Source organism: Zingiber officinale, chromosome 4A (assembly GCF_018446385.1).
Source record: "Zingiber officinale cultivar Zhangliang chromosome 4A, Zo_v1.1, whole genome shotgun sequence".
Taxonomy (NCBI): Eukaryota; Viridiplantae; Streptophyta; class Magnoliopsida; order Zingiberales; family Zingiberaceae; genus Zingiber; species Zingiber officinale.
The window spans coordinates 138,443,285-138,515,373 of record NC_055992.1 but is presented as its reverse complement, the minus strand read 5'-3'; the positions used below and the strand labels follow the sequence as shown (position 1 = coordinate 138,515,373).

Genomic DNA, 72,089 nt, shown 5'->3' with positions numbered 1-72,089 from the left:
ACCAGGTTAAATCCCGGTCTTCTCTGTCTTTCTGTATTTAGTTTTTATTGTTTTACTATTTTATCACTATTGCACTAATTGAGTTGAAAGTACGAGGAGGGTAGTTTTATTTTTGTTTTCAGCAATTCACCCCCCCTCTTGCCGGCCTCCGCTGCACCTACAATTGGTGTCAGAGCCTGATCGCCTCAGAAGGACTAACCGCCAACTGAAGCACTACGATCAAGACGATGGACGAAGCGAACATCCATCCCCCGAAGTTTGACGGAGACTTGGCCACATGGAAGCGCAAAATGGAGGTATTTTTTAAAACTGAATTTGACATTCTGTTAATAATGAAATATGGCTATGCAGTTCCGAAAGATAAGGAGGAAAATACCTGGACGAAAAAGGAACAAGCAGATTTCGTCGCCAACGGAAAGGCTGAGTTCCATCTACTCAGCGTTCTACCGCCGCAGGAGGTAAATCGGATCGGAAGCTACGACTCCGCGAAAGATCTCTGGGAAAAATTCCTGGAGCTTCACGAAGGTACTTCCGAAGCGAAGCTAGCGAAGCGCGATATCCTCCGAAACCAGTTAACGAACCTCCGGATGAACCAAGGCGAGAAGGTAGCGCAACTCCAAGCGAGAATCAAGGAGCTGATAACACAACTAATGAATCTTGGAGAAGAGGTAACCAACCGGGATTTTATCCGATATGCGCTCAATGCCTTCCCGAGAACTCCAGAGTGGGCCTCCTTAGTAGATGCGTACTACATCTCTAAGGACCTCGAGGTAAGTACGTTAGAACAATTATTTTCGACTTTTGAACTTCATGAATCTCGAGTTTCAGAGCCAAATAGAGTAGAGAAGACCAGTCAGAACATAGCTCTAAGGGCAAAAGTAAACGGTTTTGACTCCGAAGCCTCAGTCGACGAATCCGAAGCAGCACTACTGGTAAGACGCTTCAATAAGTTTTTCAGTTCTAATAAATTTAAATCGCAGAGGCATCATCGAAAGAAGAGGACGGTTCGTTGCTACAACTGCAACGAAGAAGGGCATATCAAGGAGGACTGCCCAAAATTGAAGAGAAAGGAGAAAGAAAAGGAAAAAACCAAAATACAAGAAACCAGAACCCTCCAAGCATAAGAATATGAAGGCTACTTGGTCAGATTCGTCAACCTCTGAGTCGGACATCGAAGAATTCTCAGGGTTAGCGCTATTGGCGAACCATCAACCGGAAGAAGACTCAAGCTCAGAGATGAGCATCGATGAAGGGAGAGGAACAACAGAAGAAGAAAGCAGCAGTGAAGGGGGAGCGTCACCGGATCAGGTAAGTAAGGTACGCAATCTAACCCCGTCTCAGTCATTTCGATTTATTAAATCGCTTTCTAAAGACTTATTCGAAGTAGAAAAAGAAAATAAAGAATTAAAAATGAAATTAGCAAAAGCATGCCCACTTGAAATGTATGATAGTGTAAAATCAGAAAATGATATATTAAAATTAGAAATTGAAAAACTGAAATCTGCTGCATGCGTAAATCAATTTCCAAATTCAAAATTAATAATTTATGGTAAATTAAATTGGTATATAAGGAAGCATCAAGGTCAACTTAGGAAAATACCAAGAAACTATGTACCCCCTAGATTTTTGAATAATCCTGTAGGAAGGAACCTCTATTGGGTTCCAAAATCTGTACTTAATTAATTGTTCAAAAATTAAAAGCTTACAGTGAGAAAATTAAACATTGAAATTCTTTATGGAAGCTTTGTCTAAGGAAGTGGTTGTTGCTCCAATAACCAAGAAGGCATAGTGCCTCGCCACGACCTGGAAGCTAAAATATTGAAAGAAAATGTTTAATTAATTTTCTGAAAAAGCATTAAACAAGAATTAAATAATGCTTTGAAAGTTTATCAAATATTTTGTTAAAATAAAAAAAATTCCTTAGAATTTTTTTAAAAAATTCTAATTTAATTTTTTTTGGGTTAGAATTTTTTTTGGAAAATTCTAAAGGTTCTTTCACTTGACTTAGAAATTTTTTTTAGGGAACATTTGAACACTTAGGATTTTTTTTAACTTAGAAAATTTTCAAAAACTTCAATCTTACTTGAAATTTTTTAAGTCCTCGTTTTTACTGTGATCAAAGGGGGAGAGAAAAGTACAAGTTTAGGGGGAGTTACGTTAGAGAAAACTTAAATTAAATTTAAGTTTATATAAAAAGTGTTGAAATTTTACTAATTGCAAAAATTATTCTTAACTTGTTAGTTTAGTGATTTTTCTTTAAAGTTACTGTTTATGTCTATTTTTAACCCTAACTTGAACTTGGGTTGATGCACATCAAAAAGGGAGAGATTGTTGGACCCCGTGGTAGTTTTGATGTAATCAACCAAGTTGGTTAGGTCCTGCTGTGTTTTGATCCCTGTGTCTGAGTGTGAAGGAGCTTAGGAACACAGGAAGTCGAGCGGAAGACGCAGCTAGCGAGAATGACGGCACGGGAAGGGAGTCGGCGGGCTCGGTGCGTCCGAAGGACGAGAGAGTTCCGGAAGAGTACTCCGGTGGGCGTGAAGAGCGTGTGCGGCGTTCGAGGGACGTTAAGCCGGGACGGAAGGCTGCTCGAGGAGAAGGCCGGGAATTGGGTTCGGGTGAGCCCTATTCCGGTTGGCCGCAATCACCCAAAAGAACGGAGCTTCGGAAGCCAAAGCGAAGAAGAAAAGGAGTCAAAAGAGGTTGGAAATTACTGTAGCAGGAAGTTACTGTAGCTTGAAGGCGCCTTAAACAAGCATTGAAGGCGCCTTGAACATTGAAGGCGCCTTCATTGCTTGTTGAAGGCGCCTTAAGCCAGGTCAGAATGACCGTTCGAGCACCGGATAGAATTCTATCCACTCACCGAGCTGGAGGCACCTTGGACCTTGTTGGAGGCACCTTGGACCCTCGGGATAGAATTTCCATGAGCTATAAAAAGGCCCCTGGAGCTAGGAATTCAACAACAACTCAAGCAATAAATTTGTAAGCAATTCCTAAGCAACTAGTGAGCTTCCAAAGTGTAAAATGCTTCTCCGCCTTCAGAGAAGGAGATCTTTCTTACTGCGCTTTTTCTACTGTCCTGGATTAGCAACCTCCTTGGTTGTAACCAGGTTAAATCCCGGTCTTCTCTGTCTTTCTGTATTTAGTTTTTATTGCTTTACTATTTTATCACTATTGGACTAATTGAGTTGAAAGTACGAGGAGGGTAGTTTTATTTTTGTTTTCATCAATTCACCCCCCTCTTGTCGGCCTCCGCTGCACCTACAATTAAATCTCAAATTTGTTGGAGGATATACTTCTAATCTTTATTCTTCTGATTTTCAAAGCAAAAACATGAAATAGGGCAAATTGTTAGAAATAGAATACAAAAACACGAATTTGTTCTCCTCATCCATGATGATCAACTTAAAATTAACTTATATGTATGTGATATGTGTTCTAACAAAATATAAACTTTGATGGTCTTTCAAAGATTAAAGAAAAATATGATGTATTCATTGATTTAAAAACTTTTGACAAATAGTGAGAGAGAGTGTTTTCTGTCAAAAAAAAAAAAAATTGTGAAAGATAGATTGGGTAATCAAATAAATAATGATGGGATAAATGATAATTTTATTATATGTATAGAGAAAATTAATATTTCTATCAATCGATAACTAAACTATCATATAAATTTTTTAAATTATGAACACTCAAAAGAATAATTATAAGATAATTATTTTATGATGCTTTATGATTATTAGATTATACATCTTACTATTTTATTAAGAATCTAGAATTTTTACTAACTATTTTTGGTGAAGTCTAAAATGAAATTATGTTAATACTATTTTTTTTCTTTTCATACTAAAAATAATTTTAAGTTTTATTATTAATTTTCTCTAATTACTTTTTATATAAAAATATATACTATCATGATTCTCTTTAGTCTTACATCTTCTATAAATATATTGGGTCGACGACGTTAGAAAGTATACGTTTATTGACCTTTTGACTAAGATCAAGTATATTATTTGTTCTTATATCTGATATAAAAAATTAAATAAATTTTTTAATGAAAGAGTCGGTTATAGTAACTTGTTGCTAGATTCTCGGGATGCTAGGGTTTTGTCACTCTTGCGTAACATTATTATATGAGTCTGACATGTTATGATACACTCTTAACCAGTCCAATTTATGGATTTGAGGTACTAATTATTGAACATTTATTGATCCCCTCGTACAACAATTCAAATTCAAGCTTCAATAATTTTACTTCTTATGATTAACGAAGTAAGCAAACACACCAACAAACGGTGCATTGACATAAGTGGTGGGCTCAGTTTGCGCCGCCTGACGTCGATCATCATCGAAGTGATCTGTTCCAGTGTTAGGCCCTCCTGCAATAGCTCCAGTCAGCTCATTCAAATTCGGATTGGGGTTGTCTAAGTAAGAGAAGCCGTTGCCGCATGCGATGAAAGAGGGATGCGCATTGATGGACGGGAGGGAGGCCGCCCTGTGATGAATGCGCTGAGGGAACTTGGGGCCGAAACCGACCATGTAAGACATTCCCGTTGGATTGGTGCCTAAGATGTAGTCCGCCTACATCGACAAACAACATTATTAATTAATTCATTGATATTCAGAGAAATTTGATGGTAATTAAATTAATTACCTGATTTTTTGCAAATTCTACAAGCTTCCAAGCGGGGAATTTGGTGTTGCCGCAAGTGATTCTTTCCCTAGCTAGCCTGACATGTTTAGCATAGATAAGAGCGAGCAAAGAAAGTGAACCGACGACTTGACTGTTGCACCCTTCGGTCTTGAAGAGCAGACCCCCTGTGCATATATATATATAAATTAAATAATTAAATGAATTATATATTCTCCAATTTGAGAAATATTTTCACTCTGCCATTTAATTTTTTTTTTTCGTCGAGAAAATGATAATTAATAACACGAGAAGTTATTAGTTAATTGACGAACCTGGTGTGTATTTGATGGTCCTGGTGGGGGATTCTGGTAGCACGCCGCATGCAAAGGTTTGAGCTTCATTTTTGTACTGACCAATCTGCAATTTTAATTTGTTAAAAAAATTTGTCATAATTAAGTAAAAAAATAAAGCCGGTCTATAATTTTAAAAAGTAAATATATTTATATTCATTAATAGATATATGAAAATTAATTAATACCTGGCTTAGGAGGACGTAGAGTCCTGCATGTTTATTGTCCCATGAAAACTCAGTGTCAATATAATAATTCTGAGTTACTTCTTCCATGAGTTTGATTTTTCGAATGGCTGCATCAACATGTTTTTGGTATTTTTTGGTGTTGGTGGCTTTATTCAACCAGGCTCCAGCCCAAGCTAACTCATCCTGCAACATAAATAAATATATAAATATTTTACTAGAATAAAAGCAATTAATTAAAACTATATTAATTATAATTACTTGGTAGCCACTGAAATCACAGTAAAATGGGCAGACTGCGTGGCCAATTGCGTCGTTGTATGAGCCCTGGTATTTGTTTGCGAAATAATACGCCTGCAAAAAATTTATAAAAAAACAAATAAATTAAATTGTATGCTTATGCGTTGGAAGATTAATTAAGGGGGCGTTTGGTATTTTTGGTATTAAGAGGATATTTGATTAATAAAAATAAAATAATTACTAATTAAAAGGTAGACATGAAAATGAGTTATTGTCCAATTATAAAGATCCATTCCTTTATTTATATTTTCATTTATGTAATCTAAATATTAACAATAATAATTATTTATTTTTATTCCCATTAATTCTCCACCATTATTTTCCTAAACCAAGCCCCCTAATTAAGCATTTATAATGTATTGTATTGTGCGTGTGTGTGCGTGTTGAATTTAAATAAGCATCGACATTAGTTCTGTATGTGTAGGAGAACTTATATATACGTATATAATCGTAAAATAGTTGAAATTATATACATTTTTATAGCGATAAAATAGTATCACAATACCGTTCATATAATTAATCACTTGTATTAATAATTTCAGGGTTCAAATTACGTACCTCCTTCGCTTTAGACAACAAGCGCCAGGAGTAGGCAGCGTCGTAGGTCTTGAAGGCGATTGAGGCAGCAGCCAGCGCGGCGGCGATCTCGCCGGCGACCTCGGAGCCCGGGTGAGTGGTGTTGACGGCGTACACGGGGCGCGGGGTGTCCATGTCCTCGGGCCGTTCCCAGCAGCTGTGGTCGCTGTTGGGGTTGCCCACCATGGCGTAGACCGTGTTGGGCAAGTTGGCCGTGGCCTTGAGCAAGAAATCTGTGTTCCATCTCAGAGCTTCCGCAGCATTAATCCACTCGCCTCCCTCGGCCATCCCGTCGCCGAACTCGATGATGCTCCACGCCAACATCGTCGCCGTGAACGCCATCGGAAAGCTGTACTTCACGTTGTCCCCCGCGTCGTAGTATCCCCCCGTTAGATCAACCTAAACAAATTAAGAAATATAATACAATTGTTGTTCCTCGTAGACACAAGAATAGGCAGCAGCAGACATGTATAGATATAGCTAGCTAATTGTCTTACACCACCCTCTTGGCCATCGCGTAGAGCCGAGTCCTTCCTCCATGTCAGGCGTTGGTTAGGAGGAAGCTTCCCTGATCGCTGCCCTTCGAAGAACAACAAGCTCTTGCTCAGCGCGAGCTTGTAATCGTGCTTTTGCTCCCATCCAACCGATGCCGTTGACATCAACAACAACACACCACAAACAACAACGCAAATCCTCTCCATCGACATTTTCTTTTCCTTTCAAGTCAATTCTTTGGACACTGGTTAATTCATTTTGGACACCAATCTTAATAGGATACTGGTTAATTCATTTTGGACACCAATCTTCAACATTCTCACTTGCCAAATAAGGTAAATTTCCTTAAGAAGTTTATATATATATATATATATATATATATAATAAAACTATGCATGATAGGCTCTAATCAACGAGATATTGAATTGAATCGTAATATTTTATTCCACTTAATTTGGAAAGAAACCATCCTTACAATTATACATATACATGTCTAATTTTATTAATATTTGAAAAAATATAGAGGAAAGTACTTAGGGAAATGACTCTAGAAGAACTCTTTTTTGGTTGCACTGCCAAAAAAAAATGCTATTAGCAACGGATTTAGTGAGGAATGTTTAATTTCTATCTTTATATATCAATAGATTTATTAATTATTGGACTTAAACTATCCGTTGCTACTATTAATGGGTTAACGATAAACTTCATTTGTAGGTATTGCAACTGATATTATTTCAATGGATTTAATAGGTGCTTTATTTTACGTTCATATTATGAATTGGGTTCATGTCTGTAATAATTGATCGATTAGATTCTAGACATTAAAAAAAAAAGAGAACTTAGCGGGACTTTTCCAAAAAGTCAAGTCCAGCCAATTCTTATTCTTATAAGATATAAGAATATATGTATACCTAAATCAAATCTTGGGGCCCCAATGGATAAATAGTATTTTCTTTTTGTTTATTTTTTAAACTCTGGGTTAAGCTAATAAAATTTATTATCTTTTGAGTTTAAGAGTTGGATTATAGTATTAAGTTAAAAAAAATTAAAATGAATAAAAATTTAAATGCTTACGATATATGACATTTAGATTTGGAGTATAATATTTATGGTTTAGGATTTAAAGATTTTTTTATTAAAAAAATAATCAAAATATTGAGGTGCATGGATCACTACTCGACGCCGCGAGCATCCGTGTGTATATATATATATATATATATATATATATATACATTGAAAGTAATTATAAAATTTATTAGTAATTTCCACAAACGCATCAATCAATGATCTAAAGTTCGAGACTTAGCTGTAGTGCATTATTATAAATTTTTCTCATTAATCAATCAGAGATCTAGCTAGAGTTCGAGACTCAGCTGCGGTGTATCATTGAGAAGATCAAATATGATATTTGATCATGTCCGAGGGTTGAGTCGATGAATGCTGGGAAGATGGCGCTCCTGTTGACAGGATGAAGACTATGAAGGCGTAGAACTCCTGCCGCCGTGGACCTGCAAACACAATGCAGAGCCGGGAAGGGGTTTCCCGGTGAAGTAGAGTAGAGAAGCGAAAATTGTAGCTACAGTAAAGTAGTAAGTAATAAGCATACCTCCGTCGAAGTCTGGGGGTCCTTATATAGGGCTCCCCAGAGTTGTTAGGATATATACTAAAAGCCTAGCTTTTGGTATAAATATTTATCTAGAAATAAGAATCACATTGGTCAAATGTCTACATTTATGATAAATGTAGTTGTTCAATTAATTTATATTGTAGATAACATGGTGTGTGGTGTCACACACAGAAGATCATGTTATCAGTACCTTATAAATTATAAACAGTAGCTCACGATCAAAATGGAAAGGAACAAACCATTAGAAGGACGTAGTGTAATTAGGTATTAGTTTATCTTAACTATATAATTACACTAGTACACTTAGAGTGTATTGAGTAGGACCATTAGAGGTCGTTTCTTTTATACTGACTTTATAAAGGAACAAAAACCTCAGTTATTATGGAAGTGTGTGCTCTTAATCCTAATATAATAACAAGCACATATATTTGATATTTATTTCTTTAATTTATCAATGGGTGAGATTTAGTTCGATAAATCAATAAGTCTGATAAGTTGGGAAATGATATCACTTATAGTGTGTGTTGTTGATTATAGAAGGAAACTGTGTCCTAGTAATGTGGGTTGAGAATGTCCCCAAGAGGAGCTCATAAGGATTGTCATGTTAAACCCTGCAGGTGGACTTAGTCCAACATGACGATAAGGTTGAGTGGTACTACTTTTGGACTAAGATATTAATTAAATGAGTTGTCAGTAACTCACTTAATTAGTGGACATTCGACATCTTAAACACAGGGAGACTAACACACTCATAATAAGAAGGAGCCCAAAATGTAATTTGGGATTGGTGCGGTAGTTTAATAATAGTTCTCTAGTGGAATGAATTATTATTGATAAAATTAAGTTGTGTGTTCGGGGCGAACACGGGATGCTTAATTTTATCGGGAGACCAAAACCAATTCCTCCTCTCGGTCCCTATCGTAGCCTCTTGTATATAGTGATTTATACCCACTACATACCCACCTTCTTACCCATCCAATGGGGTCGACCAAGCTAGCTTGGAACCCAAGCTAGGGCCGACCAAGACCAAGTGGATGAGCTAAGTTGGTGGCAGGCCAAAGCTTGGGTCCCAAGCTTAGGTGGTCGGCCACTAGAATATTAAAAAGGATTTTTATTAAAATTATTTCTTATGTGGATATCATGGTTTTAAAAGAGAGTTTAAAAAATTAAAAATTTCCTTTTATAACTTTCTACAAAAGATTAAGAGAAGAGATTAATATCTTTCCTTATTTGTAGATTAAAAGGATGATTTTAATTTTTGGTAAAAACTTTCGTTATTTGTAAATCATCCACATGTTTAAAAGAGAGTTTAAAATTTGAAATCTTTCCTTATTTGTTGATTAAAAGGTGGATTTTAAATTTTAAGAAAACTTTCCTTTTTAACCATGTTCATGATTTAAAAGAGAGTTTAAAAAAATTAAATATTCTCTTTTATAAGTTTCTACAAAAGATTAAGAAAAGATTTGATATCTTTCCTTATTTGTAGATTAAAAGAGATTTTAATTTTTAGAGATAAGTTTCTTTTTATCCACATGTTTAAAAGAAAGATTTTAATTTATAAAATTTCCTTTTTACTAACCATGAAGGGATTAAAATTATTGGAGAAATTTTTATAAATTTCTGGAGACAAATTAGGAAGTTTTAATTAATTAAAACTCTCCTTGTTTATAGCTTGTGGTGGTCGGCCATATGAATTGAGAAAATAAAATTGATTTTTAATTAATTAAATTTTCCTTTTCATGGCAAAAGAATTAAGGAAGTTTTTATTAAAATTTCCTTATTTGCCAAGACCAAGGATTATAAAAGAGGGGGTGGAGGTGCCTTCATGAGGGAACGACTCTATTCTATTTTCTCCCTCTTTTCTTCCTTGGTGTGGCCGGCCCTTCTCCTTTTCTCTCTTCCTCTTGTGTGGCATAAATCTTTTATCTCTTGGAGCTTTGAGGAGGTGGCCGGATCTAGCTTGAGGAAGAAGGAGAGAAAGCTTACATCCCTTGGAGCTTGGTTGGTGGAAAAATTCTTCATCCTTAAGAAGATATGCTTGGCCAAAACTTGAAGGAAGGAAGAAGAAGGTGCCTTGGTGGTTCTCGTCTCGGAAGATCGTTGCCCACACAACGTCCGGGATTAGAAGAGGAATACAGTATAAGACCTAGAGGTTTTTGTTTACAAAAGAAAAGGTATACTAGTATTTACTTTTCCGCATCATACTAGTTTTATTTCTTTGTAAAAATACCAAATACAAGAGACATGCGATTCTAGTATTTCGAATTAGTTTTCGATGTTGTGTTCTTTTGTTTTTCTTTTCCTTGTGATTTGATTGTTCCTTTTGGTTGACCTAAAGTTATTTTTGGAAATTAAATATTAGCTTTCCTTAAAAGGCTTTGTCTAGGCAGTGGTGGTTGTTCCCATATCCAAGAAGGTCATGTGCCTCGCCATGCAGTCCTGGAAGCCAATTTTGGAAATTAATATTTAATGGAATTAATAACCTAGGTGATTTGGATCGAGCGTGTTAAGTTCCGCAGGAGATCCAAGTCTAAACCTAAAAGAACAAATAAATTAAACTTAGGATCAAACGTGTTAAGTTCCGCAGGCGATCTAAGTTTAATTTAAAAGAACACATGGTAGCTAGGAAAAGGTTCAGACCTTTGTACAAAATTTTTGTACAGTGGAACCATTAGGTTTTCCGAGTTGCAACCAACAATTCTTGCCAATCTGATCTCTTATTTGTTTAATTATGCACATGTCATACATAATTTAGGCAGGATAATAGTAGGATATGCTAACTTTGTGGATGCAGGATCCAACTATTATGGCTTATAGATATTGTGTGTGTGATTGGACCCTTGGACATGTCAAGGGCATTTTATTGTGTGTGCATGATTGTATTATAAAATACAGTAGGAGCTGTATTTAGTTTTATTATGATTTTATTTTTGATCTAGTTACATGTACATTCCTTTTATGGAATATAGGATCGATGGATATAAATTTTATTTTATGTTCGATCTAGTTTACATGTACATTCCTTCGAGGAATATAGGATCGAAAAATGTAAAATTCTATTTATGTCGCGGATCGAATCTTGCAAGGCGTGAAACTTTTTGAGGACCAGAGGCGCAGCGGAACAAGGAGCAAGATGGATGCGACAACTAGACCCGGTGGCGGTGGCCAAAGATGGCAGCAGCTAGGGTTAGTGACACACGGAGGACAACAATAGATAAAAGTCATAATAGTTGAAAATTAGTTTTTCTATTTATTGCTTTTTATGTTGTGCTGTGTGTGCTTGTTAGTATGCATGTTAAGTAGGCTAGCATAGTTAAAATTCCTCACTTTAAATAACTATGTGGGAGAGGGATTTATTTTTTTAAATAAATTCCACGGTCTCCATTACTGGTTTATAAGTGATGCAACAAGCTTGCGCGTTGGCTCTGAGTGCCTTCCTCCATATCGGATGAGCTTGTTTGCGGATCACTAGATTAAACTTCCATTTTGGATGACTATAGGAAGTTAATTAAAAGCGTGTGATCTTCCCCATCGGAAGGGGCACAATCTTATTAATGGACTTAGTGTCAAGTAATGGTATACACTTAGGCACGTCTAATAGTATCCTCCCCATCGGAGTCACTGCTATTATTTGTGTGACCGAAGAAAACCAACTATTAATTTATCAAATAAATAGGTTGACAAGATAATAAAATTAAAAACTCCTCTTACAAATGTTTGATTTTGTATACGTCCACACTATCGTGGCATACAAAATTCACGATGTTTGAGGTAATTTTTATTTTGTCATAAAGATTTATTGACAAGATAATTAATGGGTAAAATCCTCCTCTTACAAATGTTTAAATTTTGTATACGTCCACACTATCGTGGCATGCAAAATTCACGGTGTTTGAGGTGTTGGTGAATTTAAATAATATTATTTGAGGAATCAATGTTATTTTAAATTCAAAAGTGTTGACCAAATATTTGATCAAAGATAAATCAACTATTAATTTTATTCGTCATAAAGTAAAGTTGACTAGATAATAAAATTAATGGATAAAATCTCCTCTTTAATTTTGTATACGTCCACACTATCGTGACATACAAAATTCATGGGAATTTTAAGGAGTTGATCTTGACCAAATATTTTTGTGACTCTTAGGATTTAAAATGTTTGTCAATCCCCTAATTGTTATACTATAGAAAAGACTTAGTAGTACCAATTGTAATGATTGGAAATACGACTTGGACATTAAGGTAGACTGTCTTCTTAGAACTAAGAACAATATAGGTGTATTTAATTCATTAGTTGAAACATGTCTAGTGGTGTTATCTACCAAAACTTGGAGTGTAGATACAGATGTCATTAATCATGTTTGCAATTCATTGCAGGGTTCCAGGAAACCCGACAACTAAATGAAAATAAAAACATCGTCCACATGGACACTACTACAAAAGTAGCAGCTATTGCAGTGGGAGAGGTTTATTCTCTAATAGGAATAAAATATGGATTATTAGAAATTGTCTTTACATATTAAGTTTAGAAAGAACTTGATTTCAGTTTCTAAACTATTATAGAATAGATATTATGTCTATTTTGATAACAAAGTTATTATCAAGAAAAATAGGGAAGTTATCTATTCTGGTATGTTGGTTGACAATTTATAATCCAATAACTCCCACGATGCAACAAATGGAAATTAGTAACACATCTTCTAACTTTAAGAGAAAGCAACCTTTGGAAATGAACCAATTATATTTTTGGCATCTAAGGCTAGGTTATATTAACTTGAGTAAGATTCATTGGTAGCTGATGAACTTTTGGGTTCATTAGTAGTGGAAATCTTTCCAACCTGCGAGTCTTATTTGGAAGAAAAAAAATAACCAAGAAGCTTTTAAGTCTAAGGGGTATGGAGCCAAAGATATGTTAGGATTGATTCATTCTGATTTGTGTGATCCTATGACTATCCAGGTAAGAAGTAGTATCGAATATTTCGTCTATTTTATAGACAACTATTCAAGATACAAATACATTTACTTAATGTGCCGCAAGACTAAGTACTTTGATTAGTTCAAAGAGTACAAGGCTAATGCGGAGAAACGTTAAAGTAAAAGTATCAAGTCGCTATGGTAAGATCGTAGTGGCAAGTACCTCTTGGGATAATTTAGGAGTTACTTATCAAAAGTAGGGATTCAATCCTAACTAACTGCACCTGGTACACCCCAACAGAATGGTGTAGTAGAAAGAAGGTATAAGACTCTTATGGAATAATTAGATCGATGATGAGTTATTACCAAATTTGTTTTCAGGATATACACTGGAAACGGAAGTGAACATAGTACCTTCTAAGTCAGAACTCTCTACTCCCATAAAATTACAGATTGGGTGTAAGTCTAGTCTGAAGCATATTCGGATTTGGGTGGTCTAGCACATGAGAGACACTGATAAAGTTGGACAGGAATTCACTTATTTATAGGTTATCCTAGAGAAATGAAAGTAGGTTTATAGTCTTAAAAATCAGAAGGTCATTGTTAGCATTAATGACCGATTTTTTAAAAAAGGACTATGTAATAAAACCATGTGCCCATAAGTAAATTTGTTCTTAAGGAAATTATAAAGGACATGTCTAATCTAGTACCAACTGTACAAGATGAAATATCACAAGAAACTGTAACACGTATCATAAATGATACACAATTACAGACAGTGTCTCATCGTAGTGGGAGGGTTGTCAAGCAACCTAAGAGATTCATGTTTTGGGAGAGTCTTTGGACTTGATCCCAAATGAACATGAGACTGATCCCAGACATATGATAAAGCACTCCAAGATAAAGATGCAGCATTTTGGCAAAGAGCAATGAATACAAAATTAGAATATGTGTAAATCTGGAAGCTTGTAGAACCACCAGATATGGTGTAAAAGTCATTGGGTAAAAATAGGTCTATAATAGGAAAAGATGGATAGACAGGAAGGTGGAAACTTTCAAAGCAAGGCTTGATGAAAAAGGAAACTTTTTCACTGGGAGCCATGCTTAAGTCTATCCGGATTCTTTTATCTATTTGGCAAGTGGATGTCAAGACAGCATTCCTTAATTGAAGTCTTGAAGAAACCATCCATATAAAGCAAGCAGAAGGGTTCATTGCAAAGGGCAAAGAGCATCTTGTGTGCAAGCTCAATCAGTCTATGGACTGAAGCAAAGCTTCAAGGTCTTGGAACATCCGGTTTATCAAAGTAATCCATACCTATGGATTTATTCAATAACCGGATAAGTCTTGTGTATACAAAAAGTGTGATGAAAACGTGGTGGTATTTCTTGTACTATACGTAGATAACATTTTTGGTAGTTGGAAACAATATCAAAGTGTTGTCAGAAGTAAGGGTATGGTTGTCCAAACAATTCGATATGAAGGACTTGGGAGAATGTATATATTCTTGGGATCAAAGTAATAAGGGATCGCAAGAAAAGAATATTTTACTTATCCCAAGCTTCATATATCGAAATAATCCTTGCTCATTTTAAGCATGTAAAACTCCAAGAAAGGTTTCTTACCTTTTAGGCATGGAGTAGCTTTATATAAAGAGATGTCTCAGAAGACATCAAAGGAAATAAAGGACATGAAGGCAGTTCCTTATGCTTCGACTGTAGGAAGTCTAATGTATGCAATGTTGTGTACGAGACTGGATATTTATTTTGTCGTGGGCATGGTTAGCAAATATCAAAGTAACTCTGGATAAGGACATTTGTCTGCGGTAAAGCATATATTGAAGTACCTTAGAGGCACTAGATATGCTAGTTTACAAGGCAGATAATTTGGTCCCTGTGGGTTACATGGATTTTAACATCCAATCGGAAAGGGACAATAGTAAGTCAACCTTAGGGTTTTGTGTTTACTTTAGGAGGTAAAGTCATAACTATGGAAGAGTGATAAGCATAGGTGCTTTTTCAAACTCCACCATAGAAACTGAATATATGGCAGCCTCTGAGGTAGCCATAAAAGTTGAATGACTCAATAACCTCAAGATAGACTTGGATATGATTTCTGGTTTGTCCAAAGATTATTACAATTTATTGTAATAATAGTGGTGCAGTTGCAAACTCGAAGAAACCATGAGTCCATAAGACAAGTAAAACACAATAGAGCGCAAATACTACCCAATATGAGAAATCGTATAACGAGGAGAAGTTGTTGCCGCTTAGATTACATCAAGTGATAACCTGGAAGATCCTTTCACTAAGGCTCTTAAGGCAAGAGTTTTTCATAGGCATGAGAATCAGATGTATGGCAGTAGATGTGACAGCTTAGTACATTAGTATAAGTAGAGTAGAGAAGCGAAAATTGTAGCTACAGTAAAGTAATAAGTAATAAGCATACCTCCATCAAAGTCTGGGGGTCCTTATATAGGGCTCCCCAGAGGTGTTAGGATATATACTAAAAGCCTAGCTTTTGGTATAAACATTTATCTAGAAATAAGAATCACATTGGTCAAATGTCTGTTGGTGCAACATTCCTCAGGTCAAGGTTGACCTGGTTGACCAAGTTTGAGTCTTGGTTTGGCTTTCGATGTTTGACAATGCAAGGTTGAGTGAAGAAGAGTCAAGTAGGTCAAGGATGATCGGATACTTGACTGGGAAGTCCTAATTGGGATGTTAGGCAGAGTGAAAGACCTAGTGAGTGAAGCTAGGCAATTGGGAAGTCCTAGTGAGTGAAGCTAGGCAGGAGGAAAATCCTGGTGAGTGAAGCCAGGTGAAAGACCTAGTGAGTGAAGCTAGGCAATTGGGAAAGTCCTGGTGAGTGAAGCCAGGCAAGAGAAATCCAGATGGGTCAAGGTTGACCAGACATCTGGAGAGAGTCCAAGTAGGTCAAAGGGATTGACCGGATACTTGGCACAAAGAGAAAAGTCCAAGTGGGTCAAAGGGATTGACCGGACACTTGGTGGGGAGTCCTGGCAGGTCAAGGGAGTGACCAGATGCTAGGCATGATATACCAATAGGTCAAGGTTGACCGAATATTGGATTGAGAGGTTTGGGACTTGGTTTTGGGCAAAAACCAAAAGCTGGATCGATCAGTGGATCAATCCAGGAGATGGATCGATCCAGGCCTTTCCCAGCGAACAGAGAGCCTCTGGATCGATCCGTGGATCGATTCAGAGGTCACAATCGATCAGCCGATCAATTGGGACGCTGCTGGTTCGCGCGATAAGCGCTGGATTGATCCGTGGATCGATCCAGGCATTTTCTCTAGAGCACAGAGGCGCTCTGGATCGATCCGTGGATCGATCCAAAGCCTCCCCGATCGATTGGGAGCATTCCAATCGATCGGGATTCGACCGTTAGCGTCGATTTAAGCCGCAGGCGTTCATTTCCTTCGGCATCTCTTCACCGATTCATTTCAGATCTTCACCAGCTTCTCCACAGCTCTTCTCAAGCTCGAGATCGCCAGTTCTTGAAGGCTCTTGGAGGTTCTTCCAAGTCAAGAGGCGGATCAAAGCAAGAAGAAGAAACTAGGGTTAGGGTTTTTGCTCTCATTGTAAGCTTGTAAGCTTGTATTTCATTACCTTTCCCTTTCTTCTTGTATTGAGTCTTGTAGGGCTTCTCCGCCCTTGGTAGTTACCATAAAGGAGAGTTTTATTAGTGGAGGGTGTGTGTGTAGGTGTGGATCCTTGGACTAGTCACCTCTTGTGAGGTGGATACCAAGTAAACCAACCTTGTTAGCGTTGTGTGGTTTGTTTCTGTATTTTCCGCTGCGCATCTTTGAAGAAACAAGCAACGCCGAGCAACGAGCCAACGACGAGCTATTCACCCCCCTCTAGCTACTTTTCGGTCCTAACAAGTGGTATCAGAGTCAGGCCGCTCTTCACCGGAATCATCGCCGGAAGGGTCAAGCATAACAAGAAGAGCTATAGGGTGAAGAAGTTGAAGCAAAATTGTCAAAGTTAAAGAAATTCAAAAGCTCAACTTCTACAATGGAATTCCGAGATGGGCTTGGATTCGACACGAGGGTGGCTCCACCATACACTTCCACGAGCTTCGATTCTTGGAAATCAAGAATCGAAAATTTTCTTATGATGGAGATAGAGCAATGGTTTGCTCTTATGGAAGGCTTCAAGACTCCAACAAACTCAAAGGGCAAAGTTCTCAAGAGGAGCAAGTGGAGCCAAGAGCAAGTCCAAAGGTGCGAGGCAAATGACAAAGTGACCAAGCTTTTGGTCAATTTATTGCCAAGCACCATCCTTTGCAAAATTGGAGAATTTGAAGATGCAAAGGAATTATGGAGTAAATTGGCCAAGCTTCATGAAGAGATCCCCTCCACTGTACAAGAGCAAGAAGAATCCAGAGAGGGTGACTCTTTGGAGCAAGACCAAGAGGAGGACTCCGAGGTTGAGAGATGCTCAACCTCCGAAGAAGAAGTCCAAGAAGAAGCTTCATCTTCAAGGGAGTGTAATGAAGAGAACAAGGAGGGAGCATACTCCTTGTTCCATGTACAAGATGATGAAGCCTCCACCTCTAGGATTGAGGGAGAGTGTAGATCAATGAACCCGGAGCAAGAAGAGGCCTCCACATCCGGGTCAAGTGAAGAAGAAGAAGATGGTGCCACCTCCAAAATTCAAGAAATATCAAATGGAGGAGCAAGTGTCATCCCTACACAAGAAGGTATGAATGTTTCAATTAAAAATAAAAATCATATAATATGTTTTGAGTGTAGGGAAAGTGGGCACTACAAGAGCAAATGTCTCAACTTGGCCAAGAAGAAGGGTCAAGTGACACAAAAGGGCAAGGAGAAGCCCAAGGAGACCACCCCCGGGATAAAGAAGAGCAAGGAGCATATTGTGTGCTTTTTGTGTCAACAAAAAGGGCATTACCGAAGTCAATGCCCCAAGGGGAAGAAGATGGTCAAGGCTCAAGGAGGCACTAGTCAAGGGGGAGCCTCCAAGGTAAAGAAGAAGGTAACATTTATTGAGCCTACCCCTTTACGTTATGGTAAAAAGCATGATAGTTCTAATTTTTATCATTTTAATGCAATTTACCATAAGAATAGAAAGCATGAGGGCATTAAGGAAAAGCATGTGGCCCTACATGCCAAGACTACCCAACCTAAGGTTAGGAAGGTAGATAGACATTTGGGCAAGAACACTAAGGATAATAGATACAAGCCCAAGAATAAAAATGCTCATGGATCAAATGAAAAATCAAATACTAAGAACTTAGTGAGGGAAAATCAAGTCTTGAGGTCAAGACTTGATAAATTGGAAAAGACCCTAAAAAGATTGGAAAATATCCTATTAGGGCAAAATGAGCATAACCTAGGTTTAGGGGTACAAAAGCCATCAAATGGCCATAGAGGTTTGGGATACAAAACCAAAGCAAAAAATGATGTGCCTAGTTATCATAGGGTTCCATATAGTTATGGAACAAACCCTAAGTCTAGAGGTCAAGTCAAGGATACAAGGGAAGATATCCCTAGAAGTATCTTTGCAACCAAAGTGACTAAGACTTCTAAGAAGTCTAAGAAAGTCATTAACAAGGTCACAAGGGAGGCTATCCCTAGAGTTGACCTAGAAAATGTGACCAAGGCTTCTAAGAAGCCCAACAAGGTCACTAGGAAGGTATCTAGGGAAGTTATCCCTAGTGAGTACCTAAAGCATCCAAGGAGCACCAATAGGTGTTGGGTTCCTAGGAGCATCTTCTCTACCCCATAGATGGGTTAGAGAGTGTCAACTCCGATTAGAAGGGTAGTTAACCCAACTTAGAGGAAATTGACACTCAAGGAGCATTTTCAAGGTTGTTGTTAACCTTTGAAAATGAAATGGAATTATTATTTACTCCTTGAAAGAGTAAAATGTGCCTAATGGTGAAAAATTGATTTTATCTTAAAATGGCATAAATTGGGAAAATCTAGAGAAATACCAAGTTGGGATTTTGGTATTCTCTTAGAAATTTAAGGCAATCTGGACCTTGATTTATGTGATTACTCTTGAAGAAAAATGGAATATGCCAACATTTGAGGATATGCTTAATTTTTTAAGTGGCATAAACAAATCAAGAGAAATAGAAATGTCAATTTAGGTTTTGACATTTCTTTGAAGCATTTAGGGCAATCTTGGTTTAACGTTTTAAGTTAAAACAAGTGGTATATTTTGAGTTAGCAAAGTGGTTAAAGATACTTAGATATGTAATCTAGGTATACTTTATTTATGCTAAATCTTGCCATGATTGTTTGCCCATGATATGCCATGACATCATATTTAGGTTTGTATTTTGCATTCATTCATTTATTATGAAAAATACAAAAATACCATGTCATGTCATACATACATCATGTAGTTATAGGAATCTTTCTTTTGAAAGCTATTTCTTTTTGATATATGCCATAACATTATCATGCATTATGTTTATTTCCTTAAAATTAAGGACAAGTGTTTTTACCAACAAGTGGTATAAACAAATGACATTTATAAACAATTGGAATCAACAAGTAACATCCTTGTTGGATGTTTACCACTCAAAATGCCTAGAAAGATATGCATGATCCATAGATTAGGGCAAAACCAAAATTTACATCTCACAAAGGCCTATAAGATGACTTGTATGTGTTTTGTGCACATTAGATACAAGTGAGATGTTAGGATGATGAACAAAACTCAATATGTTGATTTAGTGCATTCTTTTGAGTTTTAAATTCATCAAAACACATAGTTATGTGTGTTTCCCATCATTGGGAAAGCTAATGTACAAGTCATGTGCATTAAACCCAAGGAATATGGTGGGATATTGGTTTTGAAAATATTTTTAAAATAATTTTGGAAAACCTTGGTGAAGGCTATCTTTTGATAGTAATCACCATTGAATAGTTAGACACGAACTTAAGAAAACACTAAAGTTTTTGCAAGTTCTCAAGTTTGTGTAAATCTTTGAAAATATGATGTATTTTCATAGAAAACTATTTTTCCATGATAAATTATACCCTAAATAATGTCTATACAAATTTTTACGATTTTTAGAATTTTGTAGAATTTTCTAGGGGTTTCTGAAGTTGACTGAAATGAAATCTCAGCAACTATCAGAGCTCCGATCGATCCATGGATCGATTGGAGTGTCTGAATCGATCAGTGGATCGATTCAGAAGGCAATTCTAGCGAGCAGAAGCTTGCTGGATCGATCCAAGAAGACTGAATCGATCAGTGGATCGATTCAGAAGGGTTCAATCGATTGGAACCCAACTCCAATCGATTGAAGATGCTGATTTTGGCTGGGAAAGCTTATTTTCAGCATTTTGAACCTATTTTAGTCTAGGTGTCATTCCAAACCCCTGAAAATACATTTGTATGCATAAAAGGGGTGTTTTCATGTGGAAAACAAGGATGGATTGGTTAAGGAAGGCTAAGTTGAAGTTTAGGTTGAGGTTTGTTTCAAATTTTGAATATTTGAACCTCAAAACTTCTAAAATTGGGTTTCCTAAAGTTTTAGGGAATTCAAGTCATTGTTGGTGCAATGACAGAAGTTACCACCATGTCTTTAGGGGGAGGGACTCTTTAAAGACATGAAAATTATTTTTCATGAACCTTGGAAGGTGGTTAACCTTCCGTTAAGAACATGCTCAAGGTTGAGCGTTTGAACTTTAATGGGGAGTGGATATCCTCATTGTTCAAGTGGTTTCAAGTGGTTTCAAGTGGATAATGCTCAAGGATGGGCATTTGCCTACATTAGGGGAGAATGTAGGGTTAAGGATAATGAAGGGTATGAGATCTTCATTATCGTGTTGATCACAACGAGTGAAGTTGTGAACAACGATGAGCAACTCTTCAGGGGGAGAGTTTTCAACAAGTGAATTTGTTGATGTGTGCCCAAAAATGGGGTATGGTTTGATGTGTGCCAATAGGGGGAGAATGAAAGGGAGTAAGTTAGGCTTTTATTACCTAGAGGGAGTTTGCCCGCTTAGGGGGAGAATGAAGGACTTAACTTATGTATTCATTACCTAGTGGCATGAAGAAGGTTTAGGCTATGGGATTAGCCTAACTTACATGTGGTATTGTAAGTGATAGTGTTGGTATTGTCAAACATAAAAAAGGGGGAGATTGTTGGTGCAACATTCCTCAGGTAAAGGTTGACCTGGTTAACCAAGTTTGAGTCTTGGTTTGGCTTTCGATGTTTGACAATGCAAGGTTGAGTGAAGAAGAGTCAAGTAGGTCAAGGATGACCGGATACTTGACTGGGAAGTCCTAACTGGGATGTTAGGCAGAGTGAAAGACCTAGTGAGTGAAGCTAGGCAATTGGGAAGTCATAGTGAGTGAAGCTAGGCAGGAGGAAAATCCTGGTGAGTGAAGCCAGGTGAAAGACCTAGTGAGTGAAGCTAGGCAATTGGGAAAGTCCTGGTGAGTGAAGCCAGGCAAGAGAAATCCAGATGGGTCAAGGTTGACCAGACATCTGGTGAGAGTCCAAGTACGTCAAAGGGATTGACCGGATACTTGGCACGAATAGAAAAGTCCAAGTGGGTCAAAGGGATTGACCGGACACTTGGTGGGGAGTCCTGGCAGGTCAAGGGAGTGACCAGATGCTAGGCATGATATACCAATAGGTCAAGGTTGACCGAATATTGGATTGAGAGGCTTGGGACTTGGTTTTGGGCAAAAACCAAGAGCTGGATCGATCAGTGGATCAATCCAGGAGATGGATCGATCAGTGGATCGATCCAGGCCTTTCCCAGCGAACAGAGAGCCTCTGGATCGATCCGTGGATCGATTCAGAGGTCACAATCGATCAGCCGATCGATTGGGACGCTGCTGGTTCGCGCGATAAGCGCTGGATCGATCCGTGGATCGATCCAGGCGTTTTCTCCAGAGCACAGAGGCACTCTGGATCGATCCGTGGATCGATCCAAAGCCTCCCTGATCGATTGGGAGTTTTCGAATCGATCGGGATCCGACCGTTGCTTCGTATTTGAGCTGCAGGCGTGCGATGGCTGCGGTATCTCTTCACCGATTCATTTCAGATCTTCACCAGCTTCTCCACAGCTCTTCTCAAGCTCGAGATCGCCAGTTCTTGAAGGCTCTTGGAGGTTCTTCCAAGTCAAGAGGCGGATCAAAGCAAGAAGAAGAAACTAGGGTTTGGGTTTTTGCTCTCATTGTAAGCTTGTAAGCTTGTATTTCATTACCTTTCCCTTTCTTCTTGTATTAAGTCTTGTAGGGCTTCTCCTCCCTTGGTAGTTACCATAAAGGAGAGTTTTATTAGTGGAGGGTGTGTGTGTAGGTGTGGATCCTTGGACTAGTCACCTCTTGTGAGGTGGATACCAAGTAAACCAACCTTGTTAGAGTTGTGTGGTTTGTTTCTGTATTTTCCGCTGCGTATCTTTGAAGAAACAAGCAACGCCGAGCAAAGAGCACGCGACGAGCTATTCACCCCCCCCCCCCCCTCTAGCTACTTTTCGGTCCTAACAATGTCTACATTTATAATAAATGTAGTTGTTCAATTAATTTATATTGTAGATAACATGGTGTGTGGTGTCACACACAGAAGATCATGTTATCAGTACCTTATAAATTATAAACAGTAGCTCACGACCAAAATGGAAAGGAACAAACCATTAGAAGGTCGTAGTGTAATTAGATATTAGTTTATCTTAACTATATAATTACACTAGTACACTTAAAGTGTATTGAGTAGGATCATTAGAGGTCGTTTCTTTTATACTGACTTTATAAAGGAACAAAGACCTCAGTTATTATGGAAGTGTGTGCTCTTAATCCTAATATAATAACAAGCACATATATTTGATATTTATTTCTTTAATTTATCAATGGGTGAGATTTAGTTCTTTAAATCAATAAGCCTGATAAGTTGGGAAATGATATCACTTATAGTGTGTGTTGTTGATTATAGAAGGAAACTGTGTCCTAGTAATGTAGGTTGAGAATGTCCCCAAGAGGAGCTCATAAGGATTGTCATGTTAAACCCTGCAGGTGGACTTAGTCCAACATGACGATAAGGTTGAGTGGTACTACTTTTGAACTAAGATATTAATTAAATGAGTTGTCAGTAACTCACTTAATTAGTGAGCATTCGACATCTTAAACATAGGGAGACTAACATACTCATAATAAGAATGAGCCTAAAATGTAATTTGGGATTGGTGCGGTAGTTTAATAATAGTTCTCTAGTGGAATGAATTATTATTGATAAAATTAAGTTGTGTGTTCGGGGTGAACACGGGATGCTTAATTTTATCGGGAGACCAAAACCAATTCCTCCTCTCGGTCCCTATCGTAGCCTCTTGTATATAGAGATTTATACCCACCACATACCCACCTTCTTACCCATCCAATGGGGTCGGCCAAGCTAGCTTGGAACCCAAGCTAGGGCCGGCCAAGACCAAGTGGATGAGTGGCCGGCCAAAGCTTGGGTCCCAAGCTTAGGTGGCCGGGCACTAGAATATTAAAAAGAATTTTTATTAAAATTATTTCTTATGTGGATATCATTGTTTTAAAAGAGAGTTTAAAAAATAAAAAATGTCCTTTTATAACTTTCTACAAAAGATTAAGAGAAGAGATTAATCTCTTTCCTTATTTGTAGATTAAAAGGATGGTTTTAATTTTTGGTAAAAACTTTCCTTATTTGTAAATCATCCACATGTTTAAAAGAGAGTTTAAAATTTGAAATCTTTCCTTATTTGTTGATTAAAAGGTGAATTTTAAATTTTAAGAAAACTTTCCTTTTTAACCATGTTCATGATTTAAAAGAGAGTTTAAAAAAATTAAATATTCTCTTTTATAAGTTTCTACAAAAGATTAAGAAAAGATTTGATATCTTTCCTTATTTGTAGATTAAAAGAGATTTTAATTTTTAGAGATAAGTTTCTTTTTATCCACATGTTTAAAAGAAAGATTTTAATTTATAAAATTTCCTTTTTACTAATCATGAAGGGATTAAAATTATTGGAGAAATTTTTATAAATTTCTGGAGACAAATTAGGAAGTTTTAATTAATTAAAACTCTCCTTGTTTATAGCTTGTGGTGGCCGGCCATATGAATTGAGAAAATAAAATTGATTTTTAATTAATTAAATTTTCCTTTTCATGGCAAAAGAATTAAGGAAGTTTTTATTAAAATTTCGTTATTTGCCAAGACCAAGGATTATAAAAGAGGGGGTAGAGGTGCCTTCATGGGGGAACAACTCTATTCTATTTTCTCCCTCTTTTCTTCCTTAGTGTGGCCGGCCCTTCTCCTTTTCTCTCTTCCTCTTGTGTGGCCGAAATCCTTTATCTCTTGAAGCTTTGAGGAGGTGGCTGGATCTAGCTTGAGGAAGAAGGAGAGAAAGCTTGCATCCCTTGGAGCTTGGTTGGTGGAAAAATTCTTCATCCTTAAGAAGATATGCTTGGCCGAAACTTGAAGGAAGGAAGTAGAAGGTGCCTTGGTGGTTCTCGTCTCGGAAGATCGTTGCCCACACAATGTCCGGGATTAGAAGAGGAATACGGTAGAAGACCTAGAGGTTTTTGTTTGCAAAAGAAAAGGTATACTAGTATTTACTTTTCCGCATCATACTAGTTTTATTTCTTTGTAAAAATACCAAATACAAGAGGCATGCGATTTTAGTATTTCGAATTAGTTTTCGATGTTGTGTTCTTTTGTTTTTCTTTTCCTTGTGATTTGATTATTCCTTTTGGTTGACCTAAAGTTATTTAAGGAAATTAAATATTAGCTTTCCTTAAAAGGCTTTGTCTAGGCGGTGGTGGTTGTTCCCATATCCAAGAAGGTCATGTGCCTCGCCATGCAGTCCTGGAAGCCAATTTTGGAAATTAATATTTAATGGAATTAATAACCTAGGTGATTTGGATCGAATGTGTTAAGTTCTGCAGGAGATCCAAGTCTAAACCTAAAAGAACAAATAAATTAAACTTAGGATCAAACGTGTTAAGTTCCGCAGGCGATCCAAGTTTAATTTAAAAGAACACATGGTAGCTAGGAAAAGGTTCAGACCTTTGTACAAAATTTTTGTACAGTGAAACCATTAGGTTTTCCAAGTAGCAACCAACAAGAGGTGCGTGCACGCTCCCCGCGGTGTGCAAGCTCCTCAAAGCATACTTGGAGTGGGCATATCAGAAAAGCATGTCTGACGTCATACCTTAATTGCACGAGCATATCCCTGACGTGACAGTGAAAGCTTCCACCGTACTATTCTCTGTCTGACCATGTCGCCGACCATGCTACTTGTCGGCGGCACTGGTTCCTAAGAAGATATTGTCAGCTGCTTCCTTTGTCCTCCACCGGGCCGAGCGGAGGAACCGCTCGGCCAGTGCCTCTTGGGCGACACCTTAGCCATGCTGAGAGGGAGGTCCACTTGGCCAATCATCCTATTGTCCCGACTCCATCTTGTTGGACGAATAAACCATATCTACCAGGCCAAGACTGCACCCCCCCCGTTAGATCGAGTGGGGTCTTCTGAGCGTCGGAAGCTCGGCATCAGGCCGAGCTGTAATGCAGACTCGGGCACACACGTTCGCTCGGCTGGATACCTACGACATTGACCGCCGACTTTGACCTCCCATGTGACTCAGGGCTCTCTACAGGACGGGGGCCCCATCTCACCATCGGATCACATGCCTCCCCTTTAAGTCGAGTCGAAGGAGGCTACAAGTCCGACTGACTGGACAAGTAGTCTGGTGACCGTTTAGCCAATCGACTAATAGATGAGTTGGATCTCGATCGGCCTCTGTGGGACTGATCTTTCTCTTCCAATCGGCGCCTCAAGCCTTTATACTTGGATATTTTTCCTCCTCGCTTTCGGAGGGGCACGGGCCGGACAATCACAGCTGACGTCACCTATATCCCCTCGGGATGGCGCAGATTAACTCCATTAAGGCCGAGCACTCGCCCATTAAATGATGCCCTGTGGGAGGACACCACGTGTCATCAGCGCAGTCACCGCACGTCTGAAGTGACAGCTGCTGATGTGACGTTTGGCGGTTAGAATTCAATGGCCGGATGTGCACTCTGACTCCTGTGCCCTAGATCGGACGACCCTGATCGGCCGCGTCCTCCTTTATAAAGCCTCAGCACCGCCTTCCCTTCTACGCTTTCTTCGTGCTTTCTGACGATTCTTTTGCGTCCATTGCTCCGACGATCTTTGCTTCCACTCCGACGATTCTTCTGCGTTCAGTGCCCCAGCGATCTTCCCCCGCTTGTAAGCTCTCCTTTTCCCTTTCCATCGTTGCTTTTCCACTGTTCCCTCTGCTACTTCCAGTTTCCTGCATTTTTCCGGTCATTTTCCCGTCGAACCTTCTGCCTTTTCATTTTCGGCAATGGCTAGCTCTTCGCGGTCGTTCGACCCTGCTCTCGATCTCTGGTACACTACCATGGAGACTCGGTTCGATGAGGGCGATGTCACGCACCTGATAAACGCTTTTGACCTCCCCTCCGACCACGAAATAAACCCTAGCCTCCCCGTCCGAGTTGCCCAATGACCCGCCGACCGACACAGTTTGTTTCTTCCGAGACCAATTTGTGGCCTATCTTCGATTTCTTATCCACCCCTTCATAATTGAAGTTTACAACTGTTAGGATGTATACTAAAAGCCTAACTTTTGGTATAAATATTTATCTAGAAATAAGAATCACATTGGTCAAATGTCTACATTTATGATAAATGTAGTTGTTCAATTAATTTATATTGTAGATAACATGGTGTGTGGTGTCACACACAGAGGATCATGTTATCAGTACCTTATAAATTATAAATAGTAGCTCACAACCAAGATGGAAAGGAACAAACCATTGGAAGGTCGCAGTGTAATTAGATATCAATGGGTGAGATTTAGTTCGATAAATCAATAAGCCCGATAAGTTGGGAAATGATATCACTTATAGTGTGTGTTGTTGATTATAGAAGGAAATTATGTCCTAGTAATCTTGGTTGAGAATGTCCCCAAGAGGAGCTCATAAGGATTGTCATGTTAAACCCTGCAGGTGGACTTAGTCCGACATGACGATAAGGTTGAGTGGTACTACTCTTGGACTAAGATATCAATTAAATGAGTTGTCAGTAACTCACTTAATTAGTGGACATTCGACATCTTAAACACAGGGAGACTGACACACTCATAATAAGAAGGAGCCCAAAATGTAATTTGAGATTGGTGCGGTAGTTCAATAATAGTTCTCTAGTGGAATGAATTATTATTGATAAAATTAAGTTATATGTTCGGGGCGAACACAGGATGCTTAATTTTACCGGGAGACCAAAACTAATTCCTCCTCTTGGTCCCTATCGCAGCCCCACCTTCTTACCCATCCAATGGGGCCGGCCAAGCTAGCTTTGAACCCAAGCTAGGGCCGGCCAAGACCAAGTGGATGAGCCAAGTTGGTGGCCGGCCAAAGCTTGGGTCCCAAGCTTAGGTGGCTGGCCACTAGAATATTAAAAAGAATTTTTATTAAAATTATTTCTTATGTTGATATCATGTTTTTAAAAGAGAGTTTAAAAAATAAAAAATTTCCTTTTATAGCTTTCTACAAAAGATTAAGAGAAGAGATTAATCTCTTTCCTTATTTGTAGATTAAAAGGATAGTTTTAATTTTTGGTAAAAACTTTCCTTATTTGTAAATCATCTACATGTTTAAAAGAGAGTTTAAAATTTGAAATCTTTCCTTATTTGTTGATTAAAAGGTGGATTTTAAATTTTAAGAAAACTTTCCTTTTTAACAATGTTCATGATTTAAAAGAGAGTTTAAAAATTAAATATTCTCTTTTATAAGTTTCTACAAGAGATTAAGAAAAGATTTGATATCTTTCCTTATTTGTAGATTAAAAGAGATTTTAATTTTTAGAGATAACTTTCTTTTTATTCACATGTTTAAAAGAAATATTTTAATTTATAAAATTTCCTTTTTACTAACCATGAAGGGATTAAATTATTGGAGAAATTTTATAAATTTCTGAAGACAAATTAGGAAGTTTTAATTAATTAAAACTCTCCTTGTTTATAGCTTGTGGTGGCCGGCCATATGAATTGATGAGAAGAAAATTGTTTTTAATTAAATAAAATTTTTTTTTCAATGGTAAAAGAATTAAGGAAGTTTTTATTAAATTTTCCTTATTTACCAAGACCAAAGATTATAAAAGAGTGGGTAGAGGAGGCTTCAAAGTGAACAATCTCTATTATTTTCTCCCTCTTTTCTTCCTTGGTGTGGTCGGCCTCTTCCTCTTCTTCTCTTCTCTCCATCCTTTGTGGCCGAACCTCACATCTTCTTTGGAGATCAAGTGGTGGCCGGATTCTAGCTTGGAGAAGAAAGAGAGAAAGCTTACATCCCTTGGAGCTTGGTTGGTGGAAAAATATCTTCATCTTTTGGAAGCATTGTGCTTGGCTGAAGCTTGAAGAAAGGAGAAGAAGGTGCTTTGGTGGTTTCTCATCTCGGAAGATCGTTGCCCACACAACGTCTGAGGTTAGAAGAGGAATACGGTAGAAGACCTAGAGGTTTTTGCTTGCAAAAGAAAAGGTTGTTGGGGATCGGACGGCCGGCTTGAAGGGGGGTTGGATAGACGGCGCCCCCAAATACTCGCTTTCTACACTATTGTTAGTATGCGCAGCGGAAATCTAATACTAACTACAAATATGAATACAAAGAAAGCTTAAGACAAGAATAAGAAATGCAAATCAAGCTACACGATCGTTTAACGTGGTTCGGAGATTAGGGCTCCTACTCCACGGCTATCCGTAAGGTGGACGATCCCGATCCTTCGGTGGATTACTCCCCGGCAAACTCCGGCTAGCTCACGTAGCTCCTTGTGGGTGGAGAAACCTCACCACAACCCTCACAAGAACTCTTTTGACGCTAGGGCACAAGTAGACTACTAATAGAGATTAACCACCTCTATTTCGTCAACTCAAACCAAGCTCCCAAGCTTTGGTTTTATAGGCCACGGGTTGGAAAACCCCGCCTACCAGTCGACTGCTAAAACATGCAGTCGACTGCCTTCTGTGGAAATTCGACCGTTACATCCCAACGGCTCGATTCCACACATTCTGTTCGCTGCCAGTCGACTACCCCAGTCGACTGCACTAGTCGACTGCTAAAACATGCAGTCGACTGCTACAGTACTGCTACAGTAGCGCTACAGTACTGCTACAGTAAAGTCCTAAAAACTAGGATTTTACTCCGAGTACAATCTCTCGTGCACTCGTACCCTCACCCTTATGACTCACTTGATGCTTCCTTTGCAGCTTTGACCTTTTACCTTCAAGACTACTTCCTTTGGCTCTCGTCCCTCGGATGCATTCAAGCCCGCGGCTCGTCCCCAATGCCATCCTTCGCGTATGCCTCGAAGTCGCTTCCCTCGGCCCTTGTCCTCGCTGCCTTGTCCACGATCCCTCGGATGCTCCATCCTTCACCGGACCCGAAGCCATCAACCTGGGTCACATGTGTATCCTGCAAACCTGCACAACTCAAATACACATATCAAATACAAGGGTGAACCTAACTTAAACCCTTTGCCCAAACACCAAAACACATGGTCCCGCGGACCATTGGGATTGCTCCAACAAAGGTATACTAGTATTTAATTTCCGCATCATACTAGTTTTACTTCTTTGTAAAAATACCAAATACAAGAGGCATGCGATTCTAGTATTTCGAATTTATTTTCGATGTTGTGTTCTTTTGTTTTTTCTTTTCCTTGTGATTTGATTGTTCTTTTCGGTTGACCTAAAGTTATTTAAGGAAATTAAATATTAGCTTTCCTTAAAAGGCTTTGTCTAGGCGGTGGTGGTTGTTCTCATATCCAAGAAGGCCATGTGCCTCGCCATGCAGTCCTGGAAGCCAATTTTGAAAATTAATATTTAATGGAATTAATAACCTAGGTGATTTGGATCGAACGTGTTAAGTTCCGCAGGAAATCCAAGTCTAAACCTAAAAGAACAAATAAATTAAACTTAGGATCAAACGTGTTAAGTTCTTCAGGCGATCCGAGTTTAATTTAAAAGAACACATGGTAGCTAGGAAAAGGTTCAGACCTTTGTACAAAATTTTTGTACAGTGGAACCATTAGGTTTTCCAAGTAGCAACCAACAACAACTACTTTCGCGTCCCGCTCGCCTAGCTTGTCCCCAATTCCTTCCGCTTGCTGTGCGTCGTGGTGGTGTTGTTTCGAGTGCACAACATCCCACTAACCCCTTGAGTCTTCCACTATTTTTACTACCCCAAACAGTCCGAGCTGGGCACTTACCTGTTCCAATCATGCATCGGTCTGGTCTTCTTCGACAAGATGCCCTCCTCCAACAAACACTGGAAGGAGTACTTCTTTTATTTGAGACTCCCCGAGCAGCCAAGCTTCCGGACCAAGTGGCAGGTCGATCGGGCTCCCTACTCAACCTGATCTGAAGAAGTACAAGACTCAACCTGACTACCTCCACGCATCTAATATGTTGGCCGGGCTGAAGTTTGATATTCACAAATTATTGTCGGAGGGTGTGCTGTATGCATTTGGGCTGAGTCTGATCCGAGCGAGACTCCCGAGGAGTATAGGTGTGAAATTTCTTAGCCTTTTTTCCTTTAAGTCTAACTGATTATGTTCTTCTTTTGCAGTCGACATCATGATGCGTGCTCGGGCGGCCGACATAATGAAGGCGAAGCAAGCCGAGATTGAAGCAGCTGCTGCCAAGGAGCTGGAGCGGCTTGGCTTGACTCTTGTTGGCACGTAGGAATGTACAATTGGGGAAACCCCAACTGTGGGTGAGGGGACAGCCGAGCGGACTCCCAGCGTAGGAGGGGCGGCTGACCCAAGATCTGTCCGAGAAGCGCCACCCGTTATCCCTGCTAAGGGTTCGAGCTCCTCAGGTGACGAAGTGCCGCTCACCCGCAAGAGGCACCGAACGGATGCACCTTCCCGATCCGCCAGTTCAGTCATCCAAGCCTCTGCGAGGGGAGGCGTCCCACCTCCAGCTCTCGCAACAGTGGAGGCTACGTCCTCAGATCAGACTCTGTCCGTGGCTGAGTTGCAGGAGCCGCTCCCCATTCAGCCGATCACCTCCCTTCCTCCGGCTAGGCGGAGGATAACCCGATTCGCCATTCTTCCAGTCCGCCATGCTCATGCCTCCGGTCCATCTGCCTTTGCTCAATCGACATCGGGCGGGAAACAATCTATCACCGCCACTCTTCGCCTGTCGACTGAGGACCTTCTTGCGCCAGGCGACCAACCCAGCTCTCCTCAGCATCAAGTCTACATCCGGGGTCGGCTCGCCCACATCTGGGACGAGGGGAGGGCGCGCGCAACCGTGAAATCCCCAGGCGTGTTGGCTGACAGCCACCTGGAGATGTCCACCAGGGTTAGTATTTGTAAATATTAGTTCATAAGTTACTTCTGCTCGGCATTAATTTTTGCTCGCAATACTAGGTGGAGAACATCGCTATGTGCCAGCGGTTGTCCTAAGTGGAGGATGAGCTGAAGAGGCTCAAATTTCCAAAGAAGCCTCCTCCTCCCAAGGACCATTGGTCGCTCGTCTGAAGATCGAGCTGGAGAGGGCTCAACAACTCCTCGGCGAGGAGCATCAGAAGTCGGCCGAGTAGGCCAGTAGGCTAGGCCAGATCGAGGTGCAACTGAAGACCTATGACCGAAAACTCAATCTGGCTTCCACAAGGAAACGACGGGCCATCGCCGATCTGGAGGAGAAGAACAAGGAAGCCCGACAGCTGGTCGTGGATCTGAAGAAGGCCGAGGACTCCCTATCTGCCGAACGGGAAAGCTGCTCGGCCAAGGAGGCGGAGCTTCAAGCTCAAGTGAAGTGTCTGGAAGAGGAGCTGGGGGCCTCCCGGGCGGCATTGACATCCTATCAGGAGGCTGAACTGAGCCGCTTCGCGGTCCAGAGGTAGCAATACCTCCGGTCAGACCGATTCCTGGAGAAGGCGACCAACCGGATTGTCCATTCGTTCGAACTGGCCATCGATGCTCTGCTCATCCAGTTAAAGGCAAACGATCATATTCCTGAAGCTTTCTCTGACAAAAATGTCGGCCGCGTCCAACTTCTCGAGTCCATTTCCGACGAGGCCTTCGAATATATTGAGTGAGCGAGGAGTCGGTAAAGAGCGTTTTTTTGTAAGCTTTAAATGTACCCCTGTCGTACGACAGTAGCTTATTATCAATGAAATCCTTGTGTTCTTTCTTTATGCGCTATCCATCTGCTAAGTATTTGTCTATATAGTTCCGATCGGCTATTTCGCCTGTACGTTCGTTATTGGAATATTCGCCAGGCTCGTACCTCCAGGGTTTATAGTCCCCGCTCGACTCTGGGTTTTAGCGTCTTCGCTAGACGATTTCCTAAGGTCGGAGTTTAGGGTTGCCGCTCGATGGTCTTTAAGACGGGATCTTTATAGTCGCCGCTCGACGGTCTTCAAAGCGGGGTTTTTATAGTCGCCGCTTCGACTCTAGGGTTTAACGTCACCGCTCGACGGTCTTCAAGGAGGGGTTTTTATAGTCGTCACTCCGACTCTGGGGTTTAACGTCGTCGCTCGACGGTGTTCAAAGCGGGATCTTTATAGTCGTCGCTCCGACTCTGGGGTTTAACGTCGTCGCTCGACGATCTTCAAGGCGGGGTCTTTATAGTCGTCGCTCGACGATTTTCAAGGCGGGGTTTTATAGTTGCCGCTTCGACTTTGGGTTTAACGTCGCCGCTCGACGGTCTTCAAGGTGAGGTTTTTATAGTCGCCGCTCCGACTCTGGGGTTTAACGTCGCCGCTCGACGATCTTCAAGGCGGGGGTTTTATAGTCGCCGCTTTGACTCTGGTGTTTAACGTCGCCGCCCGACGATCTTCAATGCGGGGTTTTTATAGTCGTCGCTTCTACTTTGGGGTTGAACGTCGCCGCTTGACGGTCTTTAAGGCGGGTTTTTTATTCTCGTTGTTCCGACTCTGGGGTTTAACGTCGCCGCTCGATGGCCTTCAAGGCGGGGTTTTTATAGTCGTTGCTTCGACTCTGGGGTTTAATGTCGCCGCTCGACGGTCATCAAGGCGGACTTTTTATAGTCCCCGCTCCGACTCTAGGGTTGAACGTCTCTGCTCGACGGTCTTCAAGGCGGGATTTTTATAGTCCCCGCTCCGACTCTGGTGTTTAACGTCGCCGCTCGACGGTCTTCAAGGCGAGGTTTTTATAGTCGCCGCTCTGACTCTTGTGTTTAACGTCGCCGCTCGACGGTTTTTATGGCGGACTTTTTATAGTCACCGCTCCGACTCTGGGGTTTAACGTCACCGCTCGACAGTTTTTAAGGCGGGCTGGCCGCTCGGCAATAACTTTGTAAACCCTTGCTATTGATTTTAGTCCTGCAGCCGAGGGACGCAGAAAGAACGGAGATTACATGGCATTACTTATATCAGCGCACCTTTCATCCAGCTCGATACAGATGGAGGTGGTTTGCACTCCACGGACGCTCTAGCCTCCTCCCGTCCTCGTCCTCTACGTAATAAGCGCCTGACCGAAGCTTTTCCACAACCTTGAAGGGTCCGACCCAAGGAGCCTCCAGCTTGGTGATGTCGCCGGCTGACTTTACTTTCTTCCATACGAAGTCACCGACCTGAAAAGATCTAGGTATTATCCGCCTGTTGTAGTTCTGGCGCATCCTCTGTCGGTAGGCCGTCAATCGGACGGTTGTTTTGGCATGCGCCTTGTCCACCAAGTCCAACTCTAGGAGTCTCCGCTCAACGTTGTCCTCACTATACTGCCGCACACGATCTGATTCAACTCCGACTTCAACAGGGATGACTGCTTCGCCTCCATAAACTAAGTTGAACGGGGTTACCCCGTCCCCTCCTTTGGAGTTGTGCGGATCGCCCATAACACGCCATGAAGCTCGTCTGCCCAGCTACCCCCAACGTGGTCGAGCCGAACTCGAAGAATTCGCAGAATCTCCCGATTGGCGACTTCAGCTTGTCCGTTGCTCTGGGGGTATGCTACGGAGGTGAAGGTCTGCTGAATCCCATACCCCTTGCACCATTCTTTGAGATGTTGTCCTGCGAACTGTCTCCCATTGTTGGAGACGAGCCGACGTGAGATTTTGAACCGACATATGATGTGTTGTCAGATGAATTTCTTAACCATCTGCTCGTTTATTCTCGCGAGCTGCTCGGCCTTGACCCATTTGGAGAAGTAGCCTACTGCAACGAGCAAGAACTTTCGTTGGTCGGTCGCCATGGGGAAGGGCCCCACTATATCCATACCCCACTAGTCGAATGGGCAGGATATTGTGGCCTCCTTCATCTCCTCCATGGGTCGGTGCGAGAGGTTGTGGTACTTCTGGCATGACAAGCAGGTGGACACTGTCTCAGCGGCATCTGCTTAGAGGGTTGGCCAAAAATATCCGGCCAGTAGTATCTTTCTAGCCAATGACCGATCGCCTGGGTGTCCTCCGCAAGTTCCTTGATGCACTTCCCGTAAAATGTAGTTGATGTCCTCTGGCCCGATGCATTTGAGCAGGGGTCGGGAGAAAGATTTCTTGTACAGTTGATCCCCAATCAACGTGAATCTTCCTGCCCTCCTTCTCAATAGGTGGGCTTCCTCCCGATCGGACGGCGTGGTTCCCGATCGCAGGAACTCTATCAGCGTTGTCCTCCAATCGTTTGGGAAGGTGAGTCATTCCATTCGGTCAATGTGCGCCACCAGACATACTTGCTCGATCGGTTGCGATATAATAATCGGCGATATGGAGGTGGATAGCTTAGCCAGCTCGTCCGCGACTTGGTTTTCCACTCGGGGTATCTTCTAAATAACCACCTCCCGGAAGTTGGCCTTTAGCTTTTCAAAGGCCTCAGCGTAGAGCTTGAGTCTAGTGTTGCTTATCTCGAATGTTCCAGTGAGTTGCTGAGCGGCTAACTGGGAATCCGAGTGAATCAAGACTTGATCGCCCCGACGTGCCGAGCGGCCTACAGGTCTGCTATAAGTGCATCGTATTCAGCCTCGTTGTTGGTTGCCTGATATTCTAGCCAGACGGACAGATGCATCCGTTCTTGCTGGGGGGAGATCAGTAGTACACCGACTCCACTTCCTTGTCGAGTGGACGATCCATCCACATATATCCTCCAAATGGCTTCTGGCTCGAGATTCTACACTTCAGTGACAAAGTCCGCCAAGGATTGTGCCTTGATGGTCGTTCGAGGCTGATACTGTATGTCGAATTCACTAAGCTCCGTTGTCCACTTGATCAGCCGTCCGGACGCCTCTGGATTGAGGAGGACTCTTCCCAGAGGACTATTGGTCATCATTACGATTGTATGCGCGAGGAAATATGGGCGGAGCCTCCAAACGGCAAGCACCAATGCAAAGGCAAGCTTCTCGAGACCAGTGTAGCGGGATTTAACATCTTTTAAAATATGGCTCAGGAAATACACTGGTTGTTCTCTGTCGTTCTGCCACACCAACGCCGAGTCGACAGCGTGCTCGGTTGAGGACAAATAAATGCAAAGTGGCTCGTCGGTAGTTGGCTTAGCCAACACAGGCAAGGAATTCGTATATGCCTGTAGTTCCTCAAACGCCCGGTCGCACTCTTCATCCCATTGGAACTTGGTAGTTCGGCGCAGTACCTTGAAGAAAGGAAGGCTCCGGCCGGTAGACTTGGAGATGAACCGGGATAAGGCAGTTATCCGACCGGTGAGGCGCTGAGCTTCCTTCAAATTCCTTGGCAGCGACATATCTTGCAGTGCCCTTACCTTACTGGGGTTTGCCTCAATGCCCCACTCGGTGACGATATAGCCAAGGAATTTTCCACCCTTTGCGCCGAACAGACACTTGCCTTGGTTCATCTTGATTCCGTATGCGCGGAGCGTTTGGCAAGTTTCCTCTATATCTGTGCAGAGATCGGCAGCTTAGAGGGACTTGATGAGTATATTGTCGACATATACCTTCATGTTTCGTCCGATCTGCTCCCAGAACACTTTATTCATGAGCCGCTGGTAGGTAGCCCCGACATTCTTTAGTTCGAATGGCATCACGTTGTGGCAGTAGGTGTCATCCGCCGTGATGAAGGTCACCTTCTCTTGATCCTCCCGGGCGAGCGACACTTGATGATGTTGGTTGCTACTCGGAAAGCCTAATGGTTCCACTTTACAAAAATTTTGTACAAAGGACTGAACCTTTTCCTAGCTACCATGTGTTCTTTTAAATTAAACTTGGATCGCCTGCGGAACTTATCACGTTTGATCCAAAGTTTAATTTATTTGTTCTTTTAGGTTTAGACTTGGATCTCCTGCGGAACTTAACACTTTCGATCCAAATCACCTAGGTTATTAATTCTATTAAATATTAATTTTCAAAATTGGCTTCCAGTACTGACGTGGCGAGGCACATGACCTTCTTGGATATGGGAGCAACCACCACCGACTAGACAAAGCCTTTTAAGGAAAGCTAATATTTAATTTCCTTAAATAACTTTAGGTCAATCGAAAAAAACAATCAAATCACAAGGAAAAAGAAAAACAAAAGAACACAACATCGAAAATAAATTCGAAATACTAGAATTGCATGCCTCTTGTATTTGGTATTTTTTACAAAGAAATAAAACTAGCATGATGCGGAAAAACATTACTAGTTATACCTTTCTTTTGAAGACAAAGACCTCTTGATCTTCTACCGTATTCCTCTTCTAAACTCGGACGTTGTGTGGGCAACGATCTTCCGAGATGAGAACCACCTTTCCACCTTCCTTCTTTCTTCTAGATTTCGGCCATAATATATTTCTTCAAGGATGAAGAATTTCGGCCACCACCAATGCTCCAAGGGATGCTAGAGACGAGGCTTGCTTTCTCTTCTTCTTCTCCTTCCTTGATTTGGCCACAAACAAGAGCTCCACCAAGAAGATAGGTTTCGGCCAACAAGAGGAGAGGAGAGAAATAGGGCCGGCCACCAAAACCAAAGAAGAGAGGGAGGAAAAGAATAGAAGTTGTTCACCCATGAATGCTCCTCCACCTCCTCTTTTATAATCCTTGTTCTTAGTAAATAAGGAAATTTTAATAAAAACTTCCTTAATTATTTTGCCATGAAAAAGAAAATTTTATTTAATTAAAAATAATTTTTCTTCTCATTATTATAATGGTCGGCCAAACCAAATCTCCAAGCAAATAAAAATTTAAACACAAATTAAAACTTCCTTATTTGCTTCCGAAAATTTTATAAAAAATTTCTCCAATAATTTTTATCCCTTCATGATTGGTTAAAAGGAAATTTTATAAATTAAATCTTTCTTTAAACATGTGGATAATTTTCGGAAAGTTATCTCTAAAAATTAAAAGCTCCTTTCAATCTACAAATAAGGAAAGATATCAAATCTTTTCTTAATCTTTTGTAGAAACTAATAAAAGAGAATTATTAATTTTTTAAACTTTTAAATCATGAACATAGTTAAAAGGAAAGTTTTTACCAAAATTAAAATCAACCTTTTAATCTATAAATAAGGAAAGAGATTTAGCTCTTCTCTTAATCTTTTGTAGAATCTTATAAAATGAAAGATTTAAATTTTTAAACTCTCTTTTAAATCATGTTATCCACATAAGAAAATTTTAAAAAATAAAAATCCTTTTATTTTAATTTGGGCCGGCCACACCAAGCTTGAACCCAAGCTAGGACCGGCCACCTTGAAGCACCCATGAACCAAACTTTGGCCGACCCTAGCTTGGTCTCCAAGCTAGCTTGGTCGGCCCCTATGGGATGGGTAAGAAGGTGGGTATAGGTGGGTATACTACTCTATAATTAAGAGGCTACGATAGGGACCGAGAGGAGGAATTGGTTTTGGTCTCCCGATAAAATTAAGCATCCCGTGTTCGTCCCGAACACACAACTTAATTTTATCAATAATAATTCATTCCACTAGAGAACTATTATTGAACTACCGCACCAATCCCAAATTACATTTTGGGCTCCTTCTTATTATGAGTGTGTTAGTCTCCCTGTGTTTAAGATGTCGAATGTCCACTAATTAAGTGAGTTACTGACAACTTATTTAATTAATATCTTAGTCCAAGAGTAGAACCACTCAACCTTATCGTCATGTCGGACTAAGTCCACCTGCAGGGTTTAACATGACAATCCTTATGAGCTCCTCTTGGGGACATTCTCAACCTAGATTACTAGGACACGGTTTCCTTCTATAATCAACAACACACACTATAAGTGATATCATTTCCCAACTTATCGGACTTATTGATTTATCGAACTAAATCTCACTAATTGATAAATTAAAGAAATAAATATCAAATATATATGCTTGCTATTATATTAGGATTAAGAGCACACACTTCCATAATAACTGAGGTCTTTGTTCCTTCATAAAGTCAGTATAAAAGGAACGACCTCAAATGGTCATACTCAATACACTCAAAGTGTACTAGTGTAATTATGTAGTTAAGATAAACTAATACCTAATTACACTATGACCTTCCAATGGTTTGTTCCTTTCCATCTTGGTCGTGAGCTACTGTTTATAATTTATAAGGAACCGATAACATGATCTTCTGTGTGTGACACCACACACCATGTTATCTACAATATAAATTAATTGAACAATTACATTTATCATAAATGTAGACATTTGACCAATGTGATTCTTATTTCTAGATAATGTTTATACCAAAAGCTAGGCTTTTAGTATACATCCTAACAATTTCCCACTTATACTAAAAGACTAAGCTGCTATATCTACTGTCATACATCTGGTTCCCACCTCTTCAACATGCCCATCAAAAGCTCTTGCCTTAAAGGCCTTAGTGAAAAGATCTATAGGTCATCATCTAATGTAATCTAGGCAGCAACAACTTCTCCTCGTTTATACGATTTCTCGTATTGGGTGGTACTTGCGCTCTATTGTGTTTACTTGCCTTATAGACTTATGGTTTCTTCGAGTTTGCTACTGCACCAATATTATTACAATAAATTGTAATAATCTTTGGACAAACTAGAAATCATATCTAAGTCTATCTTGAGGTTTTTGAGTCATTCAGTTTTTATGGCTACCTCAGAGGCTTGCCATATACTAAAATTCTATGGTAGAGTCCAGAAAAATACCTATGCTTATCACTCTTCTATAGTTATGACTTTACCTCCTAAAGTAAACACAAAACCCCGAGGTTGACTTACTATTGTCCCTATCCGATTGGAAGTCAAAATCCGTGCAACCCACAGGGACCAAATTAACTGCCTTGTAAGCTAGCATATAATCTCTAGTGCCTCTAAGATACTTCAATATATGCTTTACTGCAGTCCAATGTCCTTGTCTAGGGTTACTTTGATATCTGCTAACTATGCCCTTAGCAAAACAGATTTATGATCTCGTGCATAGCATACTTTAGGCTTCCGACAACCGAAGCATAAAGAACTGCCTTCATTTCCTTTATCTCCTTTGATGTCTACGGAGACATTTCTTTAGATAAAGTTACTTCATGCTAAAAAGGTAAGAAACCTTTCTTGGAGTTTTGCATGCTTAAAACGAGCAAGGATTTTTTCGATATATGAAGCTTGGGATAAGTATAATATTCTTTTCTTGCGATCCCTTATTACTTTGATCCTAAGAATATATTCATTCTCCCAAGTCCTTCATATCGAATTGTTTGGACAACCATACCCTTACTTCTGATAACATTTTGATATTGTTTCCAACTACCAAAAATGTTATCTACGTATAGTACAAGAAATACCACCACGTTTCCATCACACTTTTTGTATACACAAGACTTATCCGGTTACTAAATAAATCCATAGGTCTGGATTATTTTGATAAACTGGATGTTCCAAGACCTTGAAGCTTTGCCTCAATCCATAGACTGATTGAGCTTGCACACAAGATGCTCTTTGCCCTTTGTAATGAACCCTTCTGGTTGCTTTATATGAATGCTTTCTTCAAGACTTCCATTAAGGAAAGCTGTCTTGACATCCACTTGCCAAAAAGAAACTGGATAGACTTTAGCATGACTACCAATAAAAGGTTTCCCTTTTTTCAACAAGCCTTGCTTTGAAAGTATACACTTTCCCGTCTGTCCTTCCTTTTCTATTGTAGACTTATTTAACACCCAATGGCTTTTACACCATCTGGTGGTTCTACAAGCTTCCATATTTTATTAAAATACATATATTCTAATTCTATTATTCATTACTCTTTGCCAAGATGCTGCATCTTTATCTTGGAGTGCTTCATCATATGTCCGGGATCAGGCTCATATTCATTTGGGATCAAGTCCAAAGACTCTCCCAAAACATGAATCTCATAGGTTGCTTGACAACCCTCCTACTACGATAAGGCACTGTCTGTAATTGTGTATCATTTATGATACGTGTTACAGTTTCTTCTGATATTTCATCTTGTACAGTTGGTACTAGATTAGACATGTCCTTTATTATTTCCTTAAGAACAAATTACTTATGGGCACGTTGTTTATTACATAGTCCTTTTCTAAAAATCGGTCATTGATGCTAATAATGACCTTCTGATTTTTAAGACTATAAACCTACTTTCGTTTCTCTAGGATAACCCATAAACAAGTGAATTCCTATCCAACTTATCATTGTCTCTCTTCAGCATATGTGTTGGACTACCCGAATCCGAATATGCTTTAAAATAGGCTTACACCTATTCAGCAATTCTATATGAGTAGAGAGTTTTGACTTTGGAAGGTACTATGTTCACTTTCTTTTTCAGAGTATATCCTTAAAACAAATTTGGTAATTTTCCAAATAACTCATCATCAATCTACTTATTTCCATAATAGTCCTATACCTTCCTTTTTCTACACCATTCTGTAGGGGTGTACCAGGTGCAGTTAGTTGGGATTGAATCCCTACTTCTGATAAGTGACTCCTAAATTATCCCAAGAGGTACTTGCCACTACGATCTCACCGTAGTGTCTTGATACTTTTACTTTGACGTTTCTCCACATCAGCCTCGTACTCTTTGAACTAATCAAAGCACTTAGACTTGTGACACATCAAGTAAATGTATCCGTATCTTGAATAGTTGTCTATAAAATAGACGAAATATTCGATACTAACTCTTGTCATAGGATCACACAAATCAGAATGAACCTATTCCAATGTATCTTTGGCTCCAAACCCCTTATACTTAAAAGCTTCTTGGTTATTTTTCCTTCCAAGTAAGAATCGCAGGTTGGAAAGATTTCCACTACCAATGAACCCAAAAGTTCATCAGCTACCAATGAATCCTTCTCAAGTTAATATAACCTAGCCCTAGATGCCAAAGATATAATTGGTTCATTTCCGAACGTTGCTTTCTCTTAAAGTTAGAAGATGTGTTACTAATTTCCATTTGTTGCATCATGGGAGTTATTGGATTTATAAATTGCCAACCAACGTACCAGAACAGATAACTTCCCTCTTTTTCTTAATAACAACTTTGTTATTAAAAGAAGCAGAATATCAAGTTCGTTGAATAGTTTAGAAACTGAAAACTAGTTCTTTCTAAACTTGGTACGTAAAGACAATTACTTAAAATCCATATTTTATTCTTATCAAAGGATAAACATCTCCCACTGCAATAGCTGTCATTTTTATAGCAGTGCCCATGTGGACGGTGTTTTTATTTTCATTTAGTTGTCGGGTTTCCTGGAACCCTGCAATGAATTGCGGACATGATTAATGGCATTTGTATCTATACTCCAGGTTCTGGTAGATAACACCACTAAACATGTTTCAACTAATGAATTAAATACACCTATATTGTTTTTTAGTTCTAAAAAGACAGACTACCTTAATGTCCAAGTCATATTTCCAATCATTACAATCGGGACTACTAAGTCTTTTCTATAGTATAACAACTAGGGAATTTACAAACATTTTAAATCCTAAGAATCACAAAAATATTTGGTCAAGATCAATTCCTTAAAATCCCCATGAATTTTGTATGCCACGATAGTGTGGACGTATACAAAATCAAAGAAGAGATTTTATCCATTAATTTTATTATCTCGTCAACTTTACTTTATGACGAATAAAATTAATAGTTGATCTTTCTTTGATCAAATATTTGGTCAAAACTTTTGAATTTAAAATAACATTGATTCCTCAAACAATATTATTTAAATTCACCAACACCTCAAACACCGTGAATTTTGCATGCCACGATAGTGTGGACGTATACAAAATTAAACATTTGTAAGAGGAGGGGTTTACCCATTAATTATCTTGTCAATAAATCTTTATGACAAATAAAATTACCTCAAACACCGTGAATTTTGTATATCATGATAGTGTGGACGTATACAAAATCAAACATTTGTAAGAGGGGTTTTTAATTTTATTATCTTGTCAACCTATTTATTTGACAAATTAATAGTTGGTTTTCTTCAGTCGCACAAATAATAGCAGTGACTCTGATAGGAGGATAATATTAGACGTGCCTAAGTGTATACCATTACTTGACACTAAGTCCATTAATAAGATTGTGCCCCTTCCGATGGGGAAGATCACACGCTCTTAATTAACTTCCTATAGTCATCCAAAATGGAAGTTTAATCTAGTGATCCGCAAACAAGCTCATCCGATATGGAGGAAGGCACTCAGAGCCAACGCGCAAGCTTGTTGCATCACTTATAAACCAGTAATGGAGACCGTGAAATTTATTTAAAAATAAATTGCTCTCCCACTTAGTTATTTAAAGTGAGGAATTTTGACTATGCTAGTCTACTTAACATGCATACTAACAAGCACACACAGTCATAGCATAAAAAGCAATAAACAGAAAAATTAATTTTCAACTATTATGGTTTTTATCTATTGCTATCCTCCGTGTGTCGCCAACCCTAGCTGCTGCCATCTTTGGCCACTGCCACCGGGTCTAGTTGTCGCATCCATCTTGCTCCTTGTTCCACTGCGCCTCTGGTCCTCAAAAGGTTCCACGCCTTGCAAGATTCGATCCGCGACATAAATAGAATTTTATATTTTTCGATCGTATATTCCTCGAAGGAATGTACATGTAAACTAGATCGAACATAAAATAAAATTTGCATCCATCGATCCTATATTCCATAAAAGGAATGTACATGTAACTAGATCAAAAAATAAAATCCTAATAAAACTAAATACAGCTCCTGTTGTATTTTATAATACAATCATGCACACACATAAATGCCCTTGACATATCCAAGGGTCCAATCACACACATAAAAACTATAAGCCATAATAGTTGGATCCTGCATCCATAAAGTTAGCACATCCTACTATTAACCTGCCTAAATTATGTATGATATGTGCATAATTAAACTAATACCAAATACACAGAGGCAAAACCCTAGCTCTGATACCAATTGTTGGTTGCTACTCGGAAAGCCTAATGGTTCCACTGTACAAAAATTTTGTACAAAGGACTGAACCTTTTCCTAGCTACCATGTGTTCTTTTAAATTAAACTTGGATCGCCTGTGGAACTTAATACGTTTGATCCAAAGTTTAATTTATTTGTTCTTTTAGGTTTAGACTTGGATCTCCTGCGGAACTTAACACTTTCGATCCAAATCACCTAGGTTATTAATTCTATTAAATATTAATTTCCAAAATTGGCTTACAGTACTGACGTGGCGAGGCACATGGCCTTCTTGGATATGGGAGCAACCACCACCGACTAGACAAAGCCTTTTAAAGAAAGCTAATATTTAATTTCCTTAAATAACTTTAGGTCAACCGAAAAAAAATAATCAAATCACAAGGAAAAAGGAAAACAAAAGAACACAACATCGAAAATAAATTCGAAATACTATAATTGCATGCCTCTTGTATTTGGTATTTTTTACAAAGAAATAAAACTAGCATGATGCGGAAAAACATTACTAGTTATACCTTTCTTTTGAAGACAAAGACCTCTTGATCTTCTACCGTATTCCTCTTCTAAACTCGGACGTTGTGTGGGCAACGATCTTCCGAGATGAGAACCACCTTTCCACCTTCCTTCTTTCTTCTAGATTTCGGCCACAATATATTTCTTCAAGGATGAAGAATTTCGGCCACCACCAATGCTCCAAGGGATGCTAGAGACGAGGCTTGCTTTCTCTTCTTCTTCTCCTTCCTTGATCCGGCCACAAACAAGAGCTCCACCAAGAAGATAGGTTTCGGCCAACAAGAGGAGAGGAGAGAAATAGGGCCGACCACCAAAACCAAAGAAGAGAGGGAGGAAAAGAATAGAAGTTGTTCACCCATGAAGGCTCCTCCACCTCCTCTTTTATAATCCTTGGTCTTGGTAAATAAGGAAATTTTAATAAAAACTTCCTTAATTCTTTTGCCATGAAAAGGAAAAAATTATTTAATTAAAAATAATTTTTCTTCTCATTATTATAATGGCCGGCCAAACCAAATCTCCAAGCAAATAAAAATTTAAACACAAATTAAAACTTCCTTATTTGCTTCCGGAAATTTTATAAAAAATTTCTCCAATAATTTTTATCCCTTCATGATTGGTTAAAAGGAAATTTTATAAATTAAATCTTTCTTTAAACATGTGGATAATTTTCGAAAAGTTATCTCTAAAAATTAAAATCTCCTTTCAATCTACAAATAAGGAAAGATATCAAATCTTTTCTTAATCTTTTGTAGAAACTAATAAAAGAGAATTATTAATTTTTTAAACTTTTAAATCATGAACATGGTTAAAAGGAAAGTTTTTATCAAAATTAAAATCAACCTTTTAATCTAAAAATAAGGAAAGAGATTTAGCTCTTCTCTTAATCTTTTGTGGAATCTTATAAAAGGAAAGATTTAAATTTTTAAACTCTCTTTTAAATCATGTTATCCACATAAGAAAATTTTAAAAAATAAAAATCCTTTTATTTTAAGTTAGCCACACCAAGCTTGAACCCAAGCTAGGGCCGGCCACCTTGAAGCACCCATGAACCAAACTTTGTGTAACGACCCAATTTTCACTATTTCAAGTTCTAAAAGTCCATAAAAATATTTGGAAATACCTTTAAAATATTCTAGAGATTTTTAAAAATTTTTAGAGTATTTTTACGTAATTTTTGGAGTTCGTTTGGTATTTTTACCAAGAGAAAGAAGTTTTTAAAAAAAAAGAGAAGAAATATGTTGAAGCCAAATTTTGAACCCACAACCTCGACCCGAGCTGAACCTCAGCCGAAACCAGTCCAACCAGCTGAGCTACACGATTTTTGTTAACCTTATATGGAGCGAAATATATATATGCAGTAGCTGGAACGTTTGAAATAAATTGGAGAAAAAGGGGCGCGACTGAGAATCGAAGCACAAACCTCTGGCTTCGAGCAAAGCCCAACGAACCAACTGGGCTAGCGATCGTTGCTAATTAAATAGGCAGCGGCAAATATATAAGCTATAGATGGAACAGTAAAATAAATTGGAAATAAAAGGGGCGCGGCTGAGAATCGAAGCCCAGACCTGTGGCTTCGAGCAAAACTCAACGGACCAACTGCGCCAGCGGTCTTTGCTGATCAGATATGCAGCCACAAGTATATAAGGTAAAGTTAGAATGAAAATAACCTAAGGTATAAGATTTAAATCTGATTTCGAAAAACCTAAAATTTTCTCTCAAAATTCTTTTCCTCTTCTCCTTGCGTGCGACGGCGCCGCTTCTGCCCAGCGAAGGAAATACGAAGCTTTAGCTTCGTCTCCGGCGGCCGGCGAGTTTTTTTTTCCCGGTGAGATCTTCACAATCGCGAGTCCCCTTCATCGAGGAGAAGGTGTTGCCGCAAGGGATCACGGGAATCTTCACCTATCCGAAACCCTAGCACCTCTCTTTCTCGGTTGTAAGTCTAAGAATCGTCGGTAAGTGCTTCTCACCTGCAGTAGGAGTAGTTCCGAATTTTCGTTCTTCTTGTTTTCGAGTTTTCTTCTCGATTTCGAAGCGTGCGGTGAAGATTGGTGTATTAAAACTTGCTGCCGTGAGTCTTATGAAGAAAAAGGGAATTGTTTAAATGGGCTAGAATTGTTGTGGTTCTGGGAGGGTTCAGTGGATTGCAGTGCTTCATCTAGACCTGACGTTTTTTTTATTGGTCAACCTGCTGTTAGAATCTTGTGTGGTTGGTCCTATACATACGGTTTTAGATCCATTGATAGTGTAGATTAGTATTTAAATTTTGAGATTTCTTTATTAAATCTGAGCATGAAACCAATAGAAAGATTGTTAACCTACTATCATGCACAAATAGATTTTATGCTCTAGATATCACAGGCCATAGATGAATGTAGTTAGTGAAAGAATCGGATAGTAGATTTGATATTCTATTCCACTTGTTAGTTGTAGATTCTGAAGTTTAGATTGTATTTATCTGCTGTTAGATGTACAGCTTTCGGTTTCTATTAGTTGAACAGTTTTAGTTTCATTGCTATCAGTTGAGCATGTGTAGCAAATTTAGTTTATATGGATACTCATGAGCAGTAGCAAATTTAGTTCGTATAGAATAGCATGAGCATGATTCACTTGCAGTAGTTGATCTTGTAATTGAATTTAATTTCCAAGATGTATTAGTTCTTAATTCTTTAGTTTTCAGCCTTTAGTTATTTACAGTTTCAGATTTCATTAAAGCATTTAGCTTTAGTTTTCTCTATATATGCAGAATTTTGTTAGCTTGATATGCAGAATTTTGATTAGTATAGTTAGCATTTCAGATTTGATGTATTTTAGCATGAAGAATTGATATACATGTGTTGGTTAGCTTTTAATAGTTCTCTAATCTAAAGCATACCGTTAGATGTTTTTGCTATTTCAATGAACCTGAACAGCCATTAACTTAAGCATGCATGGTTTAGCTTTCCTTGCTACTTAATGAGCATGCACAATTTGGTACCTGGCATGTTTGGTTAGATCTTTTATGCTATGCATAGGGCAAGAACAGCCCTCATTTTTAAAGTATGCAATTTAGATTTAAGTTTCTTTACTACCTCATTTAGCATGAACAGATCTACTTTTGGATTTAGTTATGATTCTCTACTGAATTACCAAAAGATAAGTAAAAGAAAGATAAAGAAAAGAAAGGAAAAAGACTAAGGCCTTAAGTAAAATCCCGAAGTCAAGACTTTAGGGATTTTGGCACACAAGGTGCTTATTAAATGCCAAGGCATTTTATTATAAGAAGTATTTAAAGATAAAAAGTATTTTACTTTTAAAGGGCATGTACCGGACACAAGGTCCAAGGGATGGGCTCCAAGATGCCCCTAGGCACAAGGCCTAGAAGTACCTTAGTAGTTTCGGGATTAGCTACCTCGACTCTTATTAAGGATGCGCGCAAATTGGTAAAATACCAAAGTGGTACAATGCCGGGCCCAAGAGAAGTTGATTATTATTTTGAAGTATAAAAGTAAAAGTTTTTGGAAACAAATGAAATAAACATCAAATATGTTTAGAATTAGAAAGTTTAGCTTCTTGTTATTTGAAGCATGCAGTATCAATTTTCATTTGCTTCCTTATGAGTTTATTTGAGCATGACTATATGTTTTATCATTTAGTTGATTTCTTGCTATTAGATTATTTAGTATGATTAGCTTTATTTGCTTTTCAGCATGCAGTTATAGTTTTATTCTTGTATAGCATGAGTAGCTTTACATGTTAGCTTTTCAATTAATATGATTTCTATGCTATTTATGAGCATGATTACATGTTTAGTATTTCAGTTAATCTGATTTATTTACTAGTAGGTGAGCATGAGTAGCTTTCTTCTAAGCATTCAGATTTAGCATGTTTTTTCGTTATATACATGCATATCGAGTTTTTGTGAGTAGGCAAGCACTTACTAAGCCTTTAGCTTATAGATACTACTTTCCTCCTACTGCAGATAAAGGAAAAGCTAAAGTATGAAAGGAAGGCGACAAGGTGGTGGTGATGAAGGTGTGTGATGGCTGGACTATGGAGAGATCATGAGTTTGCTAAGGAAACTGTCAAGACTCCTTCTTTGGAGTTTTCTTTCAGTTATTAAATTGATAGAGATTGTTTTAGTAGTTTCCCTTTGTCTATGTTAAGTTTATTCCGCATTGTAGTTGAGTTATTTCCTATTGTTAGAGTTCTTTTGTTTACTATTGCTAGGATAGTTTATTTTTAGTTATATATAAACTGCGTGGTGATGTTATTGCTTTGTATATGTATGTACTTATGATTATTGTCACCGGTACAGGGGAGACTCTGCCGAAATTTTTTGGTAGGGATTCCTCGTAGTTAAGTAGCGTACCGGTTAAGTAGAGTTAGTAGTTAAGTAACGGTCATCCTTAGAGTGTAGTAGCAGTAAGAAAGGTGGTCGTTACACTTTGGCCGACCCTAGCTTGGTCTCCAAGCTAGCTTGGTCAGCCCCTATGGGATGGGTAAGAAGGTGGGTATAGGTGGGTATACTACTCTATAATTAAGAGGCTACGATAGGGACCGAGAGGAGGAATTGGTTTTGGTCTCCCAATAAAATTAAGCATCCCGTGTTCGCCCCGAACACGCAACTTAATTTTATCAATAATAATTCATTCCACTAGAGAACTATTATTGAACTACCGCATCAATCCCAAATTACATTTTGGGCTCCTTCTTATTATGAGTGTGTTAGTCTCCCTGTGTTTAAGATGTCGAATGTCCACTAATTAAGTGAGTTACTGACAACTTATTTAATTAATATCTTAGTCCAAGAGTAGTACCACTCAACCTTATCGTCATGTCGGACTAAGTCCACCTGCAGGGTTTAACATGACAATCCTTATGAGCTCCTCTTAGGGACATTCTTAACCTAGATTACTATGACACAGTTTCCTTCTATAATCAACAACACACACTATAAGTGATATCATTTTCCAACTTATCGGGCTTATTGATTTATCGAACTAAATCTCACCCATTGATAAATTAAAGAAATAAATATCAAATATATGTGCTTGTTATTATATTAGGATTAAGAGCACACACTTCCATAATAACTGAGGTCTTTGTTCCTTCATAAAGTCAGTATAAAAAGAACGACCTCAAATGGTCCTACTCAATACACTCTAAGTGTACTAGTGTAATTATATAGTTAAGATAAACTAATACATAATTACACTACGACCTTCCAATGATTTGTTCCTTTCCATCTTGGTCGTGAGCTACTGTTTATAATTTATAAGGAACCGATAACATGATCTTCTGTGTGTGACACCACACACCATGTTATCTACAATATAAATTAATTGAACAATTATATTTATCATAAATATAGACATTTGACCAATGTGATTCTTATTTCTAGATAAATGTTTATACCAAAAGCTAGGCTTTTAGTATACATCCTAACAGATGATGCCCCTGATATGCGTCCAGCATGCATATCAGCTCGCACCCAGCTATAGAGTCCACCATCTGGTCGATCCTCGGCAGTGGGTAGAAGTCCTTCGGGTAGGCTTTGTTGAGGTCTCGAAAGTCGATGCAAACCCTCCACTTGTTGCCAGGCTTCGAGACCAGCACCACATTCGCGAGCCAGCTCGGGAACTGGACCTCTCGGATGTCGTCGGCTTCCAGTAGCTTCTCGACCTCGGCTCGGATGATCTGATTCTGCTCGGTACTTAAGTCCCTTTTTCTCTGCTTCACCGGCTTGGCGTTCGATTGGATGTGAAGCTCGTGCTGCGCTACGCTCGGAGAAATGTCGGGTAGTTCGTGTGTGGACCAGGAGAAGACATCATAATTTTACTGCAGGCATCTAACCAGCTTGGTCTTCTACTCAGCTTGCAGGTCAGACGCTACGAAGGTAGTTGCTTCTGGCCGGTCGAGGTGTATTTGCACCTCCTCTTTCTCTTTATAAACTAAAGTAGGAGGTTTCTCAGTTATGGTGTTTACCTCGAGTCGGGGAACTTTTCGAGCGGACTTAGCCTCCGCCTTCACCATCTCGACGTAGCAGCGCCGAGCAGCCAGTTGGTCTCCTTTGACTTCCCCGACCCGATCCTCCACAGGGAACTTAATCTTCTAGCAATAGGTAGAATTACCGCCTGAAATTCGTTGAGGGTTGGCCGGCCCAGAATGACGTTATAGGCTGATGGGGCATCCACGACGATGAAGGTGGTGGTGCTGGTCCTCCGGAGCGGCTCCTCTCTGAGTGATATGGCCAACTTTGTTTGACCGATCGGCTGGACCTCATTGCCGGTGAACCCATACAAAGGGGTCGTCATAGTTAACAACTCGGCCTGGTCAATTTGGAGCTGGCCAAAGGCCTTCCTGAAGATGATGTTGACCGAGCTCCCTGTGTCAATAAATATGCAATGAATAATGCAGTTGGCAATTACCTCACGAATGATAAGGGCGTCGTCGTACGACACTTCAATCCCATCAAGATCCTTAGGGCCAAAGCTAATTTCAGGCCCGTTCGTCCTCTCTTAGCTGCATCCTATAACATTGATCTCCAATCACCGAGCATATGACTTTCGGGCTCGGTTGGAGTCTCCGCTGGTTGGTCCACCAGTTATGATGTTGATCTCACCCCGAGCGGCGTTGCTTCGATTCTCCTCCTCCCGAGCCGAGTGTCTGACTCGCTCATGTGAGGCTTGGGCGCGATCGTCACTTCTTGCTTGATGATGATGCTGCCGCTCGAGTGACAACCTGGTTTCCTCTCGCCGTCCAGCACTCGGTTGCCTATATCGTAGTTCGGGGGAAGGCGATCGACGGCGATAACTCCTGGGATTCGGCTGAGCAACCGCAGGGACTCCGCGACAATCACGGGTGTTGTGGGTTGCCGATTGGTGGAAAGTACAAAACATAGGAGTCCATACCTTTCCCTTGGGCCTTGGCAGTTCGACAGCCACGTGTTGGATGGCATGTGGCCTTGCTTCCTGATGCGGTCATGCCACATCGGCTCGGGGCCCTCTCGGAGGCTGGTGGCTGGCCGATGGCCTTCGTTCGACGTGCACCGATGGTTCTGATGTCGCTTCTTTCCTTCGGGCCGCTTGAGCTTCCTCCACATTAATATACTCGCTGGCCTTCTTCATCATATGGTCGTAATCACGGGGCGACTTCCTGATGAGCGAGCAAAAGAAGTCTCCATCGATGAGCCCTTTGGTGAAGGCATGCATCATTGTTTCAGACGGGACCGTGGGGATGCCCATGACCACCTAGTTAAAGCATTGAATGTAGGCCCGTAGAGCCTCTCTTGGCCCTTGCTTCATAGAGAACAGACTGATGTTAGTCTTCTAATAGTGTCTGCTGCTCGCGAAGTGGTGGAGAAAGGTCGTTCGGAAGTCCTTGAAGCTCTGAATCAATCCATTCGACAATCTTTGAAACCAACATTGTGCCGAGCCTGATAACGTAGTGAAGAAGACTTGGCACTTAACTCCATCTGTGTATTGATGAAGGGTTGCGACGTTATCGAACTTACCGAGGTGGTCGTCCGGATCAGTCGACCCATTGTATTCGCCGATCGCCAAGGGTGTGTAGTGCCTTGGCAGAGGATCCTGCAAAATTGCCTCGAAAAATTGGCGATTGATCTGCACGGAGGATGAGTAAGCTAGGGGTGCTTTGCCCTTTCTCGTGTCCCGAGCGGGAGCTTCGTCTGATGAAGATCAGTCTTGATTCGCTTGCGCGATTTCAGATAGCGTCTGGAACAAGTCCCAATAGAATGGAATCGGGGCGGGCGGTGCCTCTACTTGCGTGCCGGCCGGACCCTTATTTTGGCCCCATACGGAGAGCTGTTCTGGGCGATCTTCGTGTGCCGCTCGACCTCCTGATGCTAAAGTTGCTTGTTGCTAGCGCCTTCTGTTGTTGCTCTATTATCTTGGTTGCTCACGCCTGTATGAGCGCGTCGAGCTCCTCTTGAGAGAGCGTCACAGTGTGCTGACGCCCAGCTTCTTCCATCTCCTTAGCTTGGATTCAGGTGCGTTCCCACAGACGACGCCAAATTTGATCCTGTTCAAGGGCTGAGTCGATGGATGCTGGGAAGATGACGCTCCTGTTGTCCGGATGAAGACTCTGAAGGCGTAGATCTCCTACCGCAGTGGACCTGCAAACACAATGTTGAGCCGGGAAGGGGTTTCCCGACGATGACCCTCCGATTCTAAAGTAAGATCTCCAGCGGAAAGAAGTAGAGTAGAGAAGCGAAAATTGTAGCTACAGTAAAGTAGTAAGCATACCTCTGTCGAAGTCTGGGGATCCTTATATAGGGCTCCCCAGAGGCGCGTGCACGCTCCCCGAAGTGTGCTCCTCAAAGCATACCTGGAGTAGACATATCAGAAAAACGTGTCAGACGCCATACCTTAATAGCACGAACATATCCCTGACGTGACAGTGGAAGCTTCTACCGTACGATTCTCTGTCTAACCATGCTGCCGACCATGCTACCTGTCGGTGACGTTGGTCCCTAAGAAGATATCGTCAGCTGCTTCCTTTGTCCTCCACCGGGCCGAGTGGAGGAACCGCTCGGCCAGTGCCTCTTGGGTGACACCCTTGTCAGGTCGAGCGGAGCTCGGCCAATCATCCTATTGTCCCGACTCCATTTTGTCGGGCGAATAAACTATATCTGCCAGGCCAAGGCTGCGTCCCCCGTTCGACCGAGCAGGGTCTTCTGAGTGTCGGAAGCTCGACATCAGGCCGAGATGTAATGCAGACTCGGAGACACACGTCCGCTCGGTCAGATACCTACGGCGTTGACCGTCAACTTTAACCTCCCACGTGGCTCAGGGCTCTCTACAGGATGGGGGCCCCATCTCACCGCCGGATCAATATTAAATTAATTTTTTATAAGAGAAAGTTCGTTACAATAGATTGCTGCTGGGATCCTTGAGTGTTACCCTTGCATTGCACTATTGCATGGGTCTGACGCACCATTACCCAATTTATGGATGACCTTTTGGCTAAGATTAAATGTAGTATTTGTTCTTATCAGTTTAATATCTGATATAAAGAATTAAATTAATATCTGTTACCCGCACACGTTCATGTAACTAGGGGCAGAGCCACGTATAGCTTTGGTGGGATAATTGTCCCACCTCAATTTTTTGTAAGTACCCCTAGAGGTATATAAAATTATAAAAGTATTGGAGTCTTGCCTCACTAAAAAAATAAAACTAGGGGCAATCCTCAAAAATTAAAATTATTTTTTATAGGTCAATTCTTCTTCCCTCAGATCTCTCCCTATATTATCCCACCCGGTGTCTCTCCTATATTGCCCCACTTGATATAAGGGGTCTAGCTTATGCAACACGTATGTACGATTGCTAATATATGTAGGATCGAGATACGCTAGAGCGGGGGAGGGTGAATACCACTCCTGACTTCTTCATGCTTTTTTGAAAACACAGAGTATCGTAGCGGAAGATAGAAATAGTGTGGAAGCAAAACAATCGCTAACACTTTTCTTTTACTTGGTTTGGAGCCTGTGACGACTCCTACTCCAAGGCTCACACTGTTGAGTGCTTACTTTGAGCAATTCACTATTAATCTTGAAATTACAAGTACAACAATTAAAGTATAATAATTGAAAGAATATCGACAATTAAGAAATATGAAAGTAGAGCTTTTGGTTGTCAGAGCAGTGTTATGGCTTCGCCAGATCGTCTTTTGAGTAGCGCTCAAGAGAAAGATTGTGAAAATGAGTTCTGTTTTACCTCCTGCTTGAGACCTCCTTTTATAGCATGCACCTCCATGGAAGGCGCCTCCAACAGGGATTCTTATCCCCTGTTGATCGTTGTTGATAACTTCTGATGCCTGCAAAAGTGATCCCTTAGAAGGCGCCTTCAAGCACATGGAAGGCACCTTCCATATCTAGTCCATGGTGTCGTTAGGTGCCTTTAAGGCACCTTTTGCCCTGCTTCTTGCGCAGCTGCAGCCAAAACACCCGAGATGCCTCCAACAGCCTCGAAGGCTCCTTGAACACTGTTTATCCGAGCTTTTCCTTGGGTAACTTCCTTCTTACAAGGCATATTAGTCTACAAACAAAGCATACCCTGCAAAACAAAGTTAGCACAATAAAATATGAATAATATAAGTATTTGACAGTCATCGTACTGTCCATTTTTTACTTTTGGATTTCCTTCGAAAATCGTAGGTTGAACCGACGCCTACTATTCCCTCAACAGGGAATGCGTCCTCACCTACTCCTCTCATGAGAAATTACCTGTTGTCAAACCGGTCCTCTAGACCGACTGGACTTTTGCTTAGCACCCGAGACTTCAAGTCTTCATGATGGACATCCGCTCCATGACCCGACCAATCTTTCACCTGGTCTGCGATCGCCAAGATTGTCATCTAGAGTTTTTGACTCTAGAATTTCCCTAAAGTGCTCAACTCGCCAAAACTTTCCACTTAGGGTTACCATCCCCTAGGACCTAGGATTATCTCCCCCTAGGATTTTCCATAACCTAAGGTTACCACCCCCTACGACGTAGGGTTATCTCCCTCTAGGATTTTCCACCTGCCTAGAATTCACTAGGACTTTCCTACAAGCTCAATCACACATGTTAGACAACAAGACATCTTAACTTTTGAATCCTTTATCATTATCAAAACACAGGTTTGATCGTCTGGTGCTTCCTGCACCAACAATCTCCCCCTTTTTGATTATGTTAACCAAGTTCAAAAGTTAAATAAATATACAACAGTTTAAAGAAAAACTATTTAAAGAAAAACATAACATTTTCTCACTAAGTATTAGCCCTCCCTTAAATATATAGCAGTTTAAAGAAAAAAAAACCCCTTAAATATATAGTAGTTTAAAGAAAAAACATTTAAAGAAAAATATAGCATTTTCTCACTAAGTATTAGCTCCCCTTAATTTATCATTCCCCTTAACTTTTGACCATTCTCTCTCCCTTTGCCATATATCAAAAATAATTTAGTGAGGAAAGGTATATTTAGTTTTTCAAATACTTTGAATTATACTTTTTCCTTTAAAAAAAAATTCCAAGTGGGGGGGTTTAATATTGCTAAAAACGGTGAAAAACCTTTTGAAAAATACTTAAATTTTAGAAGGATAAAAACATAGTTTTTGAAACTTAGTTTTTCAAAAATTTATAGCTTTTACCTTAGCCTTTTTCTTTTAATCAAAACTTTATCAAATACTTAACTTTATCAAAAGCTAGTTAAGTACTTAGCTTTTTGAAAAGAATTAAAAGAAAACTTAGTTAAGTACATAAAAATTTATTTTTCAGATAAAAATATTTGAACTTACATTTCAAAAAAATATTTATCAAAAAAAATATTTAAGATTGTTTTTCAAAAAATAGTTAAACTTTATTTTCAAAAAACTTTATGTTTGAAAAATACTTTAAAAGTATTTTGAACTTGTTAAATAACTATACTTTGAAATTTGAATTTAAATATTAATATGATTTAAGATTAATCAGATTCAATTTTGATCTTGATCATATTTGATTTGAAAGTTAATTAATAATTTACAATTGATTAAGGATTTTAGAATTAATTAAAGTTAAAATTTAAAATTAATTATACTTTTGAAAGTTAATTATGATTTGAAAATGATTAATATTTTAAAATTAATTATGATTAAAAAATAATTATAATTTAAAAAATAATTATGATTAGAAATTAATTATAGTGACTTATATTAATTAAATTAAATTAATTTTAATTAAGTTAACTTAATTATGTTTAATTAATTTAGATTTGGTTAACTAATTTTTATTTTAAACCTAGGTCCATTTCACCCTTTTCTAAATTTTTTAATCGAGAACCTTAATGGTTAATTTTAATTTTTAATTTAAATTTAAATCTAAGGATTGATTTACATTTGAGTTAGACTAAGATTTAACAGTTAGTCAATTAAATATTTATTTCAATAATCGGCTTCCAGGCTATGGCGAGACACTAGGCCTTCTTGGGTATTGGATCATCAACCACTTCTAGACAAAACCTTTTAAAGAAATTGAATATTTAATTTCTTTTCTGAAAATCCTAGGTTTAACTAGTCAAGTGTAGACCAAGGCTAAGTCCTTATCTATCCTAATCTAAGCATGAATAATATAAAATGGTAAAGCAAGCATCAAACAAATTTGTTTAATAACGGAGATGGTCTTTCTATTTGCTCCCCCTAGATCATAGACTCAATAGGGTCTATCGAGATAGTGGATTTGATTCTTGGGGATCCAATCTTGACCAAGTCCAACTTGATTAATCAAGTTTGACTTGGGGACCCATGCTTGGATTATTCTTCTATTTGTACGATTAACAAGAGATAAATATGATTTAAATTTGTGTTTAGGTTTATATCCAAGTCCGGATCGATTATATACGACTCTTTATTTTTCAAGAATCAGATAAAGATTCTTTGAATCCAAAGTGAACCGTTCTAATTTATCCTTCAGTTCCTTGACTTGACTTTTCAGATTGAAATTTTCTTCCTCAAGTTTTTGGACTTGAGTTGAAGTTCCAGTCTAAACCGATTCTATCAAGGAACTTGGGATAGTCACTTTCTTAAGGGTTGTTACCTCCTTTTGAAGTGATTTGGCTCGGACATTGGATTTATCTAGTTTACGCATTAGATAATTTACTAAGTTATGTAATTCTTCTACTTGAGTAGCAACAAATGGAGAACTTACAATGATATTAGGCCCTTTGGAAATGGATACGAATCCGTGGCTTTTTCGAACTCTATTTTTGATTCGGCTCCAGTTCCTTACTCGGACTCAGTTTCGGCAACGTAAACTTGTATCGGTAGGGCAAGGAATCTTGTTTGCTCGTCTTCTTCGTCGGAATCTTCCGAGGATTCAGACCACGTTGCTTTCAAGGCCTTCCTTCCTCTTTGCATTTGGTTTGAACACTCCGATTTGTAGTATATCTTCTTATTATTTGTATGTAGGAACGTGAGCTTGCCCGACATCCCACATGTATGGAGATCTTTTTCAAGACCCACAAGAAGAAGGATAGGTTATTTGCTGATTCTTGATCTCAGACTCTACATGTAAGATTATTAACTTCATTATATTTGTTCATTACAATCTTGGTTAGTATTTAGTAATACTGATCAAATTGGATGTATTATATTTTTTTTACAACAACAAATGACAGAAAATGTGGCTTAGACATCTCAGCCATCAGCAGAGGGGGAGAGTCACAGTCTCTATCTACTGACGCTCTAAATGAGATTTATTATGATGTTGTCGGTGGAAGGACAAAAAAATTCCACCCTCTGCGGCATTGGCTCAAGCCAAAGTTGCATTTGATTTTTTGAGGAATCCGGTGGGTTGCGCTAGTTCCTCTTCTTCTAGTGAGATGCAGTCTTTAAGATGTGAAAATCAAGAAATGAACACTCAATTGAAATCAATGGATCAGAGGATGACCAATATGGATCAGTAGAGAGCTGATGAGGAGAAGAAGAGAGCTGAGCGTGACAAGAGTAATGAAGTTCTGATGGCCCAAATGTGAGCGATCGTGGTAAATTTCGCTCAGGCATCACATGGTTTTGAGTCACAGGAGACTCAAGATCTATCAGATGCTAATGATTAGCTTGTTCTGAGGTATGTTCAATTATACTTTAGTTTTTTATTTATCATATATAGACCGTGGTAATATATTTATTCTTTTTAATATTATAATATGCTCATTTCTAAATATTTTATTACTATATGTTTCTAGAGTCACGTTCGGTTCTATTTACATATTGATTCTTCATATCATTATATGTTCATTTTTGTTCAGGTATCATTTTATTATAAATAAAATTTGCTATACATATATGCAAAAAATGTTTATTTATACATTGATCATTTGATATTTGTCTTTTGACAAGATTTTCTTTAATATCTTGTGTTCTTGTATTATTTGGAGTACTTTCTATTACGGTATGTGTTATATAAACTTGGATTTATATATGGATATTTGTATTTGTATTATGTAGAATTATTTATTTTAGTTTGTTTTAGATGATTTTGATTGTTTCTAATAGTATAAATGTTAGTGTATTTGTCCTTATATGTTTGTATGAAGAAGAATGTATGAATTTTATTTTTGTGTGGATGTTATAAGTGTGATTGTTTGTATGCGATTGTTATATGATGTATGTGTGAATTATATTTTTGTATGTGTGGATTGTATGTAATGGATTATAATGTCATTGTCTGTGATGATTTTGGATATTTGAAAATTGTAAATTGGGTAATCGTGAAAGCAGATTGTAGCTGTGTATTTTTTTTTTATCTACTGACGGAAAATATATTCCATCGGTAATTATCAAAAAAATTTACCGATGGAAACCAAAGCTTCCATTGGTATTTACCGACGGAAGTTACGTTTTCGTTTGTAAATACCGACGGAAGCATTTGTTCCGTCGGTAAATACCGACAGAAATCACTGTTCCGTCGGTAATCTAATTAATGGCGCCTCGGTTGGCTAAGACTGTTCCGACGTCTTTACCAACGGAAACCGAATCCGTCGGTAGACTATTACTAACAGAATATGTTATTCCGTCGGTAATCCCGTTTCCAACAAATCAGCTTCCGACACCTATAATTTTGTCGGTAATCTATCAGTAGGGTCATATTTTGATAGAAAGCCGATGGATATTTCTATCGATAATCCAATATTTTTTTATTATGTTGATATAAAATATAACATTACAATGGTTGGATGAGTCAATGGACAATCAATCAATTGATGATAAATTCCAATTGATTAAGACAATAATTGACAGAGTCAATTGACGAGTGGACTCATACTGAGTGGGGATGAATAAAATGTTTTATTTTATGCTAAGTTGAATGAGCAATTAATCAATTGGTGCTATAAAGAAAAAAAATTAGTAGTAGTTGATTTGACACATTGCTATGCGGATAACTAAGCTCTACACTGAATTAGTCGACTAATTGTGGATTTCAATTAACTAAAGTATTAATTGGCAGACTACAAACGAAAATGACAAAAACAAATTGACTAATGAATTGAGTCGACTCAAAGGTGACGACTCACAAATAAAATATTTTTATTCAAAACCAAGTAATTAAGTAATTGACTATATATGTCCGTCGAGAATTGATACCTATTTTATTATAGTAAATTTATCACCCTCTAACTAACTAACTGAGCACCTTAAGGAAAACAATGTATTCATTCCCTTGAAGCTATATTTATATTGTCATGATCGTCATTTTACTCGCCAACTTAATAAAATCCTTGGCTCGGGTAATGATTGTTACATAAATTTTTATAATTCTTTTTTACTTTAAATTTTAAAAATAAAAGAGTTAAAATGGACCATTTACTTAGAGAGGACAAGAAACTCACCTCTTGCGTTTGAATTCGAAGCACTGGGATCACTAAGCTATTATGTATTGTGGTAGAGCTAGAAATTTTATAGCCATGGGGCTCAGTAGCCGAGCTTAAGTTGGCCCAGTGTAGGAGTAGGCCCAAGAAAAAGTAATAAAAAAATTTATTGATTCTAATCACATATAATTGGCACTATATATATATATATATATATATATATATATATATATAGTATTGTATTATATAATACTCTAGTCTAGCTCATGTTTTTTAGAGGATTTTCAGACACGAATTTGAACAATTTTGATGGGATTAAATCTCAAATTTGTTGGAGGATATACTTCTAATCTTTATTCTTCTGATTTTCAAAGCAAAAACATGAAATAGGGCAAATTGTTAGAAATAGAATACAAAAACACGAATTTGTTCTCCTCATGCATGATGATCAACTTAAAATTAACTTATATGTATGTGATATGTGTTCTAACAAAATATAAACTTTGATGATCTTTCAAAGATTAAAGAAAAATATGATGTATTCATTGATTTAAAAACTTTTGACAAATAGTGAGAGAGAGTGTTTTCTGTCAAAAAAAAAAAAAAAAATTGTGAAAGATAGATTGGGTAATCAAATAAATAATGATGGGATAAATGATAATTTTATTATACGTATAGAGAAAATTAATATTTCTATCAATCGATAACTAAACTATCATATAAATGTTTTAAATTATGAACACTCAAAAGAATAATTATAAGATAATTATTTTATGATGCTTTATGATTATTAGATTATACATCTTACTATTTTATTAAGAATCTAGAATTTTTACTAATTATTCTTGGTGAAGTCTAAAATGAAATTATGTTAATATTTTTTTTTTCTTTTTCATACTAAAAATAATTATAAGTTTTATTATTAATTTTCTCTAATTACTTTTTATATAAAAATATATATTGTCATGGTTCTCTTTAGTCTTACATCTTCTATAAATACATTGGGTCGACGATGTTAGAAAGTGTACGTTTCTTGGCCTTTTGACTAAGATCAAGTGTAGCATTTATTCTTATATCTGATATAAAAAATTAAATAAATTTTTTATGAAAGAGTCGGTTATAGCAACTTGTTGCTAGATTCTCGGGATGCATGCTAGGGTTCTGTCGCTCTTGCGTAGTATTACTGTATGAGTATGACATATTATATATAATACACTTTTACCAAGTCTAATTTATGAGTTTGAGGTATTGATTAATTATTGAACATTTATTGATCCCCTCGTACAACAATTCAATTTCAAGCTTCAACAATTTTACTTCTTATGATTAACGAAGTAAGCAAACACACCAACAAACGGTGCATTGACATAAGTGGTGGGCTCAGTTTGCGCCGCCTGACGTCGATCATCATCGAAGTGATCTGTTCCAGTGTTAGGCCCTCCGGCAATAGCTCCAGTCAACTCATTCAAATTCGGATTGGGGTTGTCTAAGTAAGAGAAGCCGTTGCCGCATGCGATGAAAGAGGGATGCGCATTGATGGACGGGAGGGAGGCCGCCCTGTGATGAATGCGCTGAGGGAACTTAGGGCCGAAACCGACCATGTAAGACATTCCCGTTGGATTGGTGCCTAAGATGTAGTCCGCCTACATCGACAAACAACATTATTAATTAATTCATTGATATTCAGAGAAATTTGATGGTAATTAAATTAATTACCTGATTTTTTGCAAATTCTACAAGCTTCCAAGCGGGGAATTTGGTGTTGCCGCAAGTGATTCTTTCCCTAGCAAGCCTGAGATGTTTAGCATAGATAAGAGCGAGCAAAGAAAGTGAACCGACGACTTGACTGTTGCACCCTTCGGTCTTGAAGAGCAGACCCCCTGTGCATATATAAATTAAATTTAATATATATTCTCCAATTTGAGAAATATTTTCACTCTGCCATTTAATTTTTTTCGTCGAGAAAATGATCGATAATTAATAACACGAGAAGTTATTAGTTAATTGACGAACCTGGTGTGTATTTGATGGTCCTGGTGGGGGATTCTGGTAGCACGCCGCATGCAAAGGTTTGAGCTTCATTTTTGTACTGACCAATCTGCAATTTTAATTTTGTTAAAAAAAATTGTCGTAATAAAGTAAAAAAATAAAGCCGGTCTATAATTTTAAAAAGTAAATATATTTATTTTATATTTATATTCATTAATAGATATATGAAAATTAATTAATACCTGGCTTAGGAGGACGTAAAGTCCTGCATGTTTATTGTCCCATGAAAACTCAGTGTCAATATAATAATTCTGAGTTACTTCTTCCATGAGTTTGATTTTTCGAATGGCTGCATCAACATGTTTTTGGTATTTTTTGGTGTTGGTGGCTTTATTCAACCATGCTCCAGCCCAAGCTAACTCATCCTGCAACATAAATAAATATATAAATATATATTTTACTAGAAATAAAAGAAATTAATTAAAACTATATTAATTATAATTACTTGGTAGCCACTGAAATCACAGTAAAATGGGCAGACTGCGTGGCCAATTGCGTCGTTGTATGAGCCCTGGTATTTGTTTGCGAAATAATACGCCTGCAAAAAATTTATAAAAAAAACAAATTAATTAAATTGTATGCTTTATGCGTTGGAAGATTAAGGGGGAGTTTGGTATTTTTGGTATTAAGAGGATATTTGATTAATAAAAATAAAATAATTACTAATTAAAAGGTAGTCATGAAAATGAGTTATTGTCCAATTATAAAGATCCATTCCTTTATTTATATTTTCATTTATGTAATCTAAATATTAACAATAATAATTATTTATTTTTATTCCCATTAATCCTCCACCATTATTTTCCTAAACCAAGCCCCCTAATTAAGCATTTATAATGTATTGTATTGTGCGTGTTGAATTTAAATAAGCATCGACATTAGTTCTGTATGCGTAGGAGAACTTATATATACGTATATAATCGTAAAATATTTGAAATTATATACATTTTAATAGCGATAAAATAGTATCACAATACCGTTCATATAGCTCTATATAATTAATCACTTGTATTAATAATTTCAGGGTTTCAAATTACGTACCTCCTTCGCTTTAGACAACAAGCGCCAGGAGTAGGCAGCGTCGTAGTTCTTGAAGGCGATTGAGGCAGCAGCCAGCGCGGCGGCGATCTCGCCGGCGACCTCGGAGCCCGGGTGAGTGGTGTTGACGGCGTACACGGGGCGCGGGGTGTCCATGTCCTCGGGCCGTTCCCAGCAGCTGTGGTCGCTGTTGGGGTTGCCCACCATGGCGTAGACCGTGTTGGGCAAGTTGGCCGTGGCCTTGAGCAAGAAATCTGTGTTCCATCTCAGAGTTTCCGCAGCATTAATCCACTCGCCTCCCTCGGCCATCCCGTCGCCGAACTCGATGATGCTCCACGCCAACATCGTCGCCGTGAACGCCATCGGAAAGCTGTACTTCACGTTGTCCCCCGCGTCGTAGTATCCCCCCGTTAGATCAACCTAAACAAATATAATTAAGAAATATAATACAATTGTTGTTCCTCGTAGACACAAGAATAGGCAGCAGCTGGCATGTATAGATATATAGCTAGCTAATTAATTGTCTTACACCACCCTCTTGGCCATCGCGTAGAGCCGAGTCCTTCCTCCATGTCAGGCGTTGGTTAGGAGGAAGCTTCCCTGATCGCTGCCCTTCGAAGAACAACAAGCTCTTACTCAGCGCGAGCTTGTAATCGTGCTTTTGCTCCCATCCAACCGATGCCGTTGACATCAACAACAACACACCACAAACAACAACGCAAATCCTCTCCATCGACATTTCTTTTCCTTTCAAGTCAATTCTTTGCCATCTTAATTAATCGGTATTTTATAGACGCAGATGATCTTAATAGGATAGTGGTTAATTCATTTTGGACACCAATCTTCAACATTCTCACTTGCCAAATAAGGTAAATTTCCTTAAGAATTATATATATATATATATATATATAAAACTATGCATGATAGGCTCTAATCAACGAGATATTGAATTGAATCGTAATATTTTATTCCACTTAATTTGGAAAGAAACCATCCTAACAATTATACATATACATGTCTAATTTTATTAATATTTGAAAAAATATAGAGGAAAGTACTTAGGGAAATGACTCTAGAAGAACTCTTTTTTGGTTGCACTGCCAAAAAAAAATGCTATTAGCAACGGATTTAGTGAGGAATGTTTAATTTCTATCTTTATATATCGATAGATTTATTAATTATTGGACTTAAACTATCCGTTGCTACTATTAATGGGTTGACGATAAACTTCATTTGTAGGTATTGCAACTGATATTATTTCAATGGATTTAATAGGTGCTTTATTTTACGTTCATATTATGAATTGGGTTCATGTCTGTAATAATTGATCGATTAGATTCTAGACATTAAAAAAAAAAAAACTTAGCGGGACTTTGCCAAAAAGTCAAGTCCAGCCAATTCTTATTCTTATAAGATATAAGAATATATATATACCTAAATCAAATCTTGGGGGCCCAATTGATAAATAGTATTTTTTTTTGTTTATTTTTTTAAACTCTGGGTTAAGCTAATAAAATTTATTATCTTTTGAGTTTAAGAGTTGGATTATAGTATTCAAGTTTAAAAAAATTAAAATGAATAAAATTTTAAATGCTTATGGTATATGACATTTAGATTTGGAGTATAATATTTATGGTTTAGGATTTAAAGATTTTTTTATTAAAAAAATAATCAAAATATTGAGGTGCATGGATCACTACTCGACGCCTCGAGCATCCGATATAAAATGAAATAACGTTAATATCTTATTTTCTATTTACATCGAAAATAATTTTAAGGTTTATTAATAATTTTCACAAACTCATCAATTAATGATTTAGAATTCGAGACTCAACTGTAGCGTATTATTGGGAATTTTTCTCATTAATCAATCAGAGATCTAGAGTTCGAGATTCAGCTGCGGCGTATTATTGAGAAGATCAAGTATGATATTAAATTAATTTTTTATAAGAGGAAGTTCGTTACGGTAGATTACTACTGGGATCCTCGAGTGTTACCGTATATTGCACTATTGCATGGGTCAGACGCACCATTACCCAATTTATAGGCGACCTTTTGGCTAAGATTAAGTGTAGTATTTATTCTTATCAGTTTAATATTTGATATAAAGAATTAAATTAATATCTATTACCCGCACACATTCATGCAACTAGGGGCGAAGCCACGTATAGCTTTGGTGGGACAATTGTCCCACCTCAATTTTTTGAATTGTCCCACCTCAATTTTTTGTAAGTACCCCTAGACGTGTATAAAATTATAAAAGTATTAGAGTCTTGCCTCACTAAAAAAAATAAAAGTAGGGGCAATCCTCAAAAATTAAACTTATTTTTTATAGGTCAATTCTTCTTCCCTCAGATCTCTCCCTGTATTACCCCACCTGGTATCTCTCCTGTATTGCCCCACTTGGTATAAGGGGCCTAGCTTACGCAACATGTATGTACAATCGCTAGTATATGTAGGATCGAGATGCGCTAGAAGGGGGGGTGAATAGTGTTGGTGTAAAATCCCTCAGGTCAAGGTTGACCTGGTTGACCAAGCTTGAGTCTTAGTTTGGGTTTCGATGTTTGACAATGCAAGGTTGATTGAAGAAGAGTCAAGTAGGTCAAGGATGACCGGATACTTGACTGGGAAGTCCTAACTGGGATGTTAGGCAGAAGAAAAGACCTAGTGAGTGAAGCTAGGCAGGAGGAAAATCCTAGTGAGTGAAGCCAGGTGAAAGGCCTAGTGAGCGAAGCTAGGCAATTGGGAAGTCCTAGTGAGTGAAGCTAGGCAGGAGGAAAATCCTGGTGAGTGAAGCCAGGTGAAAGACCTAGTGAGTGAAGCTAGGCAATTGGGAAAGTCCTGGTGAGTGAAGCCAGGCAAGAGAAATCCAGATGGGTCAAGGTTGACCAGACATCTGGTGAGAGTCCAAGTAGGTCAAAGGGATTGACCGGATACTTGGCACGAGGAAGAAAAGTCCAAGTAGGTCTTAGGGAGTAACCGGATACTTGGCAAGAAGAGAAAAGTCCAAGTGGGTCAAAGGGATTGACCAGACACTTGGTGAGAGAGTCCTAGATGGTCAAGGGTGACCGGATGCTAGGTCTTATGTACCAACAAGTCATGGTTGACTAGATGTTGGTTTAGGAGGCTTTGGACTTGGTTTTGGGCAAAAACAAGATCTGGATTGATCAGCCGATTGATCCAGTAGGTTTGGATTGATCCGTGGATCGAACCAGCAGATCTGGATCGATCAGTGGATCGATCCAGAAGATCTGGATCGATCGGCCGATCGATCCGGTGAGTCCCCGCGAACAGAACCCCTCTGGATCAATCCAGAGGTCCCAATCGATCAGTGGATCGATTGGGACGCTGCTGCTTCGCGCGATAAGCGCTGGATCAATCCGTGGATCGATCCAGGCGTTTTTCCAGAGCACAGAGGAGCTCTGGATCGATCCGTGGATCGATCCAAAGCCTCCCCGATCGATTGGGAGCATTCCAATCGATCGGGATTCGACCGTTAGCGTCGATTTAAGCTGCAGGCGTTCATTTCCTTCGGCATCTCTTCACCGATTCATCTCAGATCTTCACCAGCTTCTCCACAGCTCTTCTTAAGCTCGAGATCGCCAGTTCTTGAAGGCTCTTGGAGGTTCTTCCAAGTCAAGAGGCGGATCAAAGCAAGAAGAAGAAACTAGGGTTAGGGTTTTTGCTCTCATTGTAAGCTTGTAAGCTTATATTTCATTACCTTTCCCTTTCTTCTTGTATTGAGTCTTGTAGGGCTTCTCCGCCCTTGGTAGTTACCATAAAGGAGAGTTTTATTAGTGCAGGGTGTGTGTGTAGGTGTGGATCCTTGGACTAGTCAACTCTTGTGAGGTGGATACCAAGTAAACCAACCTTGTTAGCGTTGTGTGGTTTGTTTCTGTATTTTTCGCTGCGTATCTTTGAAGAAACAAGCAACGCCGAGCAACGAGCACGCGACGAGCTATTCACCTCCCCCCTCTAGCTACTTTTCGGTCCCAACAAGTGGTATCAGAGCGAGGCCGCTCTTCACCGGAATCATCGCCGGAAGGGGCAAACAAAACAAGCAAAGCTAGAGGGTGAAGAAGTTGGAGCAAATTCATCAAAGTCAAAGAATTCAAGAAGCTCAACTTCAAGATGCAATTCCAAGATGGACTTGGATTTGACACAAGGGTGGCTCCATCGTACACATCCACAAGCTTCGATTCTTGGAGATCAAGAATCGAAAATTTCTTGATGATGGAGATAGAGCAATGGTTTGCTCTCATGGAAGGATTTGAAGCTCCAACAAACTCCAAGGGCAAGCCTCTCAAGAAAAGCAAATGGAGTCAAGAGCAAGTTCAAAGGAGCAAGGCAAACGATAAAGTGACCAAGCTTTTGGTCAACTTATTGCCAAGTAATATTTTGGCTCAAGTTGGAGAATTCAAAGATGCCAAGGAGCTTTGGAGCAAGTTGGCATCAATTCATGAGATCCCCTCCACTGTACCGAATCAAGAGGAATACAAAGAGGGCGACTCATTGGAGCAAGATCTAGAGGAGGACTCAGAAGTTGAGAGATGCTCAACTTCCGAAGAAGAAGTTCAAGAAGAAGCTTCATCTTCGAGGGAATGCAATGAAGGGAACAAGAAGGAAGCATACTCCTTGTTCCATGTACAAGATGATGAAGCCTCCACCTCTAGGATTGAGGGGGAGCAATCTTTGGTGACACCGGATCAAGAAGAAGGAGAAGCTTCTACATCCGGGTCAAAAAGAAGAAGAGTATGATGAAGCTTCCACCTCCACAAGTCAAGCAAAATCAAATGGAGGAGTATCATCTTCGGATCAAGAGGAAGCTTCTACCTCCAGATCAAAAGGAGAAGATGCCACCCCTACAAGCAAAGGTATAACAATTTCAATTAATAATAAAAACCATATTATATGCTTTGAATGTAGGAAAAAAGGGCATTACAAAAGTAAATGCCCTAAATTGGCCAAGAAGAAGGGCCAAGTGGCACAAAAGAGTAAGGAGAAGCCCAAGGAGACCATCCCCGGAACAAAGAAGAGCAAGGAGCACATTGTGTGCTTCTTGTGCAATCAAAAGGGGCATTACCGAAGTCAATGCCCTAAGGGGAAGAAGAAGGTGGTCAAGGTTCTTGGAGGAAGCTAAATTCAAGGGGGAGCCTCCAAGGTAAAAAAGAATGTAACTTTTATTGAGCCTACCCCTTTACGTTATGGTAAAAAGCATGATAGTTCTAATTTTTATCATTTTAATGCAATTTACCATAAGAATAGAAAGCATGAGGGCATTAAGGAAAAGCATGTGACCCTACATGCCAAGACTACCCAACCTAAGGTTAGGAAGGTAGATAGACATTTGGGCAAGAACACTAAGGATAATAGATACAAGCCCAAGAATAAAAATGCTCATGGATCAAATGAAAAATCAAATACTAAGGACTTAGTGAGGGAAAATCAAGTCTTGAGGTCAAGACTTGATAAATTAGAAAAGACCCTAAAAAGATTGGAAAATATCCTATTAGGGCAAAATGAGCATAACCTAGTTTTAGGAGTACAAAAGCCATCAAATGACCATAGAGGTTTGGGATACAAAACCAAAGCAAAAAATGATGTGCCTAGTTATCATAGGGTTCCATATAGTTATGGAACAAACCCTAAGTCTAGAGGTCAAGTCAAGGATACAAGGGAAGATATCCCTAGAAGTATCTTTACAACCAAAGTGACTAAGACTTCTAAGAAGTCTAAGGAAGTCACTAACAAGGTCACAAGGGAGGCTATCCCTAGAGTTGACTTAAAAAAGTGACCAAGGCTTCTAAAAAGCCAAACAAGGTCACTAGGAAGATATCTAGGGAAGTTATCCCTAGTGAATACCTAGAGCATCCAAGGAGCACCAATAGGTTTTGGGTTCCTAGGAGCATCTTCTCTACCCCATAGATGGGTTAGAGAGTGTCAACTCTAAGAAGAAGGGTAGTTAACCCAACTTTGAAGAAATTGACACTCAAGGAGCATTTTCAAAGTTATTATCAACTTTTGAAAATGAAATGGATTTATGATTTACTCCTTGAAAGAGTAAAATGTGCCAAATTTGAGAAGTTTTGGTTTTATTTTAAAATGGCACATATTGGAAAATCATAAGACCTACCAAGTTGGGATTGTTGGGATTTTGGTATGTTCTTAGGAAATTAAAGGCAATTGGAGCCTTAATTTTAAATTGCTACTCTTGTGGAAAAATAGAATATGCCAACATTTGTGGAATAAGCTTAATTTCAATTGACATAAATTAATCAAGAGAATTAGAAATGCCCATTTAGGTTTTGGCACTCTCTTGAAGCACTTTGGGCAATCTAGGGTTTAAGTTTTAGGATTAGCTAAGATTAACGATACTTAGATAGGTAATCTAGGTATCTTATTTATGCTAGACTTTGCCATGATTGTCTGCCCATTATATGCCATGATATCATGTTTTATTTTTGCACTCATGCCTTATCATGAAAATACAAAAATACCATGTCATGCCATACATACATCATGTAGTTATAAGAAAATTTTCTTTTGAAAATTATTTCTTTTTGATGTATGTCATAACATTATCATGCATTATGTTTATTTCATTAAAATTAAGGACAAATGCCATTTATAAACAAGTGGAATCAACAAGTAACATCCTTGGTGGATGTTTACCACTCAAAATGCCTAAATAGATATGCATGATCCCTAGATTAGGGCAAAACCAAAATTTACATCTCACAAAGACCTATAAGATGACTTGTATGTGTTTTATGCACAATAGATACAAGTGAGATGTTAGGATGATGAACAAAACTCAACATGTTGATTTAGTGCATTTCTTTGAGTTTTAAGTTCATCAAAACACATAGTTATGTGTTTTCCCATCATTGGGAAAGCTAATGTACAAGTCATGTGCATTAAGCCCAAGGAACATAGTGGGATATTGGTTTTGAAAATGTTTTTAAAATGATTTTGGAAAACCTTGGTGAAGGCTATCTTTTGATAGTAATCACCATTGAATAGTTAGACACAAACTTGAAGAAAACACTAAAGTTTTTACAAGTTCTCAAGTTTGTGTCAATCCTTGAAAATATGATGTATTTTCATAGAAAACTATTTTTCCATGATAAAGTATACCCTAAATAATGTCTACACAATTTTTACGATTTTTGGAATTTTGTAGAATTTTTTTTGGGGTTTCTGAAATTGGCTGAAATTGAATTTCAGCAATTTCAGGCCTTCAATCGATCAGTGGATCGATTGGAGTGCCTCAATCGATCAGCCGATCGATTGAGAAGGCATTTCTCGCGAGCAGAAGCTCACTGGATCAATCAGCCGATCGATCCAAGAAGACTGAATCGATCAGTGGATCGATTCAGCAGGGGTCAATCGATTGGAACCCAACTCCAATCGATCGAAGATGTTGATTTTGGCTGGGAAGGTCTGATTTCAGCATCTTTGAACCTATTTTAGTCTAGGTAACCATTCCAAACCCCTGAAAATACATTTGTATACTTAAAACGGGTATTTTCGTGTGGAAAACAAGGATGGATTGGTTAAGGAAGGCTAAGTTGAAGTTTAGGTTGAGGTTTGTTTCAAATTTTGAATATTTGAACCTCAAAACTTTTAAAATTGGGTTTCCTAAAGTTTTAGGGATTCCAAGTCATTGTTGGTGCAATGACAGAAGTTACCACAATGTCTTTATGGGGAGGGACTCTTTAAAGACATAAAAATTATTTTTCATGAACCGTGAAAGGTGGTTAACCTTCCGTTAAGAACATGCTCAAGGTTGAGCGTTTGAACTTTAATGGGGAGTGGATATCCTCATTGTTCAAGTGGTTTCAAGTGGATAATGCTCAAGGATGGACATTTGCCTACATTGGGGGAGAATGTAGGGTTAAGGATAATGAAGGGTATGGGACCTTCATTATCGTGTTGATCACAACGAGTGAAGTTGTGAACAACGATGAGAAACTCTTCAGGGGGAGAGTTTTCAACAAGTGAATTTGTTGATGTGTGCCCAAAAATGGGGCATGGTTTGATGTGTGCCAATAGGGGGAGAATGAAAGGGAGTAAGTTAGACTTTTATCACCTAGAGGGAGTTTGCCCTCTTAGGGGGAGAATGAAGGGCTTAACTTATGTATTCATTACCTAGTGGCATGAAGAAGGTTTAGGCTATGGGATTAGCCTAACTTACATGTGGTATTGTAAGTGATAGTGTTGGTATTGTCAAACATCAAAAAGGGGGAGATTGTTGGTGCAACATCCCTCAGGTCAAGGTTGACCTGGTTGACCAAGCTTGAGTCTTAGTTTGGGTTTCGATGTTTGACAATGCAAGGTTGATTGAAGAAGAGTCAAGTAGGTCAAGGATGACCAGATACTTGACTGGGAAGTCCTAACTGGGATGCTAGGCAGAAGGAAAGACCTAGTGAGTGAAGCTAGGCAGGAGGAAAATCCTGGTGAGTAAAGCCAGGTGAAAGGCCTAGTGAGTGAAGCTAGGCAATTGGGAAGTCCTAGTGAGTGAAGCTAGGCAGGAGGAAAATCCTGGTGAGTGAAGCCAGGTGAAAGACCTAGTGAGTGAAGCTAGGCAATTGGGAAAGTCCTGGTGAGTGAAGCCAGGCAAGAGAAATCCAGATGGGTCAAGGTTGACCAAACATCTGGTGAGAGTCCAAGTAGGTCAAAGGGATTGACCGGATACTTGGCACGAGGAAGAAAAGTCCAAGTAGGTCTTAGGGAGTGACCGGATACTTGGCAAGAAGAGAAAAGTCCAAGTGGGTCAAAGGGATTGACCAGACACTTGGTGAGAGAGTCCTAGCTGGTCAAGGGTGACCGGATGCTAGGTCTTATGTACCAACAAATCATGGTTGACTAGATGTTGGTTTAGGGGGCTTTGGACTTGGTTTTGGGCAAAAACCAAGATCTGGATTGATCAGCCGATTGATCCAGTAGGTTTGGATTGATCCGTGGATCGAACCAGCAGATCTGGATCGATCGGCCGATCGATCCGGTGAGTCCCCGCGAACAGAACCCCTCTGGATCGATCCAGAGGTCCCAATCGATCAGTGGATCGATTGGGACGCTGCTGCTTCGCGCGATAAGCGCTGGATCGATCCGTGGATCGATCCAGGCGTTTTTCCAGAGCACAGAGGCGCTCTGGATTAATCCGTGGATCGATCCAAAGCCTCCCCGATCGATTGGGAGCATTCCAATCGATCGGGATTCGACCGTTAGCGTCGATTTAAGCCGCAGGCGTTCATTTCCTTCGGCATCTCTTCACCGATTCATCTCAGATCTTCACCAGCTTCTCCACAGCTCTTCTCAAGCTCGAGATCGCCAGTTCTTGAAGGCTCTTGGAGGTTCTTCCAAGTCAAGAGGCGGATCAAAGCAAGAAGAAGAAACTAGGGTTATTTTGCTCTCATTGTAAGCTTGTAAGCTTGTATTTCATTACCTTTCCCTTTCTTCTTGTATTGAGTCTTGTAGGGCTTCTCCGCCCTTGGTAGTTACCATAAAGGAGAGTTTTATTAGTGAAGGGTGTGTGTGTAGGTGTGGATCCTTTGACTAGTCACCTCTTGTGAGGTGGATACCAAGTAAACCAACCTTGTTAGCGTTGTGTGGTTTGTTTCTGTATTTTCCGCTGCGCATCTTTGAAGAAACAAGCAACGCCGAGCAACGAGCACGCGATGAGCTATTCACCCCCCCCCCCTCTAGCTACTTTTCGGTCCCAACAAATAGC

At 39.1% G+C, this 72,089-nt stretch overlaps 1 non-coding gene and 4 pseudogenes across 1 annotated transcript; 3 read left to right on the top strand and 2 right to left on the bottom strand.

The window, feature by feature from the left end:
- Positions 1-4,251: 4,251 nt before the first annotated feature.
- On the bottom strand, positions 4,252-8,883 carry LOC121972840 (annotated as a pseudogene).
- A 44,002-nt stretch (positions 8,884-52,885) lies between these two features.
- LOC121974104 lies at positions 52,886-53,048 on the top strand (annotated as a pseudogene).
- Positions 53,049-60,294: 7,246 nt separating this feature from the next.
- Positions 60,295-60,458, top strand: LOC121974086 (annotated as a pseudogene).
- Positions 60,459-60,582: 124 nt separating this feature from the next.
- LOC121972839 lies at positions 60,583-67,661 on the bottom strand (annotated as a pseudogene).
- On the top strand, positions 64,393-64,596 carry LOC121974101. Its single transcript, XR_006109961.1, has one exon. It is a non-coding gene; the product is annotated as a U2 spliceosomal RNA (small nuclear RNA).
- Positions 67,662-72,089: the final 4,428 nt, after the last annotated feature.